Source organism: Phoca vitulina, unplaced genomic scaffold (assembly GCF_004348235.1).
Source record: "Phoca vitulina isolate PV1807 unplaced genomic scaffold, GSC_HSeal_1.0 scaffold14, whole genome shotgun sequence".
NCBI classification, from domain to species: domain Eukaryota; kingdom Metazoa; phylum Chordata; class Mammalia; order Carnivora; family Phocidae; genus Phoca; species Phoca vitulina.
Window position 1 is genome coordinate 4,353,946 of NW_022589717.1, and position 72,089 is coordinate 4,426,034.

Sequence of the window (72,089 nt, forward strand, 5' to 3'; positions counted from 1 at the left end):
TTTATACATAAAATATATAACAAAAGAAACATTCTGTCTATATAATGTATATCTATTTTTATCTTCTAGGATGTAACATCTTTATAGACAGGGTCTTGTACTTCCTTTGGCTGCTAACACAGCAATTTTCACAAAGTTTTAGCAAATGTTTTCTATCAATGATTAAATCAATATTTCATCTTATATTTCTGTTCCTCAAAGGTCAAATAAGTAATAATTATAACTAATATTTATGGGGTGGTTTCTGTGTGGCAGCCATTCTTCAGTCTGTACAAACCCCTTAGGAACCATAGAATGAAAATGTTAATAAACATTTTCACATAAACTTATGTGAATTATCAGCTTTGGAGGATGACCTAATCAAATTTAAACTAATTTAATTTTATTTTCACTTAGATAATTTAGATAGAAATGTTTAGTAAAATAGTCAAAGGAATAATACATGAATTATAAAAAATGAAACCATTATTATGGAAAAGAATCACAAGTGGGAAATGATTAAATCCACTTTTACCCAAAGCTTACCTTGGGAATAAAGTCAACAAAGTTTAAGCAAGTAGAAATAAAGTTGTTTCCAATATTTGTGGTGTTGACAACTGACGAACTAGGTACTCCCCTGGATTTGTAGTATGAAGCCAATTCAGCATCATCGTAAGATAAATGCAGCATTTTGTTAAATCCACTTAGAGTCACATGTCCTGCTTCCACTTTCATTCCATTTCACAAACCATGTAACTATCAAAAGAGTGTCTCTAGCACCTTATGTTGTAGAAACAGCTGCTTTCTTGAAAATAGGTTACTTTTATTTATTTTGCTTTTGAAAACAAGGAAGTCCACAAATTAATTTATTTAGATTTTTTTCAGGAATAATTTATATCACTCACATCATGTAATCTAATTTTAATTTTGTTTCATTTTCATTTAGGGAAAAATAGTATGTAATCTACCCATGATTTTTCTGTCAGTTTCATGTAGAATGATTTCATAAGACTATCCTTCTCTTAATTTTGTGATATAAGTTATCTGAATTTAAATCCAATGAAAATCAATACCTTATTAGATTCTAAGAAGCAAATTGATGTCTCTTTTAAACGCTTTATTTTGGAGCAGATGGGAGTGCCAAGGCAGAAGCTGAGGACGCACTTTAAAAAAAGCAAGCACACAAAAACATGGTGCTGAAGCTTTTAGACATTTTAGAATGAAAAGAGAGACTCCTCCTCTTGCACTTGTCAGGAGAACAGTGATGTTCTCAATAAAGAGAGTAATTTTCCTTTAAAAGTAAAAATGGATGGGAATAAAGGGAAAATATATCTCCAATGCCATCCTTGTGAATGACAATGAGAGTTGCTTTTACTAGGGACATGCCCCAGCGGCGTGTATATTCATTTTAAAGCTGTGGCTTTTATTTTAAATGTGATTATTTCCCTCTGTGGCTGTAAATTAAGGGCAGCTACTATTAAATTTACTTATTTTCTATAGCATCATGCAGCTGGGGAAGATTTTCCTCTCAAAAAGGATGATTACAAAGGAAGGACTCTTCTAAACAAAGATCATGCTCTCTTGTTTATGTTCATTTATATATTCAAGATTGAAAAATTGAGCCATGCAATGTAAACAGAAATTTGGTTAAAGAAAATCAAGGCCAAATTATCTACACTACCATGACAAAACTGCTACTAGAAAATCTGAGCATTTTCTTCATGGAGATATATTTTGTGCAATGAGCTACAATGATTATTTATCATTCCCCATCTACTGATTTGGAAAACAAATGATAGGATCTGTCACAGTAATAACTACCATCTAATAAATGATCATGACTTTCAGCACATTATTTTTTCAGCATTTATGTTACAGAAGCCTTGGAGAGATTAATCAAAATGACCCAAACAATATTCATAATGATCTTGAAGCAATGAGGACTTCTTTGTACCTATATTATAAAATTGAGAAAACATATATACGATGCTTTGGAATCTATAGCCTGCGGTGATACAGTTATACAAAGATACAAACCAAATTAACAGTGATTTTGCCAACAGCTGCAAGCATCATTGTTGATTTTGTTCATAAAATTATGTTTAATTGGGACGCCTGGGTGGCTCAGTCGGTTAAGCATCTGCCTTCAGCTCAGGTCATGACCGAGTCCTATACCGAACTCCTTGCTCAGCGGGGAGCCTGCTTCTCCCTTTGCCTGCTGTTCCCCCTGCTTGTGCTCTCGCTCTCTCTCTCTGACAAATAAATAAACAAATCTTTAAAAAATAATTATGTTTAATTGAACTTAATTGTATTGGGAGTGACAAAAGTTTGGGAAGTGACTACCTTCATGAATTCTATTCAAAACACCTAAATTTTTTCTGCCCCAGCCCACATCAAATAAAATAAGTTTCTTTCATGTCAAGTTAAATAATTAACCAATGCTTTTTTTAACAATGCATGAAAACCTAAGGATAGAAGTTATGCTAACTGTATCAGAAGATATCTAAGTGTGTTGTACATTTAAATGTAAACTATATCAAGATTTTTTTTTAAGATTTTATTTATTTATTCGACAGAGAGAGACACAGCAAGAGAGGGGACACAAGCAGGGGCAGAGGGAGAGGGAGAACCGGACTCCCCGCTGAGCAAGGAGCCCAACGCGGGACCCGATCCCAGGACCCTGGGATCATGACCCCAGCCGAAAGCAGACACTTAACAACTGAGTCACCCAGGCGCCCAAGATTTTTTTTTTTTTTTTGCATTTAATAGAAAGTAGTAAATCGAACAATTTACAGTTCAGATTGAAATGCATAAGAGAACCTCCTTGGACACCAAAAGAGTGGATGAGTGTAAAAATAATAATAATGATGATAATAAACTATAGAGACAATTTTTTTACAGTAAGAGTAAAGAAAATAGAAAAAAATGTTGAGCGGAGGGGACAAAAATTTGCCTTTCTCCTCTGAGAAGGTAATGCACAGCATGGCAGATGTATCAGTTTCCCAAGCAATCCAAAAAGTGAGTCACCACTTTCCACAAAGAGGATCTGAAGATACACCAGTCAAACAGACAAACTGAAAGTAAGGTCCACCCAATGAGAGTTGAGGACTTCTGGAAAGCACAACACCACTCCTCAGTACCCCCTCAGCTCCTGTCCTGATAAGATTGGAGTCTCTTCACCCTCAGCCACTATAATGGAGATGAACTGTATTTGAATAACTGACACCTGCTAGCCTGAAACACCAACTTCCTGTATTACTATTTTTAATTTTTAAAATGTAGTTAAAAAGGTATCTCAATCAGAATTCCAGGCTCCAAGAACATGCCTTCGAAACTCTCACTCTGGTAGGTTATGCAGATGTTTAAAAACATTACTGCCACTTACCAAGATCATTTCTTTGAGGATTCTATTCCAGATCATTTCTTTGAGGATTCTATTCCAAGTCACTTTGAAGCTACACCCTCACCACCCTACTTCCAAGACAAATGGGCGAGGACATGTTTGTAGCAAAACTCCTAGTAAAGGCAAGAACATCTACCAAAACTTTTTAAGCTACCTCTTTTTTTTTTTTTTTTTTAAGATTTTATTCATTTATTTGACAGAGAGATGCAGCAAGAGAGGGAACACAAGCAGGGGGAGTGGGAGAGGGAGAAGCAGGCTTCCCGCTGAGCAGGGAGCCCGATGTGGGGCTCGATCCCAGGACCCTGGGATCATGACCTGAGCCGAAGGCAGACGCTTAACGACTGAGCCACCCACGCGTCCCTAAGCTACCTCTTGAAAGGAGCTTTTGTCCAAACTTTTTCAGTCAGAAAGTCTATCTAGTCAATTTCAGAAGGAAGTCCATTCAATTTCATGTACAAAAGTTTTAACAGTCTTATCACCTCCCTCATTCTTTGGATACCAATGACTCAGAAATATTTCCAAAACTCATCCTTCAAAGGATGACTCTTGGCCATTACTTAGCAACATCGAATGAATTAGCCTTTCCTGCCCAAAGGTAGACAATGGCTTTTCAACACACCCACAAGATCATATAGGGAAAATATCTCTTATGGTTATACCCAAGACCCTTTTTACCCTCTTTTAATTGTACAGATGGATTCTCTATATGAATAGAGATATTTATCTGTGAATTACCAGAAAGAAAAATCATATCTCTGTATTTTGTATAAAAAGATATTTTCAAATACTTTTAGATTTTAGTTGTTGGGTGTTAATTCAGTTGAGTAATATAGTATTGTACAGTGTAAAAAAGTTATCAACATTTTACCTACTTTAATAAAACAATTTTAGTAGCAACATAATAATTTTTGAGTAGACATAAAAAATAAAAATGTATTCATGTCACCCTAACATATCAGCATTGACTTTCTAAAATACTCCTTCCCAATCCTTGTCTATATGAATAAATAATTTTACATAGTGGTCATCATTATTTAAATGTAATCTCAATTGTATTTTAACGAATTATATTATTATCATTTAGATGCAATCTCAATTGTATTTTAATAAATATATTATCATCATTTTAAATCTAAGAACATTTTAAAGGACCTTAAAACAACACTTATAACTAAAGTTAAATGAACCTAAATTTTCTCAAAAGTTTTTAATTTCTGTAACATTAACACCAATGTCATAAACTAATTTAAAATCAGCATCATAGGGGTGTCTGGGTGGTTCAGTTGGTTAATCGACTGCCTTCAGCTCAGGTCATGATCCCAGGGTCCTGGGATGGAGCTCTGCATCTGGCTCCCTGCTCAGTGGGGAGCCTGCTTCTCCCTCTCCTCCCCACTCCTGCTCTCTTTCTCTCAAATAAATAAATAAATAAAAATCTTTAAAAAAAAAATAAAATAAAACTAGCATCATAGTTAAACAAACAAAACAAAAGCTTAGAGAGTTGTACTGATAACAGTTTTTCTTGGCATCTCTTAACTAGCTCAGTTTACTTATATCTGTATTTTTCTATATAACTGTTTCAAGATTTCTTTTCCTTTAGTACCTGTGGTTCTTGGTCACACCACTCCGAAGAATGAAGAGGTAGACCAGAAGAACGATGGGCAGCAAAGCAAAGTTTATCGGGTGATAATAGTACAAAGCTCCTGAAGAGGGAGGGGACACGAGAGGCTTGCTGTTGAGTTTCTATGCTTAAGGGTTTGTATGAGAATAACGGCAGGCTGTTTTAATCTGATTAACCCTCCCTGCTCCTGTCATCCAATCAGGTTTTTGTCCACGTGCTCATCTACCTATCAGGTAGTTGTTTACGTGGGAAAGAGTGGAGGGCTCCTTCCGGGGTCCTGTAGAGTAACAGGATGGGTCTAAAGGTAGTTTCCTCTTAGGATAGGGCACCTTGCCTCTGCCTGCCTTTCTTCCAACTATCCTCCATTACAACCATATTATAATCAATATTTCTTATTAACATTTAAATTGGAAATTTTTTTCCAGATTGCTAATGGCTATGTATGCTAGTTTTTTCCTCTCTTTGGAATTTGGCATTCTTTTAAATACTCTTCCTATCTGTATCGTCAAATCAGAAAATATCAGATATCTTTTTAAAAACTTTGGTTTTAAGGGCACCTGGGTGGCTCAGATGGTTAAGCGTCTGCCTTTGGCTCCAGTCGTGATCGCAAGGTCCTGGGATTGAGCCCCAGGTCGAGGTCCCTGCTCAGCGGAGAGTCTGCTTCTCCCTCTCTCTCTGCACCTCATCCCGCTGAGTCTGCTTCTCCCTCTCAAATGAATAAATAAAAATGTAAAAAACAAAGAAACAAAAAACCTTTGGTTTTATCCTCTCTTTGTCTCTTTCTGCTTTGATCACCTCCCTCTCTTATTCAAACCCACACAGTCCCCATACACCAAAAACAACAAAACAAAACGAACCATCCATTTGGCAGGACGAGGAGGAGAGATCGTGTGGCCCTGGGTTACTGTGCTGATTTATGACCTAGTGATGCACGGGAGCTGTTTTTCCTGGATCACTAATCTCATGGTTCAGTGGCAATTCCACAGGGATCAATGAGCAAGAATGAAAGAAAATAAAATGAAAATATTCTTGTCATAAGACCATTTTGAACAATTTTTGTTCAAACTATTATGAACAATATTTGAAAACCTTGCTAACTTTTTAAAGAATGTTCTTTGCTGTTCACAAACTGTAAAACTATCCATGCCATTTGTTATTATAAAATTACTGTGGCATTACAGAAAGATTTTTATCAGTGTCTGTGGAACTCAAATCAATAAAGATGGCTAAATAAGCCTCTATAGAATATGTTATAGAGAAGCAGCTGGAAAAAGTCTGCCTTGTATGCCCATGTGCATATATAGAGAGAGAGAGATACTTATCTCATTCCAGAGATTTAAGAGGGTTCATAAAATTACATGAAATGAAGCAAGATAAAAATGCATATAAAGCAGGAAAATTAGGTTAAACAGAAAATAAAAGTACAAAAGATAAATAGAGCTAGTAGTAAAGATACCATAAACACCATGTTTATGAAGATTTTCATGGCAGAGAAGTATTCCTCTGTTTCCCCAAAGACATTTTTAACCCCCTTCTGTTCTCTGTATTCCTTGCCTTTCCTTCCACTAAGGGTTGCCAATGATTTAATTCTGGTCAATGAAATTAAGCAGAAATATTTTGAATGATTAATAGGAAAGAATTTTTACTTTTTGGTAATTGTGAAACAATTTTATATTATTCCCTGAAAAAGACCCTCTCCCTTGCTTTATGCCTTTGAATATGAAACAAGAAAGTAATGTTTGGGGCTCTTGCAGTCATTTTGTGGCCATGAAAACAACAATGATATCAGCCTTGCGCCTTGAAATCATAAAACTGTCGCAAAACTACCAACAATTACGTGCCACAGACATCTTTTTATGGGAGAAAAATGCACTTCTGTTTTTGTAAGCCACACTTAATCTAGTTTTTGATTACTTGCTGCTGACCACTCTTTAACTTAGGCAAGCTATATTCTGACTAAAGCTGTACTGCATATTTAATTTTAAGTTTTTACCATTCAACATGAAGAAGCAAACATGACCAGTTCTGATACTCATTGCTAATAAAGTGTAAATAATGTTCCTCAGAGATCTTATTAGTGAACGTATTATGTGATGTAGTGAGCAAAACCATTCCCAAGCACAACAACACTGAAGGAGAAATCCAGGCACCTTTACAAAAGATTTGATTGTTCATTTTTGTTGTTGTTGATGTCAAGGTTAATACCTAGAGATTATAAAGGAAAGCACAATTTATTACTTTCTCCGCCATCACCCAAGACAGTTTATCATTCCGGCATACATGCTTTTAGAACACCAAAGTTATCAATTCATGACTTGTGCTGGCAGAGTTCATTGTTATATCAGTGTTGAGGAGGGGAGTCAAGATTTTAGCTGTAGACATTAAAGACTGGCCCTACACAAAAGTTATTCTTACCATACAAGAAAGCAAATGATTCTTTTTTTCTCTTATTTTTACTGTGTTCTAAAAATGCAGAGAAGTAAATTTAAAAGAGTGGCCTCTCATATCTCACACACCATGATTGCCAATACAGCAGAAAATTAGCCATTTATCTTTACAAGTAACTGGTTTGCATAAAATATACTAATCAAGAAGAAATTATTTATCAATCCAAAAAAACAAGATTGTGCTTGTGTAAAGATGTTTCTTTTAGTTAATATCTAAAAGTCAAAGGGGGAGAAGCAGATTGAGGAAGTACCTATTCTTGGATCTTTTGATAGATAACTTATACCAAAAAAAAAAAAAAAAAAATGAAGAAGATACAGAACTTATTTATTTTTTTTTTTTTGATACAGAACTTATTTATAGACCTTTCCCTGGAATTATCTATTCCCTCTTGAGGAATGAATAATTTCAATATTGACCAAAGAAATGGCCTTTTCTTATGAAGGCAGGTGAAAGAAGTAGTGTTGAAAATAGAAATATCCTTTAAAATCATTCTTCTAATTAACAATTGGAAAAAACAAGAAACTAACATAGATTCCAGAATGTTAAAACTATAGAGGACCAGAGAAACCAGCTAGTGCATTCTCAATATATTTTAGACAAAGGAAGAGAGGTTTGCATAAATCTCCTACAGCTGATGTCAGAAAACAAATTATGGTAATTTGAGTTCACCCTTTTTACAGACAGGGATATGTGTAACTTTAAGACTGAAAGGACTTTTTATCAGCCAACAAAATTGTTTGAAAGTATCTAAAACACATAATATAATTTTGTTTATATAATTCAATCTGAATTAGATTGTTGACATCAACAAAAGATTAATCAGGATTCTTTTATTTTGTCAACAGTTGGGAAAAGCCAAAGCTAACTGATACTATTTTAAGACTGTTGCTGCTTTCTTCCTTTTAAGGAACTGTCCTTGACAAAAGTTTACTTGATATTGAATGCATTATTTCTAAGGCAATTAACTTCTTACATCTGGGATGCTTTAAGTAAAAATTAAAGGATCACTAGATGGAATGTTAATTCTATGAAAGAACTAATGCTTGAAACAAAGATATGTGCTGCCAGATTGGAATTAAAAGAGTAGATGATATACACAGTATTAAGAGATGTAGGGGGTGAGTTTGAATACAGTTTCTTTATGAGTGTAAAGTTGCTTAACAAGATTTGATATTCTTCCTTTAGTCCAGGAAGCTTTCTTGTTTTTTTGTTTTGTTTTGTTTTTTAAGATTTTATTTATTTATTTGAGAGAGGGAGAGAGAGTACGAGTTGGGGGTGGAGGGCAGAGGGAGAATGACAAGCAGACTCCCCACTGAGCAAGGAGCCCTACCCAGGGCTTCATCCCAGGACCCTGAGATCATGACCTGAGTGGAAATTAAATGCTTAACCAGCTGAGCCACCCAGGCGCGCCAGGATGCTTTATTTGAAGAGCAGAGATTCAAGGTTTATTTTTTGTTGTTGCTGTTTGCTTGGTTCAGCATTACTCCTTCCACCTTACTTATTTTATTTTTTATTTGGACTCAATTGAATTTGAATAACTAGCCTTTTTTTTTCCTTGAGTTTTTTCTCCCTCATAAACTCAGTCAAAAAGATTCTTCTCTAGAGTATTATAGCTGTCTGCTGAATCAACTATAAACCCTAATTCTGGACTTCCTGTATGTCTTTAGTGCCCAGAACTATGTTTTATCCCTCTTTCTAACAAATATCCTGGTTTTATACATATAAATAAGAATTTATACAACATATCTGGGCATCTGGTGGCTTAGTCGGTTAAGTGTCTGCCTTCGGCTCAGGTCATGATCCCAGGGTCCTGGGGTCGAGTCCCGTGTGGAGCTCCCTGCTCAGCGGGGAGCCTGCTCCCTCTCCCCCTGCCTCTCCCCCTGCTTATGCTCTCTCTTTCTGTCAAACAAAATCTTAAAAAAAAAAAAAAAGAATTTACGCACTATACCACCTAGAAGAAGTCAACAATCCCACAGTCTAATTCCTCTCTCTGTTTTGCATCTTTACGAAAGAGGACTTGAACTACCTCCATTTTGACCTTCTGACTGATTAAGTTATTATCCTTTCTAGCTTATCTTTTAGCTCGGACAAAAGACCTGGTGGGCAAAGCACCCAGTGATGGGAACTGAAACCACCCCCTCCAGCAATAACAGCTGCCCTGACGCCAGCAAGACCCTGCGTGATTGACCCCAAGACAATGATCAACCTGACCTTTACTGCCCAAGTGCATGTACCCACTGACTTTTGTCGCACATTTTCCTTATATAAACTTAGAAGTATTTTCAGCACTTTGGACACAGCCTTTGGAACACTAGTCCACTGTCTTCCCAGTATTGGTCTCACTGAAATAAATTATTTTCTTCTTTCACCACCACTGTCTTCTTGCCTTTGGATTTTGTCAGCAGCGAATGGCTGAATCTCATCTGCTTGGGATCCCTGGAGCCAGGCACTCTTAGACCATGTGCCCTGGTGACATTTATACTTTTTCCCACTTCACTCAATTCTTAATTAATTCAGATCTTGCCTATATTAGCCAAACAAACTTTTTCTTAACCCCATTTCCACCATAAAAATATCTTATATTCCTTAAATTTTCATGCCAACTTGTTTTAGTCTCAAAAAAAGAAAAAGAAAAGAAAAGGAAATACTTCCTTCAGTTCCCATTTCCTACTCATTCTTTCCAACAATACACTAATAAAATGGCATTGCCTGAAATTAAGAAGTTACAGATATCCAGGGTCTTTGGTTTCTTCCTTATGACGTTTTGAAATGTTAATCACCTCTTCTTTCTTTATCACTTGAGTGATTTTCTGACTATCATTTATCTCTATTGTCTTTCAAGTTCACTAACACTTCTCTTCCTTGTCAGCATCTCATTGAATATTTATTGAGTTCCTTCTCCATTCTAGAACCAGGGCTCCTCTGTTCACAGACATCTGTTCTTAGCTCTTTTCCTTTTTAAAATTCCCTATTTCCTTCATTCCTTCAAATAGCATCTCCATGAGAATTATTTCTGCATTCATATGGAGAGCCTCAATTGGTTTATGGGCTTTTTCCTTAGACAGTTTATTCTGTAATCTCACCTGCCCATAATTGAATCTCTGACCACTGATTATGCTCCCTATCATATGGTATAGAGCAGCCCCAGGGAAATCTGCACCCAGGCAGACCTGGACACTTCCCTGGCTTTGCTACGGAAGAGCTATGGGATATTGGACAAGATTCTTACCTGTGAAATTTTGGATAAGTTTCTTACCTTTTCTAAGACTTATTTTCCCCAGTAGTCTGGCGGGCATAATAGTGGCACTACTTCAAGTTTGTCTTAAAGACTAAAAGAAGGAGAGTTCAGAGAGGTAGGAAATGAATCAAGAAGTACAGTGGAATAAAAGCAAAATTAGCAGAATGCCCCAAGATATGGATGGATGGTTCGCAAAGACAAAGGTGAGATGAAGGCTTTGGAAAAACAGTTACATCTGACAAAGGATTTGGCAACCTTTGAAAGTTTTTGTTTGATCTGTATTTGGTAGAATTATGTTCGCCACTTGCTTGAAATCTTTATTTTGGTCCATAGCCCAGCCACATATTTTATTCATCTCTCTTAATACGCTAATTTGAGTTCTAAAACAAAAGAAGAAATTAGATTCACGCTTATATCTCTTTGCTTATATACATACAAAACCATTATTTCATGTGGAAAGCATGGTGATACTTTAGATGCATAGATAACATTTGTGCCATAGATGTTTTGTAATACTGTTTTTTGTGTTTGCATATTTTAATCTAACTTGTTCTTTCTCATCCCTATAAAACTGAAAACTTTTTTGACCAACAAGTTTAGAAAAAGTAAATGAATTAATTTATTGAATTAAATATGCCATTCTGATGAGGGAGCAGAAGGCTAGCTGAAGACAAAGCGTAAGCTGACATCCTGCAACCTTCGCCCGCCCCCACTCCAGGGTGGAACAGGTGTGACTTTCTTCCAGGAATCTCCCAACTATCTTAATGTTAATACCTTGCTAGAGGGGAAAACAACCTTAACTTGACAATGGCAAGGCCTCCAGTATCTTGTAGATCGGTTTTCTTTAGCATATGAAAATCCTTTTGAAACTTCCCTTTTCCTTTCTTCCCCCAACCCCATAGTATATAATCAGCCATTCCTCACAACCCCGGTGCAGCTGCTCTTTCTGCCCACGGGTCCTGTCCCCATGCTTAAATAAACCACCATTTTGCACCACCAAAGACATCTCAAGAATTCTTTCTTGGTCATCGGCTCCGGACCTTACCCCACCGAATCTCACCGACATTCCAAAATCACGTCAATTCCAGCCAACATTTTCTTAGGAAATGTTTTTAGACTATTAATTGAGAACAACAACAAAAAAAAGTTGCATTCATTCCATGGAAAAATGATTTAGGAAGTTTAAAAAATTCTCCAAGTTACATAAAGTGCTGATAGAAATCGTCCTGTATTCCAACTTTTTTCTCTGTAAACTGTTGATATTTATAGAAAAGATAAATGGACATACTACTGATGCATTTGAAGCGGAAGAGCTAGGTTCTTGTCTCATGGAGTCTAAGAATGAATCTCGTGGACAAAGGTGAGTAAAGTGATACAAGTTTATTAAGCAAGGATACAGAAAAAGCTCTCAGGAGTGAGAGGGGTCCTGACAGGGTTGCCAAAGAGGGCCTTTAGGGTTGATCTTTTATAGAAAACCAACCTGGGGACCTAAATCCTTTTAACATCTCTATTGGTATCGCCATTGAGCAAGGACTACTGATAACACCCTCAATGGCTTACTTCCTTTTTAAGGTCTAGTTATTCTTTGTTGGTCACAGGTGATTATCTTAAAAAGACACCCACTCCACAGGCCTAGGGCAGTCTGTTCCCTTATCTCTGGTTTCCCCACACCTCCACATTTTTGGGATTTCTGTGAGCCTGATCACATAGCTCTCTCTCCCTACCTAGCCCCGCCTGTCCTTTACTCATATTGTATATTAAAAGATAAATATAATACTAAATATTAAATATTAGAATATAAGTAGAATATAATACTAGGTAAGATATTTACCCATCAAAAAATTTTAATTAGTTTTCATGGATAAACTAACTTTTTGAAAGCTTAGGACTTGGTAGACTGACACTCTGGTATAGTTAGAAGTAATATTTTCCTGCTTGATTATCTACTCATACAATATCCTTTAATTATTCATCCTAAGTATCTAACATTTTAAAAAGGATACTTTTTAGTGATTTGTTTACATTATTTGATTTATTCCAAAACTACAAACACACATTATTGTTATGCAACTTTTACTTTTTTCACTCTAGTGTTAGAGACAATGTCAAGGGTAAAAATATCCCATAGACAAAATATGATTAACTAGTCTGTCAACTATGGCTGTTTATTCTCAATTTTTAAAAAAGTTATCAAAATATTTTAATACTGTTTTTCTCTCACTTTGCCCAATACATTTATTTACTTTTAATTTTCTCTGACTTCTGTAAAATTGTTTGTGGTCAGGGAGGAGTATTGGGCTAGATGATCTCTAAGGTCTTTTTTGGTTTTGACATTTTATGGCTCTGCACCTTTTAGTTCTTGCATCAAACAGATCCCTTGCTTTTACTTAATCCAGTTTTTTCTTCTGTAACGTATAACATTTTTTTGACACAGACCTATCAGATCACTAGTGCTTTTATCTTTTGACTACAACTGCCTTATAAATACATAAAAACTAAATGGTTTTTAGAGACCAAGTTTTTTTTTTTTTTAAGCTTCTGAATTAATTTAAAGAATATTTATATTGATAACCACCAGGAACTATAGTTGAAGGAATTTACTGTAGAATGATTGCACCACTGGAAATAGAATAGAGGGGCTTAAAGTCAAGCTGGGATTTTTCCCCTATTTTGTGGGGCCCTGGGAAGGTTCTAAAGAGCAAAGTTTGAAAATCACAGAAAAAATTAAACATTCATTTTATTTTAAGCAATTTGTGTGTTCATTTTTGTGCACACAAAAACGCTTTTGAAAATTGAGAGCTGATTTGCCTCAGATGATGCTAAGTCCATTGACTGATTTCAAAGGAGAATGTAACAAACAAGCATTGTATCTAGAAACCGATTAGGAAACAGCAGGAATATAATAGTTATTGTTATTAGCACCTTGCTTTCCACTGATGATTTTTCAGATCATATGCTTATGCTATTTTTCAACTTGCCGTCTTGAAATTTGTTCATGCCACTTACACAGCAGTCTCATTTTCTTCCCCAAAATCAAGACACTGCCTCACCTGTTACACAGTCTTAAGTTATATAAAATTTTCTCTTAATTTTAATGTAACTATTGATATATTACTGAAGCATATATTAAACCCTTCCTTATACATTATGATGCTTAATATTGATATGAGTAACTGTAAATATACAAGAACTAGAACTACAACTGTCAACACAAGAACTAGAACATTATCCGTATGTCCCAAATCTGGAGAGATCATTTGCCACCTCTTAACCTAACTTGTTCATTGAGATTTATATTTCAGTCAGTAATGATTTTGACTTCTCAAGTTCAGTTTGATTTTTTTTTTTATTTTTACAAATTTAATGGTCATTCTTCATAGTCTCTATCCATTCATTACTCATTCATCTTTGTGATGTCATCTTTTACTTCCTTAAGCATGGTCATATTTAGTGTTACCTGTATTTTGCAATTTATATCATCATCTTTTAGGGTTGGGGAATGGAAATCTGTTTTTTATTTTACCCATTGGTTGGTATGCATGCTCATTGCTTGCTGCTAATCTATATCTCTCCACCATGCTCTTTTGGGAGATGCTCGCTTCTAGAAAAAACTTTGGTCTGCTTCTTGCAAGCAGTTAGGATTTGCCAAAGACCCAGAACAACTTTGCTCCACTTTCCCAACAGAGGGGCCCAAATCAATTGGGGGACCCAAATTCAACCTCTTACCTAAGACTTGTTGGGCTATTAGGAGCATCTGCCTTGGGGGAAATTCTTTTCCTGTCTATCCCCAGTTTTATGCCTTAACTCCAGATACAGGTGTTTGGGGGGAAAAGATGCAGAGGTAAAGTAGCATGGTTTATTTTTATTTTTTATTTTGTTTTGTTTTAGAACTCCTCTACTTTTTGCAAGTCCAGAATTTTTTTTTTTCCTTGAAGTAGGAGGCTTCTTAAACCATCTAACCCACCATAATGTCAGAAAGGATAATTGAGTCTGGATCAATTTATTTCCTGTGTTTTAAAAATATGTATATCTGATTGAAAATTTGCTTCTGATATTCAGATTTAGAATTCCAATTTCCTATTTGACATTTCCATATGCTTTTATTTGAAACTAAAAGTGCATTTCAAAAACTATTTAAAAATTATTTCAAAATAAAATGTATTTTCTTTCACAAGCTGTTTATTCTTCCCATTCTGTCCATTTTACTATTATAAAGATGATATACATAAAAACTGCTTTCAACCTATAGCAACCTATGGAATAATTAAACTAAGTGCTATATAATTAGAAACTAACATCCTATTCATGAGCTATAAGAGCAATGTAAATTAAGGCTTAGTTTAATAAAACCAGTGAGTATGAATTAATTTTTTCTGTGACCCAGATGAGTAAAGTAAGTATCCTTGACAGATTTCTTTTTTCAATACCAACAACTTTAAGTATAATAATTTGTCAGATTTTTTAGGCTGCAATGTGTAAAGGAAGACACCTTAGCTAAGACGCAAGCCAACAAAGATGAAACTATATAGTCCAAATCAGGAAAATCTTTGCATACCTTTAGGAGAAAAAAATCAGTATGGAATCAAGGATATCATGCTCTATTTATAAATAGATGGATCATAAAAGGAGAATGTCACAAATTTTGTAATTAAGTGACATTGTCTGGTTATAAAAAGTACAGAAATTATAAATGCAACAGAATAATTTTGGTTGCAAATAACCTAAAATCCAATTTAGAAAGGTTTACATACCAAAAGGAGATCTACGGAGGCTCATAAATACGGTAACTTCGTAGTGTTGTTAAAGATTTGGTTCATTTTGCTTTGTCTTTGGGATAAACGCTTCCACCTCAGTCAGGGCTCCCTCATAGCCACAAATGCCCACAGAGATTGATACCATGGCTAAATGCTTCCTTGCTGATAGCCAAAGCAGGGTTGGGGGGGGAGGGGTAGGGGTAGGCAGAGAGAGAAATTTTTGGTGGTTCTCTTGAAGAACAAAAAGCTACTTTCCTAAATATTTCATCATGTCAATTGAATCATTTGCCCACCCCTGAATTAATTACTATGGGAAAAGAATGGACTTTGTTGAATGACTTAAACCAATCAGGACCTACCTTTGGCGTTGAAAGTAGAGTAATGAGCTCTACACAGCAGGAAAAGGATGCAACGCTCAGTGGAATTTTGGGAACATTTGGCACAAGAAGGGGAAACAATCTAGGGGGAAAAAAGCAGCATATATAGCACAGAAGACATGATTGGCTCTGAAAAGAATTTTCCCCAAGCATGTACCTCTATAAAAGCCCCAGCCTCTACTTCACTTTGTTGTGCTTGTATCTCTCTCATGGAATGGCTTTGTAGTTTAGTGGTTAAAAGCTGTCTTAAGCTATAAGTGTGAGTTCAAAGCCTGGCTCCATTACTAACTAGCTGCATGACCACGGACAAATTACTTAATTTCTCTGTGCCTCAGTTTCTTCAACTTATTTTGTACGTAATAATAGTAACCACCTACTAAAATTATTATGTCTTATATGAATTATTCATGTAAATCATTTAGAATAATGCAGATTATATAATTATTATTAATTAAACCTGTTAAATGCCTTAGGAGATAGGCTTTTGACATATGGTACATATGTATGTGTGTATATGTATGCATATATATGCATTTAAATTATATAGATTAAAGAATATAAATTAATCTTTAAAGCATTTCTCAAATAAAAATCTTGCTTTTTTTCCCCTATCATCATCATTTTGTTTAAGCTTTTTTGTCTTTGTTCAAGTACCTCATTTCATCTAAATTATCTTATGTTGATAAAAGATTAATTCTTAATACCGTGTTTCTGTTCACCAATCTTCCATTTCCAGCATTGCTAAGGAATTAAATTCTGTTGACCATCCTAGTATTCAAGGTCTTTCAGAAATTTACTTTTTCAAAACCTCTGTGTTCATATGTTCAAGTTAGACTAATTGAGGTGTCCAGAGTCACACTTTTTCTAGACTTGAGGTCATTTCTCAGTCTGCTTCCTGTTCCTTAGGTCTACCTTAAATAACACTTGCTCTGTAAAGAATTTCCAGATTTCTGACAACCAGATATACAATGGAAGTTATTTTAATAGATCTCCAGTGACAGAACTTAATTAACAAACACTCTCTGTTCTCTTCAAGCATTCACCTACCTCATGCATGTGTAATACCCACCACCCAAGCCCCAAAGTTTGCACAGGTTGACTCATGTTTACAAATAGTTCATTGTCTTTGTTCCCCAAAATATGTCAATTGCATCTGTCATTGTAATTATGAGATTTAAATTTCTTGCTAATTCATTAAATTTACATGCAAAAACAAAGAGCATTATATCTAAGAAAATGAAGTCGAGGTTTTTTGGTAGAAATATGAAAGTAAATAATTGAAAACACTACTGTTGAATTAATGCTTAGATCTATTTAAGAACTCAGGGGAAAAAAATCTTGAGTTATTCTGTACTCAGATTGTTTCATTAATATTTTAAAATTCTTCATAAAAACAGAAATAGAAAATTCTAGTTAGTGGCTTATGACTACTATTTATACAAGAAATATAAAGCATGAATATTGTAAAACATGAGTAAGACACCCCTACTAATAGAAAACTTCTGAACTCCATGTTAAAATGTAGACAAATTAGTTTTCCTTCCCCTGTTTAAAATTGAATTTAAATATCTAAGGTGAATATGTATTTTTAAATAACTCTTTGCCTGAAAAATATTAATTAATTGGGGTGCTTGGGTGGCTCAGTTGGTTAAGCAGCTGACTCTTGATTTCAGCTCAGGTCATGATCTCAGGGTCCTGGGATGAAGCCCCCCATCAGGCTCTGTGCTCAGTGAGGGGAGGCTGCTTGAGGATTCTCCCTCTCCCTCCTCCTGCCCCTTCCCCCATGCTCGTGCACTCTCTCTTTCTCAAATAAATAAATAAATCTTTTAAAAAATATTAATCAACTTCCTGTATTAATCCCTTAGATGAATCTGAATCAATTATATTGCTACGTATATGTTATTTTGTCAAACTTTATTAAATGTTCAGGAGCTGGGGATATAAGAACAATAAAGTATTTTTTAAAAATATCTCTTAAATGAATTCAGATTCTATTCAAAAGACAAGTATAAACATAATTACAAAATATTGAGGTAAATGCTAATGAAGATTTTCATAAAGTACTATTTCTCTGTGAGTATATCTGTCAAACCCTCATATAAACTGCAAATACCTTAAAGGTCAGGATTATTTTTACTTTAAATTCTACCAAATAAAGATTGTTGAGTGGATGAACTGAACTGAATTTGAGAGAAGTTAACTAAGCCGATAAAAGTTTATAACATCTAGAGAATTGCAGAATGTAGAAATCATTTTGCACTATGCATAAATAAGAACATATTGCCTTATTTTGTTTAGCATAACTTCAGGAAAAAATATAGTTTAACAGTTTTTTATGTTTCCTATATTGAATAATAATACTAGATGTTGATTGAGTCCTAAGATCCAAGCAGTAGTCTAAATGTTTTACAGGTATTAACTCAATTAATAATAAAATCATATGGACTGAACTGTAGTATTATCCCCCCAAAAGATAGGGTGATTTGTCAAGGTAACAGAGTTTAAGTCCAAAACCAGGATTTAAACCCACACAGTAAGGCTCCAGAGGCCCTGCTCCCATTTCTACTGAGTATTTGTTCATTCAGTGGGCAATTACTGAGGGTATGCTTATTGTCAATTATTGTGCAGGGGTTTGGGGCAAAAGAATGAACAAAACATAATTCCTCTTACAAGAGAACTTGTAGTCTGATAAAGGGAGGCAAAATAAACACATATGCAAAACTAGTGTAAGTATTATTTTAGATATACTCACAAAAATTACAAAGCAAGTGATGCTAATCTACTTGGGACTGTGGCTTCTAAACAGAGTCTTACATAAACTATTACAATTTTATTCTAATCTGAGCTTCAAAAAAAAGTTAAGAAACTCAGCCATGATCAATGACTTAAAACAAACAAAAAATAGATGGAGAATACAGTTACAAATCTATACCTTTCTTTTTCATTTTGAAGGGATAGCTAATGTGCTACTATAAAATTCCTCTAACTATATGTGGCTTTTATAGATAATATAAAATTTTGCAAGCTGTTTTATCATGTGGACTAGTGCCACTAATAAGAATGCTCTTCTGTGATATGATGATACTAATTTCCCATATGCTGATTTATTTTGAAACAACTATGAATTTTGATCAGGGGTGAGAAGGATCCATTTTTTTTTTTTCTTTTAGAAGTGTGCAATAGCTAATACAAATTGCCTGAACTGGAGAAAAAAATACGAACTTTAAAACTTGTTTATATTACAGTATTTTATTTCACCATAAAAGATAAATTTTAAGGGGAATGCTATCAGGAAAGCAAGATAGCAAAACATCTATTTTAAGCACTGCCAAAGGAAATAAAATATGTGCTGACATTACACATAAAACTTTATTTTATAAAGTATTTTTGCTTCATCATGCTGCTAGTGATTAATAATTATGTAAGAAATGCTCAACCATAACTTTTAGGATTTTTGAAGTGAAACAGCACGTGGTCCCAGCTGTAGGCGCACACACAGTCCCATACACACAAGGACAGTCTTTTGTAATATAACCACTAAGTTGTAGCAAGTGAGAATAAATGACCCGCTCTTATTTTACTTGCTAAATATAAACATTGGTTGTTGAAATTAAGAATTTCAAACTTTTTGGTGCTAAGCATTTTTAGTAAATGGTAACCTACTGGGTTCACCAAACATCTTAAATTTTACATCAGGAATTGATGTAGACAAAGCTCTAAAATTCATTTCACTCTGCATGAATATAACCTAGTGCATAAAGCAAGTGTAATATTCCAGAGGCTTCATATACAAATGCAATGCTCAGATATACTGTGTGTGTATTCATTCAGGAGTGGAGCTGGTTAACGATCAGGTATTTTCATTTTCAGCAGAGACTCTCTAACATCAAGGATGAAGGTCATACAGAATAGGCACTGGGTTTACCTCCTGTATTAGCTTGCTCAGGCTGCCATAAAGAAATACCAGAGACTGGGTGGCTTAAACAACAGAAATTTATTTTCTCGTTGTTCTGGGGGCCAGAAGTCTTCTTCCATCTGTGTACCAGCATGGTCAGTCTGGCCAGAGCCCTCCTCCCGGCTTGCAGAATGCAGTTTTTTCACTGTGTTCTCACGAGAGAGGAGAGGAGAGGAGAGGAGAGGAGAGGAGAGGAGGGGAGAGGGAGATATCTTGTTCTTCCTCTTCTTATAAAACCACCCATTCTATTAGATTAGGACCCCACCCTTATATCCTCTTTAACCTTAACACCTCCTAAAAGCTCTATCTCCTAAGGTTACATTGGAGTTTAGAGACTTAGCATATGAATTGGGTGGAGGGTAGGATAGGAGGGTGGGTGGAGGGTGGAGGAGCACAATTCTGTTCCTAACACATTCCTTTTTCTAAATACCTTCCTTCTTATCCATTTTCATGCTTCTCCGAACAAAACCCACAATAGACTGGAGTGAGATTATTACACATTTTTCTGAACTGATTGGTCTCAAAAGACAATGCTGAGTAGGATAAACAATACAAGTTGATCTTACTTTCAAACCTGGGAAAGGAAGATTCCCATTTAAGCTCCTTCCCTTTCTCCAACGCCTCGTCCTTCCCTAGTATCTTTTCTCAAACACAGGTGCCTGTGGCTCTTTCTATATTATTAGTATCCATACTCCCGACAGGAAGAAATGTTCCTTAGGGGATCATTTCAAAGGTCTCAGGCTTTAAACTTGTGCTGAGGAAGGCTCTCTGCTCCAAGTCAGGCTGACTCTGAAGGGAGCTGCCAGTGGACTGCAGTCTTCTGAACTGGAAATGGTTAATGCTCCGATTCTGGTTCAATACCCAACCAGTTAGAACTGACCTTGCTAGTTAGCTGAGATGGAAGCGCGTATCACTGGGCAAGTGCCAAATGAAGAAACAAATTATTCCTGTTAGTGTGATTTTAACCATGCACTTACGAATTTATTTCTGAAAGTATTTGACCTTTTCTCAGCCATAACAGTTGTACATAGTGCCCCTCCAATTATTTCTTCCTCATTCCAGTTAACTCCCCTGATAGAAGGGTGATTGGAATCTGGTTTATCTTATCCCACTAGTGGATCTAGGATTGGCTTCTCTGCCTTTCTTTCTACCTGTGTCCTTCTGAACTGTGCTAATTTCTATTCCTATGCTCTGCATTTTCTTCTACAGTTTGGTGAAAAAGATATATATACTATACCCTTTGTCAAAAGAGAACTTTTCTTGTTGGGGGTGTGAGAAAACAATGTGTTTCCCCATTGTATATCAAAGTGACAATACTGTGTGATATAATTCAGCATTATGCTAGATAAGGTAACTTAGGGAACACTTCTGTTTAACTCTTCCTCTCCTTGTCGTATAAGCTAAACCATCATCTTATTTCAAGGCATTATGCATTTTTGAATTGTTTTAATACCTTTTTAATACCTTCTTGGCTTCTCTTCCATCAACCAATTTAAATATTAGTGCTCAAGTTATCTTTTTAAAAGATAATTTGATCATCTTACTTGCCTAGTCAAAAGCATTCAGTGAATCCCATGGTCCTCAGAATTAAATGCTTGCTTTTTAATTTTCAATTTTTCACTAGTTGGCCCCTCACTTTTCTAGTTTTATTTTTTATTGTGATAAGAGATCAAACTTCCATTCTTGCTAATCAGGGATACTCTCTCTCTCTTTCTTTCTTTTTCTTTCTTTCTTTCTTTCTTTCTTTCTTTCTTTCTTTCTTTCTTTCTTTCTTTCTTTCTTCTTTCTTTCTTTCTTTCTTTCTTTCTTTCTTTCTTTCTTTCCTTTCTTTCTTTCTTTTTTGAGATTATTTACGTATTTAGAGAGAGAGAAAGAGTGCAAGTGGGGGGGAGGAGCAGAGGAAGAGGGACAAGCAGACTCTGAGCTGAGTGCAGAGCCCGACGTGGGCCCGATGCCATGACCCTGAGGTCATGATCTGAGCCGAAATCAAGAGTCAGATGCTTAACCAACTGAGCCACCCAGGCACCCCTGGGCTACTCAATTTTTCTAAGTTGAATTTCCATCATGATGCACCTCATATCCATCCCCTCTTCCTCTTTCTGTGCTTGGTCTTCCTTCTCCTTGTCTTCATCTTTCTCTTCTTTCTTAGACAGTCATACATCTTGTTTCATTACATAGAAGCTTATTTGGTGAAGCTTATTTGGTCTGTGCAAGTTGTTCCTATTGCTTGATTTTATTTTTTTCCTCATATCACCCCATTGCCCCTGGCATCTATGCTTCTTGCTAATCTAGATATGTTGTTACGTGTTCTAAGTTCTTTACTCACCCTTACTTCCTAGGTGTCACAGCATTCTTTTCATCTTATGTTTCTTGTTGGAATACGTTTTTGAGGACTCTTATCAGAGGGTCTGTTTATGATAAGCTTTCTGAGACATTTAGTGTGTTCCTGATAATAGAATTACTGGTCTCCAGATTGATGCGATGGTTTAGCTTGTAATACACTTGTATGTTTAAAGTTCTTTTTCTTCAACAAATAGAAAATATTACTTCACTGTCTTCATCCAATAATGATCTTGAGCATGTTTTTTCTTATTTCTTTATAGGTGATTTCTAACACATTTTATAATTTTTTCTCTGTTTAATGGTTTGAATTTCACTATAACGTGTGATTTCAAAACTTAGTAATCTTGGTGGACTTGCTTTGAGTCTTTCAGCCTGAAATGTTGCATCTTTTTCTAATTCTAAAATGCTATTGGTCTTCATTTGTCAGATTTCCTTTACATTCATTTATGCATTTTTTTCTCACTTTCTGGAACACATATAATACATGTTGTCATATATTTACTTTTATATCTCATATCCATTACCTTCTATTTTGAAAAAGATTCCAAAAGTTCTGGGCTTTTTTGTTTTGTTTTGTTTTCCAGCTGCATGGCTCTGCAGTTTACTCCATCTACTGAGCTTTTAATGTAATTATTGTACCTTGAAAACTGTTCTTCATAATTTCTTGTTTCTGTTTCACATTTCAATTTTCCATCCTTAATTTTCAAAAATATAAATATGCTTTTTTTCTTATCCTTTACTTCATCTGATTCATTAATTCTGCCTTGTTGAATCAGGTATTAAGCTGTGGTATTTTCATGACAGAGTCCACACTGCTAATGCACTGTTATTTGTCCCCTGGAGGTTTTAGTACCTCAACTGATAATGTGTAGCTGGGTGAGGATTATAACACCTGTACCCTACCTTATTTCCCTATGCTAAATTTAGGATATCTATTAGGAGAAGGGAATATGCCTCAGCGCAGAAAACTTATATGTATTAACCTATGCTTCTGCTGAGATTCATTTTTTTTTTTTTTTCCTCAAGAGCTTTTCCTTAAATTGTATTCATTTACTCTAGGATGTGGAAGGGCATGCTGAAAGGAAAACATTCTCAGTGTTGGCTGGTCTATCTCCTCCTGTTTTAAAGTATTTCTGTCCCAGTCACTATGAAGTTTCCTCACTGACCTAGACTTCTTGGAGAGTTCTCACTTGTAGGGCCTTTGAGGTGGCAATGGTCCATCCAGAGCAATGTAAGCAAGAAAAAAGGATATACTTAATCATTTTCTACCTAAAAACACATTCATGGACTCAGCAACTCTTCGTTTTCTGCTATCCCAGAGATTTCTCATATGTGTTAGTTCTGTAGATCGAACCAGCTCTGGATTTTGTGATGTCGCTAGCCCATGTTAGTGTATCATCTTATCAAAACCCTACTCAAGGCCTACCTCAGGATCCACCATCTCTAAAAGCCATAGTCAACCACTTATAGCTATAGGGAATCTACAATTTAAAAGATTTTATTTATTTATTTTAGAGAGAGAGGGTGAGAAAGAGCATGAGAGGGGAGACGGTCAGAGGGTGAAGCAGACTCCCATTGAGCAGGGAGCCCGATGTGGGACTCGATCCCGGGACTCCAGGATCATGACCTGAGCCGAAGGCAGTCGCTTAACCAACTGAGCCACCCAGGCGCCCAGGGAATCTACAATTTAAACAATAATAAAGATATTTAAATAAATTAAATAAATTAAATAAATACAGATATTTAGTTAATCAGAATATTAAAAATGTTTTGAAGATTTAAATATGCTTATATCATATTTTTTATATCCTGTGTATATCTCTGCTGAAAAATGTGTTGGCCAAAATTGTAATTAATATTTTAAACAATGTCCACTATTTCAGAAAAGACTAAGGTGTTTATTCTAGCTAGAATAAGCTGTATGTTTCACTGTATATAAGGAAAGGGTCCAGAGAATGTTTGGGCTTCGTTATATAAAGGAGCATCAAAAATAAGGAGAATTTGGGAATCCTGTTACTCATCAGTCACAGGGAGAAAGTCATTTCCCCTGCAACGTTTATTAGATAACAGAGATTACTCTAGCCTTTGGAATATTTAGGTGAGGTCCATTTCTCCAATTAACAGATGATTAAACTGATGGATAGAGAAATCTGGTAGCCTAATCAAAGCTCACAGAGCTAATACCTAACGAAGGATTTCAATCTAGGTGTCTCATCTCCTTTGCCAAGTAGTGTAAACATCCCTTAACAAATAACTCCAAACGCTGGTATGGGTCCACGGGAGCCCCAGCTTGAGGAGTTGGATCTTCTAGCCATTTGGAATGACCTGTTCCAGTTGCAGACTGTTTCAGGTCTGTAACAACTTTAGCAAAAAGTGTATAGTCAGGGCAACTGTGAAAACATAGCTTCCTTACAGGCTCAGTTTTAGCTTCTAAGGCAGAATCAGAGTTTTGCTGATCTGCCAGAGTCATGTGCTTCTATTTAAGGAGGCTTGGATTTAGCTGAAGAGTAAAGTGGTATGCATGGGGCAGAGGAGGTAGTTAGAAATGTCCCTTTAGCCCCCTTTCAAAGCACACCATTCTGCCCAGATAAGGTCTCTGCAGTTAGAGGGACCAAACCAGAACAGACCGCCAAATTCTCACCATCGTTTTATGTAACATAGACAATTGGGGGAAGGGGTTAGCTAATTGAAGTTGGCATAAATCATAGTCACATGTATATTGAGACTAGTGGAAAAAAAAATTACATTATTTACATTCTGACTTTGCATCTTTACTACTGACATTTTATTTTATCACAAAATTCAGTGCTATTCTCAAATCCAGTCTTCTACTGCCACTAAAATGAGTTTCTTTAATGCAACTTGTGAATTCTATTATCTATCATAAAAATACTTCTGAAACAATTGTTTTAAACATACAACTTGGGAACTATTTTGCATTTCATTTTTAACTCTGAAGTTGGTCACCATTTTTAGAAACTCTCAACGCATAGGTCCATATAATCAAGCGGTGCTTATGCTTTCTCTGTAATCTTATAGCAGTTGGTAGTTGTAAGTTAAATTGGTAGATACAAGCTATAAACTCAAAAATTTTTGATAATTTAAAAAATATCTTTTCTGTAATCAACCACAAAGGAGATTAATGTACAAGTATAAGTGGTGGCTAGCAGAATTTGGATATTGTTTTGTAGTGAGTGCACTTCGCATATCTCTTTATCTCTGATACTATGTGTTACAATTAAGGAAGGAGATTTGGTGACACTTAAGTTCACTGTATCTGATCCTCAGTTTTTGGGGTGAGAGACTAAAATCTGTAGTGTAATCAGAGTTTACCCGGATTTCACATCCTAAATAATTCTAACCAAACTCAATCATGACTGATGCATGTAGCAAAATGCCAGTAAAATTTGTACCTCAAATTTTTGACAAGGGTTACATGCTTGTATGTACAGCATTCATGTCATCCCCTTCTTGGTGTCTGGCTATCTGGAAAGCAAACTAGGAATTAAAAGACAGCTGGGTAGCAGCAGGGAGAAAAGGAGAGAGTGAAATTGCTTTGCACAAGAAATAAATAGAAATTTAATGGGAACAAGCGTGACAAAGCTAGGGTGTTTAAGGATGTTGGGGTTATTGAAATCAATGGTATTGATTGTATAAATTCTCCTGTATTGTTGATTAACTAGAATCTCCTAGTCTACTATAAGTATCTCTAATTTACTTTTTTGTCTTTTACACAAGGCAATGTGTTTGGATCTAAGTAAACAATGAATACAACCTGTTTACACATCGTGGACTCTTGTCTCGTGAGAGCTTCAGTTGTCCTTTGTCCATTTTGCATCCTGTGTCTTGTTTATTTTAATAATGAGATAGAATAACCCAAATCTAAAATTAGACTAAAGAAGAATTTGTTCTATGGACATTTATTAAAAAATGAGATAATCTTATTTAAATTAGAGATCATTTTACATGACCAGATTCTCTTCACTTATCTTTTTTTCATTCTTTGCTGTTGCCTTATCATTTTCCCCCTTGTTTCAGCTTGTTTTGATTTAATCATGAATATTACTAAAGATTCTTCATTATTTGCAATTAATGTTTATTTTTATTTTTCTGTTCTAGAGATGCATCTAACTTAAAACCAAGCATGTGAGTTACCTAGACTCCAAACTGCCTTCTTAGAAATACCCCTATTTTCTAATAAGATGCTACACTAAATATGTTATTTGCTCCATTGCTTAGCTGCATTAAGCAGTAAAGAGCATTTGATTCAACAAAGGCAGCTGGTGATACGACAGCAATGTAAACCGCTATCATGACTATAAAAAAAGACAGATTAAGTTCATAACTGTGGCCATAACCTTGGTTTAATAAAATAAACCAAAATAAGGCCCATTGTAGTGTTCTTATTGCCATCTGTTACTAAATACTGCTTTTAGATGATTCTGGAACAGGTTTGTAGCTTTCACACTGAGCCGGCTGTCTATGAAATGCAAAACTCAGAGGAATTAGAGAAACATTAAATGAATTCGCATAACAAATGCAAATCCTCTATGTTCAGACATGCTATACTCTCAATTTATACTCTGCATTTGCTCTGAATGTGATTGCTGTCCTGGTAAGAAGCCAGCAAGTCTGTGGATGATCATTTGCTATACTCTACATTTATATGGGACTTATGACCTTTATATAATTTAAACATAGCTATTCTTCATCACTCATCTTTGAAGAAGCCACCCCTCTAGTTTATGGAGGATTAAATTGAAACACAGGAACTGCAACATATTATAGCTTTGAGCTAGAACAGACCAAAATAATTGTATCTTCATGGTGCTAGGAATAATGATTCACCAACAGAGCAAGAGTAGACTCAATCTCAATTATAACCCACTCACAGGAGAGCCTGTGAACATTGATGAGAGACAGGACTATTGAATTTTGTCCAGTCATTTGAAGAGTGGTAGAGATGGAATGAAGGAGAGAGACTAATTTCTTTCCACAGCAAATTTGTGTACTTCCCCCCTGCCCTTGCTCTGTACCCCTGGCAGTGGATCTTGTCCATTTTCCTAACACTGCAAAATGCATGAGTAAAGCAAGCATATAAATGACTATCCAAAATAGGACACTTTCAAGAGTTAAAAGATGGGCACTATTAATAATTATAATATGACAACAAGACTATTGGTGCTATCGATATAAGATGGGTGGCATTCTGTTTTAAATTATTTTAGATTTCATCTTTCTTTATGCTTAGTGTGTATCTACTTTACCTCCTAGCCAGCTTCCATTTATCATTCTTTTCAAAATATAAACTATGCTAAAATATTTACCATTTTTTGTTCCAAAGAATATTGTCTATTAAATACCCCAGAATTTAAGAAGAGTGAAAAAAAATCAATGATCATCACGTTTAGTTTTATTTAAATTTCTGATTAATATAAATATACATATGTGTATGTCTATGCATGTATATTTCTATATGTGTGTATATGTATATATACACATATATATGTGTGTACATACTTAATTTTTCTGTCTTGCATAGATGTCATTGCTTAACAAAATATATTTTGTCATTTACTAAATGATCTTTTACACTCAGTATTAACCTTTTCAAAAATCATACTCTCAAACAAAATTATTTATTTAAACTCAGGAGTCATCTGGGATATCTTCACAGAAAGAGATATAAAATATTTGTTTTTTAATTAGAACATGTGATTTGAAATGGGGCAAAAAAATCAAATTACTGGCTCTAGAATCTCATGGGGAAGCAAACAAAACCAAAAGCAAACAAAATAAATAGACCCTTTTGCTAAACCTGGAAACATGGCAGGAGAGGAATTGGATAAAATTGAATTCAATTCTGAGCCACCTGACTTTAAAAATTAATACTTATTTCATTTCTCCTGATTGAGTACACAGTTGGTCCCCATACCTAAGACAGATCCATTTGTAGAGGTAAGTCAATGACTATGGCTTTGGAGAGAGGATGCTGTAGGGCCTGATGACAGCAAGGTTAGCCTAATCATCTATTATGCATTGTCAAATTTAAATCTGTTTGCCAATTTTGCTTTATTCACAATTTTTTTGAAATTTATTATTTTAAAGCTATATTGGTAATCATGCATTTGCCCATTATAAAAAATAAGGATTATGATGTATTTATTTTTACTTCCTTGTGCTGTATATTGTAATTTTTTCCCCAGCTTATCATTTTCCTTACTCTTTATCATACTTTTTTTCATAGAAAATTAAATTTTTTCCTGTATTCAGTAAGTTGTTTTCTTCATGAGTTTTACTTTGATAGAAAAACCTGTCCACAAAAAAAGTAAAAAAAGAAAAACCTGTGTTCAATATTATAAATATTTGCTTTCATTTAGATATGTTAAATATTTTTAACATTCACATATTTACCATTTAAATATCATCTGAAATTGATTTTATGTAAGAAATGATAAAGGATTATAACTTTTTTCAAACTGGAAAGAAATTAGGACTATGGATTAACAAGATTAAAGGTGTTGACTAATAAGATTAAAGTGCAAATATCCATTCATGCTTGAAATAGTTAAACTGAATTAAGACATGTTTGACATTAAAATTTATTCTTATTTTAAAATTTTAAGCTAAAGAATGAATAACAAAAATAATTATTGACTATGACGTGATTCTTGCTGAAAGTAGTTGGTCCTACAGAGTAGGGGTTCATTACAAAATTATCTACTCTGCATGTAAAATACTCTTTTCTCTGTAGCTTGGAGAGCCTCTAAAGGGATTTAGTACTTTTGCAATCTTGTTACTGTTTTTTTTTTTAACGTTTTATTTATTTTTTTGATCGAGAGAGCACAAGCTCTCAGGGGGAGGGGCAGAAGGAGAAGGAGAAGCAGACTCCCGGCCGAGCAGTGAGCCTGATGTGGGGCTTGATCCCAGGACCCTGGGATCATGACCTGAGCCGAAGGCAGATGCTTAACGACTGAGCCACTCAGGCATCCCCGCAATCTTGTTACTATTAAAAATAAATGGAACAGAACAAAATAGGTTGCTAGAAGTCCATTTAAGAACTTATCCTAGTAGATCGTTTAGAGAGAAGAGGATAGCTTGGGCAAGACTGGTGGTGGTGCTGATGGAGAGGAATAGAGAGTTTTATAAATTGAAAACCTAGAGTTTCTATTAATTGATTGAAAAAGGTGAAGGAGAAATAAAAATAGAAAGGTGTCAAGGATAACCAAACGACATATCTATATTGACGTTTTTTGACATGCATCTGTTGTATGTCATATGTTATATCAATGGTGAAGAATTGACAAAGAACAAAGAGAAGATTTACATGTAGAAAGAGCTGAAGAAATCTCCAGGCAGATATGATACAGCAAAGTGCAAGTGTAATGATATATAGTACATGAAGATTATCTTAAGAGATGCTCTTCCAATTGAACTATATTGTTTCTGAAATGCTACTTATACACTTCATATGTTTTCAGAAATTGTCCTTTAGAATGTGAAAAATTTCACAAAGACTAAAATATTAGTTGGTAGCAACTAATATTTGATTTTCTAGGAAGAATTATTTTTTACATGGTAGAAAGAAAGTGTGTCAATAAAGCACTCAATTAACTAAGAGCTTGCTCTAAGAATAAAGCCTAAGACATGGACATTTTAATTGGTTTGTACTTAAGGAAGAAATTTCCTTATATATGATTTGTCATATAGGACTTTGGCCTTTTAATAGGACACTGATCCATGTAGCAGGAGAATAAGATAACACAAGTGGATAAAGGAAAGGGAATTAGGATAAAGGAAAGAGAATTGAAGAAAATCTCACTTGCATCATATTTTTCCCAAGTCTGACATTGATTCTATATTTACGTTGTTGTATTACAATTAATTATTGAATTATTAAATTATTGAAATAATTAAAATCATATTTTACCAAGTATGAAATTATAAACTGTAGCAATAAAAGTGGGTTTAACCAATATTTAATGTTTTCATTTTCATGCATTTGACTCAATACCATTTCTACCTATCACAGAAGCAGACTGACCACGCAAGCAGTTTACAGTTCATGCTGTGACAGACACATGGAGAAGATTAAGCTGTCAAACTCTTTTACAGAGATCACTGAGTTGAGAGGGGAAAAAAAGTACTGGAAGACATCTCTGAGATTTTTTTTTCAAGTGCTTAATTTTAGTACTAGCTAGAATAAAAACAATAGTACAAAGTGTTACTAAAATTTTGATTTTGTATATATCTTCTATATTCAAAGTATAAGAAAATGCTTTAAAAATAAATTGTGTCAGAGAAAGACAAAGACCATCTGATCTCATTCATATGTGGAATTTAAGAAACAAAACAAACAAGCAAAGAAAAAAAATGACAGAGAGAGAGAGAGACCAAGAAACACGCTCTTAACTGTAGAGAACAAACTGATGGTCACCAGAGAGGGGGGTTGATGGGAGGTTGGATGAAATAGATCACCAGAGGGGAGGTGGGTGGGAGGATGGGTGGGAGGATGGGGATTAAAGAGTACACATATCATGATGAAAAAAATAAATACATAAAATAAAAAACAATAAATAAAATTGCAGTTTCCTTAGTAATTCAAAAAATTGTGTATATTGGAGCAATGTCCATTCTGCATACATATATTCACAAACTGGAAGAAAATAAGTGGAAAAAAATGTTTTAACTACTCTAAAAAACAAAAAAACCCACCCTAAATTAATTCTAAAAGTGAGCAGGGAGCAGCTGCTTTTCCTAGTCAGTCCACTGAAGATGAGTATTTCAAAATCAATGGTGCTTTTTTGCATTATTTATTTAAAAAAAAACAAAAACAAACTTAAGTTTTCATAAATATTTACCATTGACTATAGAATGCTTAAAAGTAAATAGTAAATACTTAGCATTGCCATGGAAAATGAGCATTTCCATTTATTTATTCATTCACTCATTCATTCATTCAATATCATTTTTTCCTAGAGAAGTCCATCACTCACTTATCTGCATAATTACCATGATAATAGCTAACACATGTACCATGTGTTACAAACTATTAATGTATAATTTTAATGTATAAATATATGTAAAATATATATTTAAATATTATATTTATAAAAATAAAATAACTGAAATTAAATTAATAAAAAATACAAGCATTGCAACAAATATTGTCCACAATTTTTAACAACCAAAGTACACCCTAATACCTCATGGTCATCTTTAAGAAATATTTTGATGAATAATAATTTTTCTTTTATGTAGATTTAGAGTTTTAAACTTAAAGATTCTAGGATTACTGTAGAGCTGACGAGGTGGCACAATTGGATGGGGGCCCAACTCTTGGTTTCGGTTTGGATTATAGTCTTGGGATCATGGGATCAGTGCCTTGCTGGGCTCCGCATTCAGCTCGGAATCTGCTTGAGACTCTCTCTCCCTCTGTCCCTCTCCCACCCTCAAATAAATAAATGAATCTTAAAATAATATTCTAGGATTACTCTATAATTATCACTTTATATTTATAGGAAATGTCAATGTCATCTAATCTGGTTTATTTCTCAACATCAATGAAAGTGATGTTTATTTACCAGGGCTGTTGTTACTGAGTTTATATTTCGTTCTCAATAATATAACAAGAGGGGTGCCTGGGAGGCTCAGTTGTTAAGCATCTGCCTTTGGCTCAGGTCATGATCCCAGGGTCTTGGGATCGAGCCCCGTATCAGGCTGCCTGCTCGGCCGGGAGCCTGCTTCTCCCTCTCCCTCCGCACCCCCCCACCCCTCGCCTCCTGCTTGTGATCTCTCTCTCTCTCTCATTCTGTGTCAAATAAATAAATAAAATCTTTAAAAATAAATATAACAATAAATATGAAATTCACACTTACCTCCCCAAAGCATACACACATACACATATACTCACAATGAGTCAGAGTATAGAGACTATTATCCTAAGTTTTTGTGTGATAACAGTGCTCTTGGAAGCTAAATTAAGAGGTAGAGAGAATACAAACTAGTTTTTTAAAGAATTTATTTATTTATTTGAGAGAGAACAAGCTAGAGAGAGAGAGCACAAGGAGGGGAGTGGGAGAGGGAGAAGCAGGCTTCCCGCTGAGCAGGGAGCAGGATGCGGGGCTCGATCCCAGGACGCTGGGATCATGGCCTGAGCCAAAGGCAGATGCTTAACCATCTGAGCCACCCAGGTGCCCTGAGAATACGAACTGTCTTGTATTGTTGAGAGTACTACAGCTAAAGACCTAAATAAAACTAAAGTCAGGAAACATTGAAAGACATCTAGAATGTATTGACATTCTAGAAATTGATGGTGTCACCAAACACCTGATAAGGAGTCTGACAAATACATCATTTGTATGTAAGATAAAAGAAAAGCATGTTTACGGAGTTGGTTTAGTTTTGTTGTAGTGGGAGGTAATTTTTATGAATACAACAAGATATGGCATCAAACTCCAAAGAATATATAGTTGGCCATATTGTCCAGGTATCTACATAGATTATACTGAGTATATCATAGATGTTTAAGGATTAAAGAACATTTTATTGGGAAAGGGTTTATAATCCTATATCTACCACTAATTTGACCGGGTTCAGGTACTAGACACTTAAGCCCTCTGGAACAAGAAGGCCTTTGATTCGTATGATCTCTTCTCTCTCAAAATTGTTATGATGTAGAGCAATCACTATTTGAGTCATAAGATGGGCTCCACTTGAAAGAGTTTCTTCACAGTTGGTTTTCAAGCAGTCTATTCACTGCATCACTCTACTGCCAGGCTGAACATGAAAGGGAAACAGGTAATAGTGGGCAGGACCAGAAAGATTTTATATCCCATCTTTCTGATAGTCTATGAATATTTTTGAAGGACCCTGAGTGTACCTGAAGACAGTGAAGGAACACTAGGCTACTGGCTTCTAATGGCCCTAGGCAATTCAGCCCTAACCCCAACTTGCAAATCTCACAGTAGTGCTGTTCATTTGAAAAATGCAGGTCCTACTGGCAGGGAATTCTAGAAATGAAGCTCCAAGTTTTTCCTCTGCAATCAAGGAAGCATCATTCCAATGGCTCTTGGGGAAGGAAATAAAGCTGGGGGGAAGAAAAGGCAGTGAAAGAAGAGCTCCGTCTCTAACAGGTTTTACCCTTGGTGGAAAACAAGTGATTGACCAGCTACCGGTTTTAAGCAAGTCTCTGGGTAATCTGATCCTCTAACTAAAGGGCTTGTCAAGGTTTTCCTTCCAATTCTGTGCTCTTGCACACTTCTGGGGAGGAGTTCTGGTAAATACAATTTTCTCTTTCGAAATACATTCCTTCAAGATTGCTGCCTCAAGGCGTCTGCCTTACTGACCCACTCCTTAATCCATATCTGATGACAGAAAATCAAAGCAGCTCACAGGAATTAAGTTGAAGGAGAGAGAGAGGGAGAGAGAAAGGGCAGACATATGTTCTAATGACATAGAATTAGGGATGAAATGAGGTAGCATGCCTGGGTTCAGGGAAGAAAAGCAGTCGCAAACAACTCACAAAGCAGTAATGGAATTGATCTATTTGAATGGAAATCTTGTGCAATCTTTGAAGTAGAGTCCAAGGGAAACTGATGGAAGACAAGGGGACTCTCACTCCAGAGTATTCAGCCTCAGCTGAATCCACTAATGGAACCATTAGTTAATGGCGTCAGCACTGACAGGATGGACAGTAAAATAAGGTTAAATTAACAGGCATTGTGATCTTCCACCTGAAAATATATACGTACATATATTTTGATGTCTGCTTTCTGTTTTGTCAAGAATAAATGTACCATTAGGACAATGGAAGAAAGAAAGGCTAAAGGGAATTCAGTTACCTCTACACTGAGTGTTACTTTAGAATCTGGAAGAGCACCTTTTGATACAAATTCAAATAATAATAGCCTGTATACTTTGCAAAACAATCAGCTTTTTACATTATCCTTGAGATTCTGCATAGGTGGTGCTAAACTTTTATAATGTTTTACTGATCTAATCTCTTAAGTGCAATTCTGTTTATTCTTCTTCTCAGTATTCATTTCCAAACTACCCTGAAACATGACACTTTCTTCCAGCACTTGATCTTTCTAATACCAGTTCTGTCAGTCTCAAAGGCAGCAAAATGTGACAGCAGTTTACAATTCTTACAGTGACATATTGAGAAGATTAAGCTGTCATACTTTTAATGTTTTTTTGGATAGCTCTTTTGGGAAATTTCAAAATAGAAATTCAGATTTTAGTAAGTAAATTAATTATAGCCCTTCAGTTAAAGGAAGTATTATTGACAAAAGTTTGTTCAGTTAATATTAACTATTTGTGTAATTTAATTCTGAGTAAACGAATATTATTTTAGACAGGTAGATTTTACAGCATAAAGAATGTTACAACAGAGGTAGACTGTAAAACCACATTGAGATATTGAGCTTTCTTATTTCAGACTTATCAAAAAAAAAAAGGAGTGACTTCAATTTGAGAATTAGAATTTAAATATTCTAGAAACGTCTTGTAGTTGTGATCTTCAATGCTAGTTTCAAAGATTTGGCCAAGGAATAAATCTATTTTTTTTTTTAAATAGTGTTATAAGTTTAATTTAAAAATATATGCTAAGGGGCACCTGGGTGGCTCAGTCAGTTAAGCGTCTGACTCTTGGTTTCAGCTCAGGTCATGATCTCAGGGTCCTGAGGTTGAGCCCCACATTAGGCTCCAAGCTCGGCGTGGAGCGAGCCTGACTGGGATTCTCTCTCTCCCTCTCCTTCTGCCCTTCCTACACCCACTTGCATGCTTTCTCTCTCTCTCTTTAAAAAAACATAAATGAAAAATAAATAATAAAATTATATACTAAAAACTATTTATCTAGTACTGAAATGGAATACCTAGTTTGTACTTTATATGTGATATGCTCCATGCATTGCTTCAGATTATTAAGTAGGTAATGCAGTGCAGAGAAGAAGCCAACACAGAGAAGACATTCTCAGTGACCTCTCTGCTGTAAGATTTCACTTGGAAGCCATTAGCAAAACCCCTACCCACTGTCTATTCATTCTCACATTTCTACCCTGAAGTACTCAGATTGGTCTCCTCTTCCACCTTGTAAGTCTCTCAATAGTGCCACTAACTGGAAGAATGGGAGTCCTACCGGAAAGGGATTCCTGAAATGAGGGTCCAGGTTTTTCCTCTGGGGCTCAAGGGAGCACCATTTCTAGTGGCTCTTGTGGAACGAAATTGGCTGAATTGGCAGCAGTCTAGCACGATTGTGTTGGCAGTTTTACGTTATGCTAGGGTGGTTAAAATTTAAGTTAGAAATGATAAGGAACAACCCATTCCATATTCTTTTTAAGTGTTAGAATGACAAATAGATTTGTTTTCCAGGAAGTCAGGATTTTTCCTTCCAGTGGTCGGTTCCGCTCATCACTTTAATTTAGAGATAGAGGTCAAAAGCCTCTTCTTTCCTGATGACTCCAATCTTTTTCTGATGAGCTTTTCATTCTGCTCATTCAGAGTTTTATATTAAGTTCAGTCTATCTCCTATGTGTCAATTAATTAATTTAAAGATAATTCTCTTCAATAAGTACATGTAAATCTCCTACCATGGAATTTACACTGCATAAACTCAAAACAGTAGATAATCCTAAAAATATTTTAAAAATATATAATCTTGAGTCTTTTAAGATAGATTAGATTTGCAAAGATGGAATAATTATATATGAAATCCTTTTATTCGAAGAATATAAATTAAGTAATAAATTAAATCACCTCATCAATCCTCTAGCCCTTTGGAGAACAAAAGTCATGCTAGCCCTGATCTTTTTTTTTGCTTTGCATTTAGCATCTTCTAATTTAGCCATTTAAAGTTTTCTTTTAGTGGGGTAAGAGAGAGTGGTATGTGAACTTTCAATTCACTATAAATGTAAACAAACCAGTTATAAAGAACGATTAAGGCAATAAATAAGAATATGGTATAAAATTGTAGATTGTACTTCCACAAACTTCTATTCAGAGTCCTAATTTCCAGGGTTTGCCAGTTTTAATCATTGCACATTTGCATAATTCTGCTGGATTTTCTGTTGCTCCAAGTCCATTTCTTGTTTTATTATTTTAAAATCATATCTTTTGATTTTCTATTATGGAAAATCAGGAATATATCCAACATCTCTCTATTCTAATGTCTTTTCCCCTCTTCCTTCAATATTTTTATTTTGTTTTGCTATTCATAAGCTTCATAACTGAAATCTCTCTTGATTCATCAAATTCTGAAAGTTCTTATTATCCCTCTATTAAATACAATGACGAAATTATTCTGCCTTCAATTCTCTACCTAACTTAAACACTTAGTTCTATGTCATCGTTATTTGTTACATTGTGAAAATTATGTGATTTATGTTCTAATCTATAATCTTATTAAACCATCCATCATCCATTTATAGTTAATTCTAAACTTACAACGTTGAAAATGCATTTGAAATATTATGATTGTTGGAAGATTAATCTTTAAAGAAATAAGTCATGTGATAAAGGTCTTAAGATACCACCAGTGTGGGTAATGTAATGAATAATGTAACAATATGGAGGTAAAAATATGAATGTTTTCTCCAAATTCTATCAGTTATATAAAATAATGCCAAATTTTCGCTAGCTTCACATTTTGCACATTTTGTTCATGGTTTCTCCATCATTTGTTTACCTTGAAATTTCTAATCATGTTCAATTTTGTTGACAAGAATTGTCTATGTGCTCTGTGCTTACTTTATTATTCAAATTACTTTTTGCTCAGTTGAATTCAGTTTTTTCTTGAAGTATTATTCTTGGAGCTTGTTGAATTATTGTTCTAATTTACATCAGTTTATTTCTTGGATTATCAGATGGCATATCATCTTGGGATGTTTTTCATAGTACTTATAGGTGATGTCCACTGTTTCTTGAAATCTGTGATATCTACTGAATTGTAACCTTTTTATAATTTTTGTGTTCTATAGGAACTCATCCTTCAGTAACATTTTAAAAAGAGGTCAAGAAAGGAAAACTTAAGTGATTAATTACATGTCCGAAAAATATCTTTAATTTGTCTTTTACTTGTTAAATAATTTTGGTAGGCATCGGCATCTTTTTTCTCCCCTGTCAATTACTAATTAGAATTCTGAAGTCATTCTTGTTCTTTACACTCTGTGCTGATCTCTTTTTTTGTTCTTACATATTTTTTTTCTATATCCTCTCTTAATCTTGAAGTTTCTGTGATTTCATCTGCCTGGAGGTGGCTTTTTCAGCCATTGAGTGGGTATTCAGTGTGATATTCCCACCTTAAAGCTTATATCTTGTATTCTTCTTCCAGTAATTTCCTCCTCCATTTTGTTTATTCTATCTAGGATTTTGCTTAAATGGATATGACACTGATTTCTTAGGTCCTCATGATAGCTTACCTTTTCTCTGTTATTCTTAGTGTCTGTAGTATGGCTAGTTTCCAGGTCTTTACATTTTAGTTTTCTTGTTTAAAATTTACAGTTAAATTTTGTAACCTATTTAAGGTCTTTTTCAGTGATTTTTTTTTTTTTTTTTTTTTTTTTTTTTACTGTCAGAGAATCCATTTCTTATTTTATGGATATATCTTCTCAAATTACTGAGAGAAATTTGCTCTCCTAAGTAATTTCTATTCCTTTAGAGACAGATATTATGTTTATTTTGGTCTTTCTGTTTTATAATGATAGTTTTCTGATTTGTAGGATAAACATTCTGTGACCCTTTCACAATTAAAAATAATTAATGGAATAGCTGCTAAAAATTTCCTCTGTCCTTCAGTTATATAGAATATCTGATACAGAGCTCTGTGTATGTGAAGTGTCTATTAAGTACACCCTTTAGAGTAAGCATGTGTGAAACTACTTACCAGAAAAGGAAGAGGACTTAGTCCCTGGGACATTATGGTAGGCAGGATTATGGCTGCTCACAGATACCCAAGCTTTGATCTCTGGAAACTGTAAATATGTTACCTTTTTTTTTTTTTAAGATTTTATTTATTTATTTGAGATAGAGAGTGAGTGAGAGAGAAAGAGAGAGAGAGTGCATGCGCGCACACGAACGGGGGAAGGGCAGAGGGAGAGGGAGCAGGCTCTCCACTGAGCAGGGTGCCAGGTGCGGATCTTGATCCCAGGACCCTGGGAGCCAAAAGCAGTTGCATAACAGACTGAAACACCCAGGCGTCCCAATAAATATGTTACTTAACATGGCAAAAGAGACTTTGAAGAAGTGATTAAGTTTAGGTTCTTGGGACCCCTGAGCGGCTCAGTTGGCTGAGCATCTGACTCTTGATTTCTGCTTGGGTCATGATCTCAGGGTCATGAGATCAAGCCCCAAGTGGGGCTCCACACTCAGCATGGAGTTTGCTTGAGACTCTTTTTCTCTCTCCCTCTTCCCCCGCTTGCTCTCTCTAAAATAAATAAATAAAAATAAATACATAAATAGATATCTAAAACAGGTTAAGCTCTTGAGATAGGGAGATTGTCCTGGTTGACAATAATGCATTCAATGAAATTACAAGGTCCTTATTGTGAAAGAGAAAGGCAGGAGTATCAGAGATAGAGGTGGAGGTGTGATGACAGCAGGAGTGATCAAAGTAATGTAACTGATGGTTTTAAAGATGGAAGGAGACCATGAGGTAAGGAATGTGGGTAGTTCTAGAAGCTGGAAAACAGAAGGAAACCTACTCTCTCCCAGAGCCTCCAGAAAGAAACACAGTTTCATCAAACCCTTGATTTTAGCCCAGTGAGACCTCTTTTAGACTTCTGACCTCCAGAACTATAAGATTTGTATTATTTTAAGTCAGTAAGTGTGTGGCAATTTGTTATGGCAACAATCAGAAACAAATACTGATTTTGATACCTGGAAGTAGGTTGCTGCTGTGTAACAAATAACAAAAAAATGTAGAAGCAGTTTGGGATTGGGCATAGGGCAGAGGCTGGAAGGATTTTGGGGAGGATGATTTAAAAAAATGCCTAGGTTGTCTTGAACAATTAGTAGAAATATGGATGACAGTGACTCTGCTAATAAGGACTCAGAAGGAAATGAGTAGGGTAGAGGTGACATATATCATATTAGAAAACACCTAAGTCATCAAAAACACAGTTGGTAGAGATTTGAACTATGAAGGTGATGCTAATGAAGTCTAAGATGGGAATGAGGAACACATGACTGGAAACTGAAGGTAGCATTCTTTACTGTTGTATAGTGGCAAAAAGCTTAGCTGACTGGAGTTCTGCAGTTAAATGATACTTAAGACACGGGAATGATGAACTCCACTATTTAGCAGAGATTTCCCAGTATGGAGTTGAAGGTGTGGCTGGTTTCTTCCTGCTACTTAGAGTAAAATGTGAGGAAAGGGATGTATGGAGGGGAAAAAAAATGTTAAGCATAGAAGACCTAAGGCTTTCTATTTGGGAAATTCTCAGGTTATCCAGACTGTTAAAATTAGGAGATTCATTACCAAGAAAGCATGCTCCAGACAGAGCAACAAAGGTATAACTGAACACTTTTTTTTCTAGTGTTTCCAAAGGATTGAAAGATCAAAGCATTCCGTCACACAGAAGGCTCTTTAAAGAAATTGGGCTCATTCCTCATGGATGCATCCTCTCGGTCATCTCAGCACAATTCAAAAATAGAATTGGGATTATCCAGGAAAGATCTCTGGAGGATCCTCTTGTCTAATTGAGGGTATCTAGGAAATACAGATGGGAGATCTACAAGGCTCTGAGAATGTTACCCCGACAGAACAGTGTCAGCTTGGGCTGAAAGGGACAGAGAGAGGACAGAATTAAAAGGGCTCTCATACGCCAAAAGTTCTACTTGAAGGAAACAGGCTGATAACACTACTCAGGCACAAACACATGCTATCCTTCAAGAAAACGGAAAGGTAATTTCACAGGCAGAGGAGGCACAGTCTCGGGAGGTAGAGACTTAAGACACAGAAGATTATACTCAGGCCTTGAAACCTCTGGGAGTTTGTCTGGTTGATTTTGAAATCTTTTGGAACAAATGACTCCTCTTTTTCTTCCATCTTCCCCATTTAGAATAGGAATGTCTACAACTGATATCCTATTCCCGCCTCACTATTGTATTTTGGAAATAGATAACTTGTATTCTGTTTTCACAAGTCCACATATGGAAAGGAATTTTGCCCCAGAATGTATTATACTAAGAGCCTCACCCATACCTAATGTAGATGATTTAGGTCATAGAATTTGGGGCTTTTGAGCTGATAATACTTAGGTGAGATTAATAATATAATGGGTTGAGATTTTGGGGGAGTTTGAGATGGAATGAATGCACTTTGCCTGTGAGACAGATATGAATTATTGGGTGCCAGAGAGTAGATTATGGTGGCTGAATAGTGGTTATCTCAGGACATTTTGCATTCTATTCCCCAGAGTCTGTGAATACGTTGCCTTACATGGCAAAAGGGATTTTGCAGATTTGATTAAGTTAAAGATGTTGGGAATCCTAATTCTAGATTATCCAGGTGGATCTAATATAATCACAAGGTTCCTTGTAAGAGGGATGTCAGACTGAGAGAAAGAAGTATGTGTAATGATAGAAGCAGAGATCAAAGTGGTATGGACACAAACCAAGGAAAGCAGGTAGCCACCAGAAGCTGGAGGAAGCAAGGAGCAGATTCTCCCTTAGAATCTGCTGACACTATAAATTTAACCCAGTGAAACTGATCTCAGACTTCTGATCTTCAGAACTGTAAGACAGTAAACTTGTGGTAATTTGTAATAGCACAGTAGACAATTATTATAAGAAAAGTGCTATTTATTGTCCCCATAAAGCTCCAACATATTGGTGCATGGCCAGTAACTTTGAGGAATGGCATAGCCCTGGCATTTGAGGCCCCCAAAAGGATACGTGGAATGTGAGGTTTCTGCTGTGGCCAGGATAGGAGCTTTGAGGATTCAGATTCAATGCTTCAGTTAATGCGGTTGTTGCCATTGATATAAAGAAAAATATAATTCCTTACTTTTTTTTTAAAGATTTATTTATTTATATATTTATTTAAGAGAGAGAGAGAGACAGAGTTAGTGGCAGAGATAGCAAGAGAGAGCACAGGTGGGGAGGAGAGGGAGAAGCAGGCTCCCTGCTGAGCACAGACCCTGGAATCATGACCTGAGCCGAGGTAGACGCTTAACCAACTGAGCCACCCAGGCGTCCCTATAATTTCTCATCTTAAATAAAGTATCTATGAGAAAAAAAAAAGAGGGTACATTCATCAGATTCATTTTTGAGGCTAATTTAACTTTGAAGCAAAAAACATGAAAAACTAATATGATAAAACAAAATTACCAACCAGTCTTCTTATTAACATAGGACCAAAAATTCTACACAAAATACTAATAAAACAAATATATGGTTATCAAGTAGAATTTATACTAGATATACATAGTTGTTTAATCCTTAAAAATCAATGTGAGTCATGACATTAACAAATTAAAGCAGAAAAAAGAATAGGATTATTTTAAAAGATGCAGAAAAAGGGATAGCTAAACTTTAACATTTTTTCATCCTCCCCACCTATCCCCCCCCCACCCGTAAAAAAATCTCTTCAATCATGAAGTATTTACAAGGATAGTGTGGTGCATTCCAATGAGGCGGGGGCCTTCATCCCGGGGAAGTGAATGAATTCGCCCAAGGTGGAACAAAGGAGATAGAAAGTTTATTGACTACGCTGCAAGAGAGCCGCAGGCAGGACAGCAAAGGAGAGACTATCAGTCAGGGGTGGTGGTGAGGGGCTATGGTTATAAAGTAGAGTGAAGGGGCGCCTGGGTGGCTCAGTCGTTAAGCGTCTGCCTTCAGCTCAGGTCATGATCCCAGGGTCCTGGGATCGAGCCCCACGTCGGGCTCCCTGCTCCGCGGGAAGCCTGCTTCTCCCTCCCCCACTCCCCCTGCTTGTGTTCCCTCTCTCGCTGTGTCTCTCTCTCAAATAAATAAAAATAAATAAATAAATAAATAAATAAAGTAGAGTGAAGAAGTATGGGAACATAGGGGATTTTCCCTTCCTTTGTAACTGTGCCTGGTTGTAAGCAGCCCATTGGTTAGTTAGGGCCTGTGGCCATTTCAAGGTGGATCACCTCTGTAGATAGCTCTTTAGCTGTTAAAAAAACTGTCTACCTTAAAAAAAATCATAATAATGATCCATTGAAAATCTTACCTTTCAGGTAGGGAATAAAACAAATGTGTTCATTACTGACTCTTTCACTTAATTAACTTTTTATTAGAGGTTTATGCCAGTGTGTTAATATAAGTAAAAAAAAAAAAAAAAATTGACACGTGTAAAGATTATAAAGAAAAAAAACATTCTTTATTCACCATTAATGTCTATGTAGATAGAAATTTTTAAAAATTTATGAATAAATTAGAACGAGGAGTTACAAAGATCCTGAACAGAAAAATCACTCTCTTTCTGAAAAATCTATTGTATTTATATTCTAGAAATCCACAGTTAAAAATCAAGCTTCAGGGGTGCGTGGGTGGCTGAGTTGGTTGGGCATCTGACTATTGGTTTCAGCTAGGTCATGATCTCAGGGGGTTGTGAGATGGAGCCCCATGTTGGGCTCTGTGCTCAGCATGGAGTCTGTTTGAGATTCTCTCCCCCTCCCTCTTTTCCTCTGCCTCTGCCCCTCCACCACCACCACCACCACCACCACCACCCTTCCCAACCCCACCCCCCCGCCGCCCCCTCACATGCACATGTGTGTGAGTGTGCACTTTCTTTCTCTCTAAAATAAATAAATTAATAAAATCTTAAAAAAATCAAGCTTCATAAAAAGTATATTTAACATCATGAAACTATATCACAAGAAAAATCAAAATATATGTAATTTGTTTATGAATAAATATGAATATTTAATAAAGGAAATTATGACTCAAAGAGATGGAGAAATATACAAAATTCATGCACTGAAACTACTCAATATTGTAAAAATATAAATTACATATATTTATATATAAATATAAATAACTTATAGTTATTACATAATCCAATCAAAATACTTTGTTTTCCTTTTTATTTCTATTTTATTTTTTTCCTTATTTTTTAGAACTTGAAAGGCTGATTCTAAAATTTCTTTGCAAATGGAAATGCTAAGAATATAATGAGGTATTCTTGAGGAAAACAAGAGTTAGAATACTTGTTCTTCCAGATAACATGACTTATTAAAAAGCTTTGATAATCACTCCTCAGTATATACCCAGGAGAAATGAAAGCAAATAGTCACATAAAGACTTGTACACATTTTCATAAAAGCATTATTTATAATAGCCAAAAGTTGGAATCAACATGTTATAAGTTGAATTGTGTTTTTTCAAAATTCATTTTTTGTAGTACTAATGTCCAGTACCTAGGAATATGACCTTATTTGGAAATAGGCTCATTGCAATGTAATTAGTTAGGATGAGGTCATATTGGAGTAGGGCGGGACCCTCATCCAATATACTGATATCTTTATAAATAAGGGAAATTTTAATCACAAACATACCCACAGGGAGAATGCCCTGCAAACATGAAGGCAGAGATTGTGGTGATGTGATTACAAGCCAAGGAATGACAAAGATTCTAAGCAAACTAGGCGTAGAACTTCAGATTCTCCCTCACAGCTGCAGAATGAATCAACCCAGCCAACACCTTGATTTTGGACTTCTAGCCTCCAGAACCGTGAGACAATCAATTTCTGTTTTTTAAGCCATGCAGTTTGTGACATTTTGTTATGGCAGTCCTAAAAACTAATATATAATTGGTAAATAATTAAACACATCACACTATATTCCTCTAATGGAATACTATTCGGCAATGTAAAGAATGAAGTATTAATATCCACAACTACCTGAACACACCTGAAAAACATTATGCTAAATGAAGGAAGTCTGACATAAAATACTGTGTAGTTCTATTTAAATGAAACTCTTAAAAATTTAAAATTCTAGTAACTGGGGGAACCTGACTGGCTCAATCAGAAGAGCATGTGACTGTTGATCTCAGGATCATGAGTTTGAGTCCCATGTTGGGTGTAGAGATTACTAAAAAAAAAAAAGAAGAAGAAAGAAAGAAACTTCAAAAAAATAAGTAAATAAAATTCTAACAACTGGAAGCAAATCAATGGATATCTAAGGTTGAAATTCAGGTATGGGAATGACTCAAAGGGGCATGAGGAAGCTTTTTTGTACTGATACAAACATTCTATGTCTTGATTTTGGTAGTAATAACATGGCTAATATAATTGTCTAATCTCATCAAGTTATACACTAAAAATTGGTAAAGTTTACTGCATGTATACTGTATTTCAATAAAAGGGGTGTTTTGTCACAGAGATAGACAAATATACCAAGGAAATATAATAGATTTTCCCAAGACAAACCCACCCATACATGGATAATTTGACTATGATTGAGGTATTATAGTAGTATGGTGAAAGAAAGGGTGGTAAAAAAAAAATGCTACTGGGTAAAATGGATATCCACATGGGGGAAAAAAATGGGCCCTGTTGAAGACAGCTATATTTCATCCCTTCTCACAATTCTCTCTCTTTCTCTCTCCAACCTGGTCACAGCTTCCATGTGGACAGAATATATATATAAAATTATTTTTTTAGAGAGGGGAGGGGCAGCAGGAGAGGGAGAAAGCAGACTCCATGCTCAGCTCATAGCCTGACATGGGGTTCGATCTCACGACCCTGAGATTATAACCTGAGCCGAAATCAAGAGTCAGTTGCTTAACCGACTGAGTCACCCAAAAGCCCCAGAATATATATTCATGACCAAAATATTTTCATTTTGACCATGTAGTTTGCCTTACTGAATGGAATGTGGGCTCTGTCAGCCTGAGTGTAGGATGAAGGTCATATGAAACAGAACTGAACCAAATCTTAAGTCTGGAGCCAAACCAGTTAAGCCACTGCTAAACCACACACAGCCAGAATGAAGCCACAAAGTGTGAATGAAAAATAAACCTTGCTGTGGGAAGGCACTGAAATTTTGGTGTTGTGTGTTACTCAGAAAAACGTATTAATATAGACCCCTACCTCACGACACACACACACACACACACACACACACACAAATACACACACACTATCTCCATGTGGGTTTATAGGTAGGATGACCATAAAATTTATTATCCAAACTGGGATGTTGTTGAGAGAGAAAAAAAGGTGCAATTAAGTACCCCAGACTGTAGGTATAAAATAGGAATGTTCAAGGCAAAAAAGATGGTCATCCTAATTATTGACCTAAATGTGTAATTCCAAGGTATCCTTTAGAAGATTAGGTAAGAGAGTGTCTTCATGATCTTATGGTAGGAAGTTTTTAAGTCTTAAACACAAATTTAAAAAGATAATTATCTACTGTATTAAAAATATAAACTCTGTTTGATCAACAGATACAGTAAATAAAAAAAAGAACATGAATTGGAAAAACCGTATTAGAGAACATATAGAGAACAATGGACTCATATTTAGAATACTTAGAGTTCTATATCCCAGTATGAAAAGAGACCACCTATAGAATAATCAGAAGGCTTGGATAAGCACTTCACAAAAAAAGAAATATGTAACCAAAATAAGATATAAAAAGTAATATAAATTTAGTAGTAAGAAGACACAGCTAGATGCCAATCTACATTCACCATGCTGGCAAGGATGTGGGTTGAAAAGAACTCTTATGCATTGTTGGTGGCAGTGTGGATTGGTATTACCTTGGAGAACAGTTGGTGAAGTTGAATCATACTCTTTGATCCAGCAACTCTACCTCTGGGCGTTTACTATAAATAAATACATGTACATTAGGAGGTACAAATTTAAAATCTAAAACTATGATGAAGGTGCAGATTCTAGTCCCTGAAGCTGTTCATGCAGGGATAGTATATATAGTGAGATACAAAGTATTTTTTTTAAGTTCTATCTGTTTCTAAATGTGGAATTCAAATGAAGAAAATCGTCAGTCATGAAAATGCTTATTGTGCAAAGTAAAACGTGTTTAAACATTAAATAGATATGGTGATATATAGACATATTAGTGGAACTTCCTATGTGCCTCAGATTCAGGTCTACCTCTTCAATTTATGATCATGTTGACCAACTGATATGGGCTATATCTCTCTCATTCTTATGAATAAGTGAGAGGCAGGTGTTATTACTGTCTCTAAATATCAAGACTGTAAGAGGAATTTTGTGTGTCATAATCACAAACAACATTTTTAGAAGAGTTCTTGACAATAGTTTTGACATTCCTTTAGTAGAATTACAAATGAAAGAGACCTTGGTTTACTGGGTTCTAAAATAGAACATTCAATATAAATAATAACATGAAGTACTTTTAGACCTACAAATATACAAATGTAATGACCTGGGAGCCCATTTTAGTACTTACTCACCCGAGACAATTTTCTGTATTAATTTCTGGAAGACACTCAGTGGAATCTTAAGTTCAATATCAATAACTATGCTTCCTACCAATACGAAGGACATGTATCCAGATCTTTTTTTCGATATTTTATTTCATTTATTTATTTATCTTTAAAGACTTTATTTATTTGAGAGAGAGAGAGCACAAGCTGAGGGAGAGGCAGAGGGAGAGGGAGAAGCAGGCTCCCCACGGAGCAGGGAGACCACCGTGGGGCTCGATGCCAGGACCCTGGGATCATGACCTGAGCAAAATGCAGATGCTTAACCAACTGAGTCACCCAGGTGCCTCTTTTATTTTCGATATTGTAAATAGGATGATGTGCAAGGTTTTATAATTTACTCAGTAGGTTAGGCAACTCTGCCTCATAAGAGCTCAAGTTAGAGATTACAGAAAAACTGGCCAACATTCAATTTGGCTAAAAGATACTTCATATGTGTGTGGAAAGAGCTGAGGGCCAAGAAGCAGAAGACCTGGATTCACAGTACAAGATAAATAATTTTGCTTGAGTTCTTGTTTTCTTATCCATAAACAGATGGTGAAAACACATGTTATTTCTACTACTCAGGATTTTTGTAGAATCAAGTGAAATAATGTGAGAACTTTTTTTTTTAAAGATTTATTTATTTGAGAGAGAGAGACTGTGAGAGAGAGAGATCATGAGCAGGGGGGAGGGGTAGAGGGAGAAGCAGACTCCCTGCTGAGCAGGAAGCCCAATACAGGACTTGATCCCAGGATCCTGGGATCATGACCTGAACCAAAGGCAGATGCTTAGCCAACTGAGCCACCCAGGCACCCAATGTGAGAACATTTTTAAAGCTATTCATGAAAAACTTCTCATTATTGATACTTTATGATTAATATGTTGTAGAAAGAGCACATTTTGTTGTTGACACACGCAGCCCATCATTTGTTAAGTTATGCAGGTCTTTGTCTTATGCCTACCTTCAATATTCAGTTAAAAATATACGTGCTTTGTTTGCTAATAAAATAACATGTTATGTGGATAGTGGTAATAGACCATGCTACAAGAAGTTATTATGCTGGTATATGTATATATTTATGCTTTTTATGTACTTAGCATTTGTGTGGATATATTTAAGATTAGATTTATATATAGATTTGGAGATAAAAACTGAACACTGCTTCAACATAGTAACAGAAGGCAAATGTGGGAAAAGGATGAGACATTGGAAAATTAAATTGTCATTAAACAAAGAAAATGTCAAGTACTACATTACTTAATTTTTGAGATCTTTCCAAAAAAAGCAACTCCTCTTTAGTTAAATGGTGACTTTTAAATATTTAGAGCGATCACTTTGTAACTTCTGACCTCAGGTTTTATTTTCTCTTCTGCAATATGGAAATCAAAATAATTATTCCTTAATCACTTTATATAATGTAATTCCACTTTTTGAAACAACCTGTATTTTATGCAGAATATTTATGAAAGAATTGACTATTCAGATTAGTGTAGTCTGAATCAAGTCAACTTTTCTTAAAAAGGTCAGGCTATGAGGAAGCAAAGATGGTATTAAGTATGGTGATTAACATAACATAATAAAAAAAAAAGAATGAAAATATATTATCCATAGTATTGTGTCCTTCCATAAGCAAACCATACACATTGCTTTTTTGTTATTAATATACTTGGTTAAGCATTTGAAAACTAGTTTTAAGTTTTTTCAGTATTGTGACAATCTTTCACATGATTATAGGTCTTACTTCTGAAACTCTGAATGGTGTTTCCCCTTTAAAAAGGAACAGTATAAAATAGTCCGTGGGCAGACTTTTGGCAGTTAATGAGATGTGGAACTGAATCTGGCTCCTTTTTCTAACTCTTTTGGGACAAGTTACTTGACCTTTCCAAATCTCAGTTTCCTTACCTGAAAAATGAGAGTGATGACATCTACCTTTATACATTTGTTATAAATTATACATTAAAAATATGTAAATTGTGCAGGCCATTTTCTGGCTCATAGCAAGCACTCAGAAACTGGTAGGTATTGCTCTTGAAAGTGAAGAAAAGAATATCTTTTTTGCAGTTCACTACTATATAATCAATAGATGAATATAATGGAGAGATACTGTTTAAAATGCTCTCATTAGCTAATCTGAAGTAACTTTTTTTTCTGAGTTTAGGAAAATATGTTTGAACTTGATAGTTAATATTTAAAAAGTTATCCATTCTCACCTAATTTACATTATCAGTTTTCCATGATGATGAAATCTGAAGGCTTCTAAAAAATAGGGGTAAAATTTAAATATGAACATTTCATTCTGCATCAACAGGAATTTTGCCAACCTCATAATAACTACATAAACTAGAAAACAAAAATCTATCTTTGAGAAAGTCATGGATGTAGCTGAAATACAACTAGAATTGTGATATCAAAAAGTCAACCATGAAGACAAATTTCTAAATTTATATTCTTATGATAGCATTCTGGCACCAGAGGAAAATACAGCATTATGAAAAATATTTGTCTATAAAGGATCATGCAGTGACACAGTTTACATTAGATTTTTATGGAGTAGTACAAATACAAAATATTTATCAAAATGCCTCAGCGAAAGTCCCTCATCTGCTTGCCTAAGGGTGAACCTTAGATGATGCAGTTACTAAAACCTACACCAAAGCAATGCTGACAGATCGATTCTCACTCCTGTGGATGGTGTTATCTACTCCTTTGAATCCCGGGGGAAATAAGAAATGAGGCAAAAGCACTTCTTAGCATTTTATGGCATTCTGCACATAGAGATACTAATTATATCGTCCTTGACTTATTATATCGCTTAGCCATAAAAATTGCAAAGAACAGAGACTAAACCTTATAAATGATTTTAAAGTGTGTAGTATGCTGTTAGAAATGGATTAATCATTATGAAAAATTATGAAATCAAATTGGTAGCCTCCATAGTTCTCACTCCTCCAACCCTTACCCGCCCCTCCCCCCAATCTGCCAAACCTTTATTTGCTATTTGATTCGGCAGATAAGTAAATGCATTCTTTTCCTCAGGCTGGTTGAGACAGAAATTTAAGTAATGCTTTGCCCTGAAGACATCATCCACGTAGGGAGGGCTGACAAGTTGTTTTCTGCCTAACCTTTCTCTTTGGGCATAATGTAAACATGTGACTTTGTTACCGTAGATTTAAAAAAATTTTTTTTTCACTTTGCCTATAATACAGAAGTAATCTATCCGCTGATCTTATTATACTAGCAGCTCAAGGAACTGTTATTGTATGATAAACAAAAAAGATTCATAGGATATAAGGTTGAAAAAGTGATGTTAAATATTGATAGTGTATAACCGAAAGCATCTCTTCAAGTATAAATTTAAATAAAATACTAAGAAATACACTTTTAATCACACTTTATGACTCTTTTGTTCCAGGTTTGCTGTCCTCTATTCATCCGGCAGTCATTAATCACAAATGGCAACCAAACAACAGAGAAACAGTTGTCTTTCATGGCAGAGCTGTCATATTTTTAAAATTGTTGTGGCCTCATTTCAAGAAAGAGGACTAGTAGAGCTTTAATATGTGATTATGATTATGAATATGATTATGACTGACTCTTTTTAAACAAAGGGCATTTCAGAGATGAAATAGGATGTAACAACACAATAAATACACCTATTTTTCTAATATTTGTCATAGGTTTTAAAACAAATATGGCAAATGGAAAGTTTACTTGCTTACCTCTTATTTAGTACAATATTAAAAGTAGATAAATGAAAATGATGGTAATGATTGTTTTGAGTATCAGTCTTTATAGCAATTAAGATTATCCCACTTGATTGTTCTTTCTTTTATGTTACTCCGGTTTGGGCGTTCTTCCTATACTAGTTGCTTTCCCTCTGGTCTTGGGACACGCGTGCCTGCTCTAGGTATTTCAGTAGCAAGAAGGGGTAAGGGCCTGAGGATTCCCATGTAATGCCCATGTTTTTAGTGTCATCCTTCACCACCATCTTCTGCTGTACTTTGCATCTCTAAATGCAGAACACTGTAGGAGAAATTAAAAATAAATGGCTGCAGGAAGGGTAAGGCAGGTTGGTGTGAGGGAGACAGATACACAACAAGGCTACACTGGTGGGGAAAAGGACTCTGTTTACAGTCTGGAACCTCCTCCCTACCTTCTGCTATTCCCTTAGTGCTTCCAAGTCCTGGGTCATCTTTGTGGTTCAAAAATAAAGTTTCTGGCTACTTTTCCGTCTTCCACTCCAAAGGCTTTTGGAAACAACTATTTCTATTTTTCTAAGTAATTCACCAATTTTCTCCCAACTACCAGTATTCCAAAGATTTATTAAAATTTCTTATGTCATTTCTTTCCTCTCTGTCCTTGTGGGTTCACACCTTTTTTTTTTTTTTATCACTTTCTTTTTATGAGCTTTTGAGAAGCAGATGTGATAATTCTCTGTAGTAAATCTGCCACATTTATCTGATCTCTATTAGAACTTTTGGGTGACTAATTTCACGGCAAATCACCTCATGTTCTCAGATCCTAAATATTTAATAGTATCTTTGAACCTATACATAAATGTGAATTAGCAAGATTCTAGGGGTCAGGACTTAGAAGAGAGGGATGAAGAATGATATGCTGTCATTAAGAGACCCTTTAGCAGTATTAAGAGATCCTTTAGCAGTATTTTAATGAGTTGTCTCTGACCTTGTGAATGCCTTACAGAGACTCAGCTCACACACTCATCTATTTACCTCCTATCTTCAGGGTATCAGTGGGATAATTTCTGAATGTTAATGAGACTTCATCCACAAAAAGGCATCTTTGAAAAAGGTGAGCTGAAGATGGGGCAATTATATTTTCAGTACAATTTCATAATCTAAGAAACTGCCCTATTGAAAAAGCATATAGTTATTTTGAGTGAATTTGACTAAAAAAATGAGTTTACGAGCTATTTAAAGAAAGAAAAATGTGAGGTTCTTATTTTCTTGGTTGCTTGTATGTTTCTTCACCTTTAAAGGGCAGATAAGATCAGAAGTGAAATAGAATGGCTGCTTTTGTTATGACAGTAATGGGCTAGAATGGGACCAGATAAAAAAGACTGTAGATATGGGGTCACAGAGCGGTGAGACTTCATGAATTTATTCATTGAAATGTGGCCATGTCTTCATAAAATAAGATGTCATCATTACAAGTGTGAATTGCTTTGTTGCACAATACTGCTAAGTCTGCTGTAGGGGAGGAATCCGAAACTGGCTTATATATTTAACTAAAAATAAGAAAATTATTAAAATTTCAAGAGACAAAAATCACAGGGTTATTTCTTAGATTCAATGTTTTCCTTTTTGATAATGTTATAATAAGTGTGTATGTTTCTGAAAAAGAAATATGGAATGAGATTTTTATAAATAAAATGTTAAATTTTGAGTTATTCTAGGAGAAACAAATAAGTTTGTTTTAATCTGAAGAGAGTTAAGTTCCATGGAGCTTTAAAGCTATTTCAGATGGAATTGCATGTTTTTAAAAAGTTGCAATGTTTTGATGTCTCCAGGTATATGCTATTTTCATTCATATATTCATTCCTTTGGTAATCTCTAGCATGTTCAGTTTCTTATTTCCTATAGTCCAGCCTCACAGTTCACCAAATAAAAATAATAATAATTGCTAAGGGTAAACAGATTGGAAATATATGGAAATTAATTTTCACAAATGCTTCAAACTTAAAAAAAAAAAAACAAAAACAGTAATTTTGAAAACTGCTATGACGTTAGATTTCCTCAACTCCTGTGCTTATTATTTAATTTCTCTGAAAGAATATTATTTAGGCCTTTGTTTCTTCTTTCCAACTTAGAATTTTTTTTCATGTGACAGAACTAGAGGACAAATCGTTTTTAAAATATATATATATATCGGGGCGCCTGGGTGGCTGAGTAGTTCAGTGTCTGCCTTCAGCTCAGGTCATGATCCCAGGGTCCTGGGATCGAGCCCCATGTCAGGCTCCCTGCTCCGCGGGAAGCCTGCTTCTCCCTCCTCCACTCCCCTTGCTTGTGTTCCCTCTCTCACTGTCTCTCTCTCTCTCTCTGTCAAATAAATAAATAAATAAATAAACAAACAAACACATATATATGAACACTGTAAAAACTACACATTCTGTTGGATCTTCTTTTAAAATACATGTACATAATTTTTGTTATACATATTCAGGTCATCTAGAAAAATATAAAAAATTACACGATAAATATTCACAAAAGCACCATACTTGATTTAGTCATTCAAAAAAATTACAAATGTACTTAAAGCCCAGTTAATATCATGTTCTAATGCAATTCTCCTGTATAACTCTGTAAAAGTAATAAAAAACCTAATATTGGTTTGTAATCTGCTTGATAGTCCTTTTCAAAGATCTAGCTACTTATCTCTGTTTTATTTATTTTCTATTTCAATGAATTCTGTTCTTATCTTTATCATATTCTTTTAGTCTTTTTCAGTTTTATTAGTTTTATATGTATTTGTTGCTTTACCTAATGATTAACATATTTACTCTCAATATGTATTTAATCACATTTAAAACAACAACAACGAAAGGATGCACACTTTCATCAATGCTAGTCAACATTTTACTGGAACGTCCAACCATAGCAATCAGAGAAGAAAAGGAAATAAAAGGCACCCACACTGGGAAGGAAAAAGTAAAACTGCTCACAGATGACATAATCATACACATAGAACATTCCAAAGAATCTACAAGAAAGATATAAGATCTAATAAAAAAATGTTCACCAAGTTTCAAGGTACATGATTAACAAAGGAAAAGTAGTTCTGTTTCTACACACATGCAATAAACAGCACAAAAAGAAAATTTTATAATAGCATCAAATCCCATTTATAATAGCATCAAAAAGAAAAACTATACAGGAATAAATTTAACCAAGGAGGTGAAAGGCTTCTTGCACTGAGAACTACAAACCATTGCTGAAAGAAATTAAAGAAGACATAAATAAATGGAGAGGAATACCATGCTTATGTACCAGTAGATTTAGTATTGTCAAGAAATCAATATCCCCAAAAGTGATCTACAACTTCACCACAATTACTATCAAAATTCCAATAGGCTCTTTTGCAGAAATTGAAAATCTGATCCTCAAATTCATACTGAATTCTGAAGGGTCCAAAATAGTCAAAACAATCTTTTTTTTTTTTTTTTTTAAAGATTTTATTTATTTATTTGACAGAGAGAGGCATAGCGAGAGCAGGAACACAAGCAGGGGGAGTGAGAGAGGGAGAAGCAGGCTTCCTGCCGAGCAGGGAGCCTGATGTGGGGCTCGATCCCAGGACCCCAGGACCATGACCTGAGCCGAAGGCAGACGCTTAACGACTGAGCCACCCAGGCACCCCTAGTCAAAACAATCTTGAAAAAGAAGACTAAAATTAGAGGACTCACATTTCATGATTTAAAACATTCCTGAAAAACTACAGTAAGCAAAACAATTTGGTACCGGCATAGGCATTGATATGAAATAAAATTGACAGTCCAGAGATAAATCATAAATCTGTGGCCAACTGATTTTTGACAATGGTGCTAAATTCATTCATAGGGGAAAGAAGAACCTCTCCTACAAATGGTTCTGGAAGAACTGGATTTTCAAGGTAAAGAATGCAGTTGAACACCTGCCTCACATCATATAGAAAATTAATTTAAAATGTATCAATAACCCAAATATAAGAACTAAAGCCACAAAACCCCTCAAAGAAAACAGAAATAAGTCTTCATAACTAGATGAAAAACACATTCATCACAGTGTTAATTCAGTGAGGGAAAGATACACCCATTCTGTAATGATTATACAGAACTTTTTAGAACACTTCGGCAATAAATGTCTCACAAGCTAGATGAAAGACACATTTAGCACAATAACTGTGCTAAATGGACAGCACTTTGATTAATGCATGGAAGAAAGCTCAAAGCAGAGATTTGGCTTAGCCAAGCCCTGATTTTATTTTATTTTATTTAATTTATTTAATTAATTAATTAATTAATTTATTTAAAGATTTTTATTTATTTGAGAGAGAGAATGAAAGACAGCACGAGAGGGAAGAGGGTCAGAGGGAGAAGCAGACGCCCCGTTGAGCAGGGAGCCCCATGTGGGACTCGATCCTGGGATTCCAGGATCATGACCTGAGCCGAAGGCAGTCGCTTAACCAACAGAACCACCCAGGCGCCCGCCAAGCCCCGATTTTAGACCTACAGAAACTGTAACATTAAAATATATATATATTGTTTCAAGTCACCAAGTTCTTGGGTAATTTGTTACACAACAATAAATAATAAATATACATTGAATATCTCCTCACTTTATCCTTATCATGTTATCTGTAGTTTAGATGTATCTTTGAAAACAGAAAAAAAATGAAATCAATATTTGTTTCACTCTTTTAAAATCAATATCAATAGCTAATTTAGAAACATTTTTTTATCAATTTTGTTTTCATTTGTGACTTTAATCTTTTTGTTTTGTTCATCCAGTTCATTTCCTCTGAGTTAATTTCTTTTCTGGTTGAAATACATGCTTGGAAATTCCTACTGTTGAATCTGGGAGTACTAAACTCCCAAATGTCTTAAGATGTCTTTATCTCCTTTTAGATGATGACTTAGCTGAGTATAGAAGTACAGTTTAAAATCTTTCCTTTGTGTTTTGAAAACATACATTGGCATTATTGTTACTATGGAGAAATCTGTCAGCAATCCAATTTCCATCTAGTGATCTTTACCCTCAAGTAGCTATTACAGGTTTTCCCTTTATTTTTGATTTTCTACAGTTTTATTGTGATGAATCTAGGTAACAATTAAAAACTTATCCTGGTCAATAATCATGACGTATTTTTTATTTTCCTTTCCAAGTTTTTATTTAAATTCCAGTTAGTTAACATACAGTGTATTATTAGTTTCAAGTGTAGCATTTAGTGATTCAATCATTATATTTTTTCAATATGAAAACTCAATTCTGGAAGATTTTCAGCTATTTACTCCTTGAGTTTTACTTTTCTGCCATCTCTCCATTGTGTTTTTGATTTACTTCAAATGAGACTTTATATCATTCATATTTCTTATCTCTTTACCTCTGAGAACTCTTTAAAATCATTCCTCCCTATTGTCTTTCGATTCACTACTTTTTTTTTTTTTTAACCACTGTGGAAACTCTACTTCATTATAGAGTTAATTCCTTTAATAGATTATTTTTAATTTCAGTGATTATTTTTTAAAAATATTTTAAAATTGTGTTATGTTTTTTATTTTTCTGGACTCAGAATCTAGCAGATCTGCAGCTTCAGTGTTTGTCAGTTCTATGCATTCATTTTCCATTTTTGCTTCATGGAACTAATTACATTGTTTTGAGCATGAGAGAGGTTTAGAATTTGTAATGCAATCTTAGCTAGAAGTGTGCAGAATTTTTGGAATTCTTTATGAAAGAATGGAAAGGGGAGACACAGAGAGGTGAAAAATCTGAAGTTTAACAAACTTTTATGGTAATATGTTTTAAAGATAATTTTCAGATAATATTATTATTTTGTTCCTTTTAGGTAATATAAATATTCTTTTCAGTTTATTAAACATCTTTCCTGGCTTTTTTTGATGAGCAATTCTTTACTGTTGTATCATGTGCATTATAATGTGATAATGCCATGAAATTGTTGGCTCATTTTTTCATAACAATTTATGAATATAACATTTTAAGGAAAATTAGTCGAGATAATGAGCACAGTTTGTTTAAAAAAAAAAAAAAAGAAAAGAAAAATTCCTTGAAAACTGTAGACTTTCCTTGTTTACTCTCCACAGGTGACATTTCTGCTTGGAGGACACAGAACAAAGGCTCATGTGTTTCTTTTAGATGTGAAGTGGCTGTCTGACTCTATTAAATGCTGTAATCAACATGAATTCTCTTTTGGCAGCAATACAGGCTCAATAGTTGCCATGATTTGGAATAGATTATGAACCATTAAGGAAAGATTGCTTATTTTGTTCTTTCTGTATTAGTGGAACTGGTACAAATAAAACTAGAACTTTGCTTAAAATCATGAAGAGTAATTGTTTTTTAGTTATGCATGTAAAATTTGGAATCATTTCAATATTATTTATAAAGTTATTTAAAAAAATACAATATTGATAAATGCAACATTATTAAGTTTTCTTATCTATATATTAGAATTTCAAGCTAAAGAGAGCACTAAAAATATATTCAGGATCTATAGCCACATAGTCAAATCATGATTTCCAGAACAATGCTCTAGCATTGTGAAAAGAATGTAGAATGAGAGAAAATGTGACTTTATTCTGTGAATCAATTGGATCCAATATTTAAGTAATTTAATCGTCTCTGTGTTCTCCTGTTTTTCACTAGTCTTTCTGACAGAACTATTGATGCTTTCAATCTCTCCACTAGAATTGTGTAAGAAAGACTTGCTTTTCTTAATCATCTGGGGGAAAAATAAGAGACTTTGATTTTATCACACATGGAAGCATTTACTGTTCAGCTAGCTGATGTTGAGAGGTTGATTTCTCAAAAGATTTAGCTTTTAGTCAAATGTGCCTGGAATGAACACTCTTGCACACCAGCATGCAGGAAAGGATGATACTTGATACTACGTTAGTGAGTTTTTTCCCCCAATGTTCTTTTGATTTTATTACTCCCACCTAAAAGTAACTCAAAGTATTTGAAAATCCACTAAATACTGATTTAGACTCACAGTTTAAGATGAACTCACAATGAATGCAAAGCCTTCTGCATGAAATAAAAAGAGAAATATATTTTTTGTCATGTTTTCTGACAGAATGATTCAAATGCAGGGTAAGAATGACCAAATAGGAAATCCTTTTTGGTGGCAAATTAATTAAGGTCACTCTTCATAGCTGACTTTTATGACATACTTAATATATGGATTAATGGACCTATAACAGTCCCTTTCTGGGCAGGGTGTGGGGGGAGAATTTTCTGAGGCTTTCTGGGCTATTTAATAAAATAAATCTAATTATGGTTACATTTTAAAATGCAATCTTTTTAGACAAAGCTTTCCACAAGAAGATTTAGTAAAGTTACATCTGTTTTAGATAGAGATCTTTAAGCATCAGGCGTCGAAAGCTATTTTGATAACAAGCAAACACACAAGACTGAAAGACCTCAAAAGCTTCTGATTTCCTACCACAATTGGCTTCAATCAAAATGACTGTTGTTTTTCATATCTTGCAGAACTCATTTTATTTAGCTAAAAGTCAAATGCTACTGAAAATCAGTTTCGAATGGGATAGCCATCCAATGTTTAAAAAAGGAAAACATCTTTTGAGTCAAAATAAATGTTCCCCAAATATCTAAAGTATTCAAACGAAGAATGTGCTTTGAGCCAGGAGCCCATCCTGGGTGCTGATGGTGGGTGATTATCATTGTACTTGTTTCTCACTTTGTATGCCTCAAAGCAACAGAAAACCTAGCATTTTTAAATGATGCCATACGATATATGCAGAAGTTCCTTAAAGACAAGGGAACTGTGTTTTAACTTTGTCTACATGCTCACTGTCTTTTTAAGGGATCTCCACTAAACTCAATGAATTATAGTGACCTGGATTTTTGAAGTACCATGTGTTCTAGAAAAGTTCTACCTTTTGTTAATTAATTAATTTATCATCTCTAAATGTTTTTCTATAAATGAAAAAGGGGGAGACTTTTATTTTTAATGGATAAGCTAGTAAGATTAATTTCTTACTTCTACAATTATATTCCCCTCCCCCAAAGGCACTCATTACCTTCTGTATCTAACCCACCCCCTAACAAGAATGTAAGCTTCAAAAAGAGATGTTTGTGGGCGCCTGGGTGGCTCAGTTGGTTAGGCGGCTGCCTTCGGCTCAGGTCATGATCCTGGAGTCCCGGGATCGAGTCCCGCATCAGACTCCCTGCTCAGCAGAGAGTCTGCTTCTCCCTTTGATCCTCCCCCCCTCATGCTCTCTCTCTCTGTCTCATTCTCTCTCTCAAATAAATAAATAAATAAACCTTAAAAAAAAAAGAAAGAAAAAGAGATGTTTGTTTTGTTGGTTGATATAACCCCAGAATCTAGAATAATTATGCATAGCGCATAGTTAACATTCCATAAATAGCCACTGAATGAATTAGTTAGCAATGATCCCACATTTTGGGACAGTTTAATATAATAGTTTGAATGAGAGCTCCTAAAGGGATTATCAGGAGCAGAAGCAAAGATGGATAGCAAGACCTTGATAAATACTAGGAATTATAAATGTCAGGTGTTTACGGCGCCCAGTTTTGCTGATGAAAGATGACTTAAGAATCTCAATATCAGGAAGAGATAAGGTGAGATAAGTTCCACCTGACAAACATTATAATGGAAAATATGCTCAAATACTATTTGTTTCAAAAGGGCCTATTTATTTTTATCAAGTATGTGAAGTCCTTTAAACAAAACAATGATTATAACATCTCGGATGCAAGCAACATGAAGATATGTAGATGGATAGATATACATTTACACACATACAATGCATTATACATATATATATCTGTCAGTATCTATCTCTATACATCATATATACATACATATACATATATATGTATACAAATGGATATATATAGATAGAGATAGATATGTACGTATGTACTGTATGCATTTTTACCATTGTGGGAATTTTTTTATCTGGTTCTTGTTAAACTTAGTCATCTAAGAGTCCACAACAAATTATTTTCCAGTGGGTTCCCAAATTAAGGACAATTATTTTAAGTGAACTCCCAAAAGAATGAGGAATACAATACACACCTCACTTCATAGATTTACTCTGAGAAAGCTAACAGAGTCATACCAAGTTGATTTGCTTGTCATTTTATTTTCCACTCTACCTATAATCAGTCTTCCTTTTCATTTTAGTTGTTAAAGCAGGAAGCTATGCTTTGATCTTTGGTCAATCATTCCAGACCAGTGATTAACACTTCCATTATATTTGTTTAATCAAAATGTTTTTTAACATACTCTTATTTTGGAATAAAAATATCTCCTTTACAGTTCAATTTCAGCTTTGCAAAAGATATTCTAAAATTGAAGGAAGAGTAGTAAGTAAATAAATATTGCTGTTCTACTTGAGACACTAACCAGTAATTTTAAGTAATCCAGTGTTTTAGTAGAATATATTAGCAACTTATATGCCATTGATCATAGTAAGGAACATAGTAGGGGATATAGTGAATCAGCACAAGCCTTTTCCTATAATTGGAGCTATTAAATACACATATAATACAAATAACAGAAATAAAGTTTCCTTACCAGTTTTTCTGTCACCTCCAGGATAGCTTAGTAGTCTATAAATTAAGTGCACCCCAACAAAATCTATATTCTTGCATTAGTAATTTTAAAAAAAGTAGCAGTAAATAAATGAATAAACAAAATTGCATAAATGAGCAAACAAAATAGCACAATGATTTCAAATTCTTTCTTATAAAATTCTTACTTATAAAAAAAGTAGTTGCAAGTGCTCAAAAACAAGAGACAAATAATAGAAATAAAGTTTCCTTACCAGTTTTTCTGTCACCTCCAGGATGCAACATCAGAGATAATCCTCATAAAGGGATAAAGTCGTCTAAGGATTTCCCCCCTAAAAATGATTTGAAATAATCTTCTGAGTCATAGCCAAAATTCCTAAATAAGAGCCGTGTGGGAATGTTGATTTTGGGAATTGTAAGTTGTGAAGGATTTACAGCAATAATGCCTTAACTGATCTCTAACATGCTTGATGTGAAGTGCATGATAATTAAAAACAAATGTCAAATCTATTTGTTTCTTATTCTAAGCAAAGGGAGAATAAATACTTAAGATGGAACCAAATTATTTCCATGTAGTTTAGTTGCATGTAGCCCTAGTACATTTTTTTACATTACTATTCAATCTTCTAATACATGAATACACAATTTACTTATTCCTTCTAGTATTGATAGCCGTTTAGATTTTTCCAGTGTTTGAGTATTATAGATAATGTGGTTATGAACATTCCTGTACATATCCATTTGTGCACAGATAGACACATCTCTCTTGGGAAAATACCTTATGGGTAAAAGTGTCAGTATGCATATGTTGAGTTTGGGTAGACAGTGCAAATAATGAGTCCAACTGATTGTATCAAATCACATTCCCACCAGCAGCTTGAGACTGATTTGCATCTCATTTCACCTATATGACCTATTTTTGTTTTTTTGTTTTAACTTTAGCCATTCTGGAGATTGTGTAGTGATATCTCAAGTGGTTTGCTTTCCATTCCCTTGAAGAATGATGAAAATGATCACCTTTTCATTTCCTTCATGGCCATTTATACACAATCTGTGTATGTATCAGTTCATATCTTGCCTGTATTCAATTGGATTGTCTATCATTTCTTACTGATTCGTAGCAGTTGTTTGTATATTCTGATACACATCCTGCATTAGATATGTTTGCAAATTTTCTCCCACTTTGACTTACCTTTTCACTTTCCTGATATGTTGATGAACAGATTTTTAATTTAAGTGAAACGTATTTAACAATGCCATATTCTTATGCTAATGAAGTGTGTTTTCTATTTAAGAAATTAAATAAAACCTTATTTTACTAGCCAGTACAGAAGTTGTGACAGCAGCATCTTTTCATATTTCACCACAAGCAAAATATTACATATTAGTGTTTTGTATCAAGCCTTAATTTAATTAAGGGAGTTGCTATCATGTGCTTGCTAAGAGGTTTTCATGAAAGGTTGCAGAAATTTATTAAAGGATTTTTCTGAGACAATTACTATGGATTCAATTTGTCTCATATATACAGAACAGTTGAACTATTTAAGGTTTCTATTTGTGGGCGGCCAGTCATTCTTGGATCTCTGATGTTTCTGCGCATCTTGCAGGTAGTTGCACCAATGCCTTTGTTCTGGATGAACTTCACAGATGTTTAGACAGTGAACAGCCCTATAAGAAAGAGATACGAAAGGGCATGTTTTACTGTCTAGTATAGTAAAAATGTCTCCTTTCAGGTAAAAGTTTCAACAGGTTTGCTTTCAGCTCATTATAAAATATTTGATTCTCTAAATTTGTGGTTCTTTGGCAAGGTTGCTTTCTGGGGATCTAGTCACATTTCTTAGAATTTTTACTCTGTGACCACCATGTCTCTGACATTATTTCCCTACTTTCTTTCTTAATGTATATTTGTTTTGGTTTGAATATGTCTGATCCAACTTTAAACTCACTATTACTCTTATTTCCTGGGTTTAATTTGCTTTAATCCATCTACTGAATTCTTTTTTTTTCTTCACATTTTAAACTTTTTATTTGCAAAATTTAAAATTTGTGCATTCCAATAATTAAAATCATTTGAAGAAAAAAAAATGGCATTCTGTTTGACTGTATTTTACAGCCTGCAGGACACCTTGGACCAACTTAGTTTTTACTTCACCAACATGACAGTTCTTTTCCTTCCCTGCCAGCCAGACAGGCAGATTGGAGAGGAGGCTCTGCATTTATAGACAGTAGTTCAGATTCTTCTTCTTCTTCCTCTTTTTTTTTTTTTTAACATTTTATTTATTTATTTGAGAGAGAGAGAGTGAGAGCATGAGTGAGGGGTGGGCAGCAAGAGAAGGAGAAGCAGACTCCCCACTGAACAAGGAGCCCATCTGGGTGGGGGAGTTTGATCAAAGTTATTGGATAATTGATAAATGCTTTTTTTTTTTTTTGGCTTTGACTAATAAGAGAAAAAATAAGATAAACTATTCTCAAAATATTCAGCTGGGGAAATGAGAAAATGTAGTTTTTAAAAGTTGTAAATTCATATTCTTTGTGTGCAACTGTACAGGAAACTCAGGGAAAACTGAAATCCTGGAGCTTTAGAATAAAAATCTTCTTAGACCAAACAGCATGACTTCTGCTACTGGACCTCATTTGTTGATGTCTAATTAAAAGAATCATTTGCATTTGTTAATGGATGTGTTTAGCTTTTACTCAAATAATTATTGAACAAGCATGTGATTTATTTTAATCTCAATTCCCCAGTGGTTCATTTTTCATGCTTACTTAAATATTACCTTTCAAAATAAGTGTTATTAATGTGTGAGGCACTGTGCATTATCTTTTCATCATAATTTATTTTATTGGTTTTTTCCCTCGCCTTTCTCTGTTTCCCTATTCCAGTATTTATTTAACACACTAACTCTGGATGAGCTTATATTCTGGAGAGGAATGCATCAAATTCCAGAGAATCAAGCTTATTTTTCCAAAATTGGGTGAGCTCCCAGAAGACATTTAATGCTTCATAGTTTTATAGTTTAAACAATAGGGAGAGGAAACTAATTCCCTCTCCATTCTCATGCCCTCCCTCTAAATGTAATTGAAACAGAGTCTTCTGTATTCTTGGTGATTTGTTTTGACATCCATGAACAATCTTGCTGAGATGCATTTTTTTATTCTTTCCTCTGCTATATCCATTATTGATTTTATTAATCTTCTATCCTATATTATACAGCATGAATAGGAAGTTATGCAGCTGTTAGGCCAAATCAATAAATATTCAGATGAGAAGCAAGTAATTGATTACAAAGAGTATAAAGAATTCCTGTGATTAAGAACCTTCTATAAGAACAATGCTTCTTGTTTGTAAATTATTTCATCTTCATGAGTATACTGAAAGTTTGAACATGTAATTTTTTATACCAGAGAAATCCATTTTACAGATAAAAAATCACCAGTAATATAGCAATACATTTTATTTTGATTATTTCTAAAATCTACATTTCTCAACTTGCTATTAAGCATGGAAAATGACTCACTTTTGGATATTTATTTTCTTTGGGGGCCCAGTTTATATTTCTATGAAACTAATGATTCATTATATAGAATGATCTTAATAAAATTACACATTTGGCCAACTAATGTGGCATGTGTCAATAGTTAGAACACCAATAATGATTTTCACAGACTGTAGCTTGGGTTTTGCTACTACAACTTTTTCCCATTAATTTTATTTCACTTCATAAAAGTTGGAAAATATGCAGTTTAAAGCAAGATGCACAATTCCCAGATCCAAGAAAAGAAGGAAGGGAAAAATGTTTCAATTTCATTTTCATACTTTTGTATTACCAGTATTCTATTTTCCCTACAGAAACAATCTGTGATTACTTGAAGCAAATAATGGAAATCCTCAAATGATTATTTAAACGTTTTCCCTTAACTCATGAGAACAAGAGAGAAATCACAGTAACTACATTTATGGTAATTTATAAAAGGTAAATCCAGATTATATGATCTATACTGGTTAATTTTATCTTTTTCACCTTCTAGATTTACTACCTACTATGGGATTTGATCACAATATCTAGAAAATGTTTTAGAAGTCATCGAGTACATCAAATTACTATTTTCTTTTGTTGAGACACTCAAAGTGCTAAATAAACAAGAAAGATTAAATTAAATTCAATATGCAGGATTTTAAAGTAGGAGAATAAATTTTGGCATTTTAAAGGTTTTAAATTGCTTGCATACTTTTTATAATGTATTTTATACAAATACGTTGTGTGTTGATTGGGGGAAATCTTGAAGATTCAGATGTAGGTAAAGAAAGAGAAATTGGGGGGCACCTGGCTGGCTCAGTAGGTAGAGCATGCAACTCTTAATCTCAGAGTTGTGAGTTCAAGCCCCACACTGAGTCTAAAGACTACTAAGAAAGGAAGAAAGGAAGATTATTTTTTTCCTACCCACACATAAATTATTCTTTAACTACTTACACATAAAATATAATAACATATTGATGTTCACTACTTCTGCTCCTTATATATTTATTCAATCGATGGCTATTAACTGAGCATCTGTTATATGCAAACACTGTTCTTTTTTTTAAAATATTTTATTTATTTATTTGACAGAGAGAAACATGAGAGAGGGAACACAAGCAGGGGGAATGAGAGAAGGAGAAGCAGGCTTCCTGCAGAGCAGGGAGTCCAATGTGGGGCTCAATCCCAGGACCCTGAGATCATGACCAGAGCTGAAGGCAGACGCTTAACGACTGAGTCACCCAGGCAAACACTATTCTAGACAGTCAACCTTCTGCTTTTGGAGGCTACATTATGGTAGAAAGGACAATGAAAATAAATCATTTAAGAACAACAAAATATCTGATAATTATAATAGGAAGAAAAAAAAAACAGGACAACATAAAGCATGACAGGAGAAGGGCAGAGGGCATGGAATTTAACTGGGGGATCAGGAAAAGAGGAGGATATGATGTTCAAACTACAGCCGGGATAATAAGATGCAGTCATCCATGAAAGAAATTTTCCAGGAAGCATTAAAAAAAAAAAAAAAAGCAAACCCCTAAAGCGGGAATAAGCTTCAGGGTAATGGAACAGAAAAAACAAACAAAAAAAAACACATCAGAAATTATGGAAAATATTGAGCAAGGGAGAATTGATAATGAGGTGAAAATGGAAAAGCAATTGGACCAGATTGTGTAGGCCATGGTGAGAAGTTTGGATTTTATTTTACTAAAATTCTCTCTTTCATTGTGGTAAGAACACTTAGCATGAGATCTATCCTTTTAACAAAATTTTAAGTGCACAATACAGTATCGTTGGGGGTAATGTCTGTAGAATATACTTGTCTTGCCTAACAAAGTTTATACCCATTGAACAGCAGCAACTCTCCATTTCCCTTTTTCCCCAGCACCTGGTAACCACTATTCTACTTTCAGTTTCTATGAGTTTGAATATTTTGAATACCTTATATAAGTGGAATCATGCAGTATTTGTTTTTCTGTGACTGGCCTATTTCACTCAGCATAATACCATCCTGGTTTATCATGTTGTCGCATATCGGTGGGATTTCCTCTTTTTATGGTTGAATAATATCCCATTGTATGTATATTTACCTCATTTTCTTTATTCATTTGCCAAAGGACATTTAGGTTGTTTTCATGTCTTGGCTATTGTGATAGTGCTACCATAAACATGAGAGCACAGATATCTCTTGGAAATCCTGATTTCAACTCTTTTAGATAGATACTCAGAGGTGGGATTGGGGATTTACTTACTTCATATGGTTTGCTTTTCATTTAAGGAAAAGGTAATTAAAGAATTATTAAGGAGAAGAGTGCTATGTCTGATTACCTTCATAAAAAATGTACCTTCTGGGTGGAGAATGGAACATGGTGGGCGGAGAGAGAAGCAGAGGCAGAGCATTGAAGTGTGGGCTCTTCTTTAGCTCAGATGAAAGAAGAAGGTGGCTTGGATTAGAAGAATATCAGTGAAGGTAAAGAAAAGGAGGTAAGAGTATGTTTTTAGAGGTAGAGTCACAGGACTTAAAGATGGAATGGATGACAGGCGAGGATTAAGAAAAGAGGATGGATCTAGATCGCCACCTGGGTCAAGTGGATGGTGATGCCATCTATAGAGAGGAGGGAAGATAGAAGAAAAATATGAGGAGGGAAAGAATTCTGTCCAAAATGTTTTTTTGTTTGTTTAAAACACTACATTCAAAAGATGTTTGTTAGGGGCGCCTGGGTGGCTCAGTCGTTAAGCGTCTGCCTTCGGCTCAGGTCATGATCCCGGGGTCCTAGGATCGAGTCCCACATCGGGCTCCCTGCTCAGCGGAGAGCCTGCTTCTCCCTCTCCCACTCCCCCTGCTTGTGTTCCCTCTCTGGCTGTGTTTCTCTGTCAAATAAATAAATAAAATCTTAAAAAAAAAAAAAAAAAATGTTTGTTAGATGTTCAAATGGTGGTATCAAATAGATCTTTAAGTTATCTATATATAGACACACACGCACACACACTATGTATGTGTATACATGTATATATACCTACACACACCATGTTTTTATAATGTGTTTGTGCTTAGTCATAATTATATAACTTATTTCTGAAATATAATTTTAATGACTACATAGATGTACACTATATAAATGTAGCATAATTTATATACAATCATTCATGTATACTGGGCATGTCATTGTGCCTCTGTTCCTGGATTTTGTTTTTAATATTTATAACTCTATGTTGGTCATCCTTGAAAATAAATAATTATGCATATCTATTTAATTTCCTTGAGTAAAATTTTCAAAGATGAAATTGCCAGATCACAGAGTTTTTATGCTTTTAAAGATTTTGACACTTAGTTGAAATACTGCTCCCCAAAGTGTGTACCATCACAACTTCCATCGGTAGTTCACAAGAGTGTCATTTCTCAAGATGAGCACCTGACCTAAATTTTATTTTTTTTGTTTATCTGTGCCATTTTTCCAGAAGAAAAATACCATATCTAATTTGTAGTCTTTTAAAAAACATTTCTTTGATGCAGTTGAGGGTCTTTGTGTGTGTGTGTGTCTGTGTGTGTATTTAGATTTGAATTTCTTCTTTTATGAATTAGCTATATATGGTCTTTGACTATTTTTCTTTAGCAATTTTCATCTTTTTATATCCGTTTGTCAGGAATCTTTGTTATTAACATTTTAATAAACATTGAAAATACGCTACAGTTTTTAATACCAATCATTTTAATTATGGAGGGTTTTGATGTTTTTTGAATATTACAAAACTATCTATCAATGATTTTTTTTTTATGATATCTATGTTTGGATGAGTACTTAATACAATAAGGATTCTGGATTCCGTTTTTTGGTGTTTGGCTTAGAATAAGTTTTAAGCTTCAGATCTCATTCTTTTCCTTCCATACATCTGGGCAAACTAATAAGAAAGCCTGGGCGCTTCCTCCTTTGGTGCTTGGCAGGGAAGTCTCAAACTCTGCACGCCTCTTTTTGCACATGGGAAACCTCATCCAAGCCATATAAAAACCATAATAAAAACCTCAAGCCAATCTCATTTTCTTGCTCTCTCAAGCTGTTTTCAGATCAGCTTGGGAAGTTTGTCCTGCCCTTCCCCAAAAGCCTCATTATGTGAGTAATAAATATTTTCGTATCCTCTTGGTATGTGTGTGGCATCATCTGTCTTGACATCTGAACTAAATTACGGTTTAGGGTCCATTTTGTTTCCTCAGATTAACCACAACACTTAGAGTACCTTTACAACCATAAATCTGATAACTATTTGCCAATATTTTCTTTTATTCCTTAAACTTTGTGTTTACATATTTAATTCCTTTGAAGATTAAATTATTTTGAATTGTGGCATGAGGTAGGGATTTTTATTTTTCTGAACATTAACTCAGTTGTTGCAACACTTCCTGGAAGCTATTAGGAGGAAGACAAATGATGTAGAAGGAAAAATAATACTTTCTTTAATGCCTTTTTAGATATTCATAGGCATGACCATTATTTTATTTTTATTTTTTTAAAGATTTTATTTATTTATTTGACAGACAGAGCACAAGTAGGCAGAGCGGCAGGCAGAGGGAGAGGGAGAAGCAGGCTCCCCACTGAGCAGAGAGCCCAATGCTGGGCCTGACCCCAGGACCCTGGGATCATGACCTGAGCCAAAGGCAGATGCTTAACTGACTGAGCCACGCAGGCGCCCCTCATTTTTAGAATTTTATGAAATTTTAGAAAAATCATAGATACAAATTTGATAGTCACTTCAACATTAAGAACTCAGAGTAATAATAACAATGCAATTTGATTCTATTTTGCTATCATAGATGGTTAAAATAAAAACTATATGAATTAAAAGGAATCTTCTGTTAATGAAAGATGACTGACAACATGAAAAGTGGTGAATACCCTCCTTATTTATAGCCCTGCCAAAAGACCGAAGAAGCTGAAAGAATTTCTGAGATTAAAAATGTGAAAGACAAATGACAATGTTCAAAGACAATTAAGAAGGCACTTATCTATTTTCCCATTTCTGAGACAATATAATTGGGTAGAAGTTTTTGATTCTTTACTGTGGGTCTGATACCGCACTACATACTTCATTTATCTCATTTAATACTTAGATCTCATATGTATGCATGAACTGCATGTATGTATTCTCCCTCTTTACACATGAGGAAACCAGAGCTTAGAAAGATTACATAAATTGACTACAGTCAGGTTTGTAAGCCATAGGATAAAATCAGAACTCAGGTTATATTAAGTACAGACATTCTAGAAATACATTTCCTTGAAATTATTTCATACATTCTTTCTGTAAAATCTGTTGTTCACTTAAGAAAAGGCAGCTAAAGGAAATGCCAAATAATGTTATCCTCATTGCAAGTCCTGAGCGATCTCCAAGTTTGAAGTTATTTTAACCAGTAAGTTTTCATGGGAATCGAGATTGTACATTATCTTTTTTCCCTCTAATTCTCATTATTTTTTTATTTTCTGGCAGAAACTAGATAAAGGTATTTGCTGCAGGCACATATTGACTTCTCTGACTATACATAAAGAAGGAACCAATACAAGGAAAAAGGAAGGGCATTATGAGATATCAACTGCACACCTGCTAATCGAAGGACTTGAGTAAGCGTTGGCACACCTGAAATGGCAAGACTCTATGAAGTTCACATAAAACATAGGTCAGTCAAAAATAGTTAAATGAGATACCTCAAGATAAATCCATATTTCAAGTGCCACATTTGTCACTCCACGTCATTTCACTATTGTCACATATCAGTGGCTACTTTAGACAAGTTTCTAAGCTTTGGTTTTCTACTTCATAATTCAACTTTATGAATGTTTAAACTTCCAGACGTCAATGTTTTCCTTCGAGTAGTATGCAACGATAAGTGTGTGATTTACCAATGTATTATTTGGCATTTTATTGCTTGCAAAATGTCTCATGTATATATTTCATCGACTGGATTATAGTGAGTTCTTTGTTTTCTTATCATAAAAATGTACTTACATAAAGGAAGTTGTGTTTGTAATCAAAACCTTATTTCAAGTATCACTGTAAGTACACTATAGATAAGAATTATTTTTTAGGTAAGAGTTCATAGTAATAAGTTTTCTGAACTAGAAAAGGAAATGTTTATCATCCGTCCAGAAGTTCTATTTATTTTTGTTCTTAATTTACATTTATAGGATTGTATTCTTCCCCAACATCTTTCTTTTTATATCACTATACTCCACGTGCTTAATATAGAATAGATAATTGAATATTTAGGGTTTATTACTTTGTCCTGGAAATTTTTAATAGTACCTTTATTATGTTGTCAGGATAGGTAAAAACATACCTTTTCCTTTAAAGCAAAATATATGCTGATTTTATGAAATATATACATTATCATGATATGAACTCTTGAGAGTTCAATAAAAATGTATTGACTGACTCATTTTAAGTGATGATGAGCCTTAAAGTGGCACTTATACATGTATACATTCATGCATGGACACAGTTGTATACATGTATACACACATGCACACACATGTATATTTCCACTTAGGAATACGCAAGAGACATGGAATAAATAAAATGGTTTCTATGACAAAAACATTTCATTATAATGGCTATAATTATATACGTACAACTATATATAACTAAGTATACTATAACTATATTATAATTACATATATAAAGCTATATATAAACTAAAATATCTATAAACCATATACATATAACTATACATAAAGTATGTATTAAAACTATATACATAACTATGTAAATTATAACTAATTTATATAACTATATATAAAAACTATATATAGATATATGTATTTCTATCTATATGCAAATATAAATGCATATAAATTGGAACTATATAAAACAGCTGTATATATTATCTAATAATCATAATAACTTTATCCCTTTCCGAAATGCAATTTTCCTCTACAATTCTATTCAGTAGAAGAATGTCAATGACTAGCAAAAGGAAAACAAGAAAAGATAATCTATAAATCATATATGACTCAGGTTAAGAAATAAGCATTGCAGTCACTTGGAACCACTTAGCGTGTCCTATTCCACAGCATTTCCTTATATACTGCCACTATTGTGATTTTTAAGATGATTATTCTCACAATTTTTCTTTGTGGTTTTTAAACCTATGTATGAATCCATCAAGTATACTAAATTTTTATATTTAAAAATTTTTATTTGAACTGACACACACTTTTTTTTAATTCTTCTGTGATGGTTTTTATACTCAACATTTTCTTTGTGAGATTTATCTGTCATGACTGATCTTTCTGTAGTTTGATCATTTTCACTGTTGTATACTAAGTATGCTGATGAATAGATATACCACAGTGTATTAACCTAATACAGTATCAACAGGCCTCTTGTCGGATTCCAGTGTTTGCTATTATGAACAGTGCTGCTGTGAACACTCTACTATATATATTTCCTGCTGCATATGTGTAAGAGTATATACTTAGAGTATATACTTAGCAGGAAAATTGATTAGATATTGGATATATGGATTTTCAACTTTGTTGGGTAATAAATAAAAGATAATTCTTTTCCAAAGTTGTAGCAATTTACACACTCACCAACATTAAAGAAAATTCTCATTTCTTGGAACTTTCTTGTTAATACACATTAGTGTCAGAGTTCTAAAGTTTTGCCAATCTAGTAGAAGATGCATAATAGTATCTTTTTGTAATTTTAATTTGCATTCCCCTGATTTTAAAGATATTATACATCCTTTTTGGTTTGTCATTTAGACTATCTTCTTTTGGGTTGTTTCACTTTCTCCTTTGTAATAGTTATATAAAATATCTCTAAAATTTCTGATTACTAGTATTTCCTCAGTTATAGGTGTTTTCAATAATTATTGTTACAATAATGCCGCATAACAGATAAACATCAGTGCTTAGTGGCATACAAAATAGATATATTTACCCCACCAGTTTGTGACATTAGGCTTGCCAACAGGTTTTTGTGGTCTTGTCTGGGCTCATCCACACATGGAACAGTCTGATGGGATTTGGCTGATCTATTAATTATAAAATAGTCCATACATATTTATTAATTAATCACTCCTCTCTTATTGGATACTTAGTTTATTTTCTACTTGTTGACTATTATTACCATATCTGTAAGGAATATTCTAATAGAGAAAAATTTTTGCATGTCTGAATACTAAGTTCTTTAGAACAGATTTTTTTTTTTTTTAAAGATTTTATTTAGTTATTTGACAGAGAAATAGAAAGAGAGCACAAGTAGGCAGAGCAGCAGGCAGAGGGAGAGGGAGAAGCAGGCTCTCCACTGAGCAGGGAGCCTGACTTGGGGCTCAATCCCAGGACCCTGGGATCATGACTTGAGCGGAAGGCAGCCGCTTAACCAACTGAGCCGCCCAGGCGCCCCTTTAGGACAGATTCTTAACATGGAATCACTGCAGCAACACAGAGGTAAATTTTGACAGTTTATCTATTCTGTCAAATTGCCCACAAAAGGATTCTACCAATTCATTCTTCCACAAAATACTGTATGAAAAAAATCTTTTTCCATTACTAACACTCAATATTATCAATTTTGAGTATTTTTGCCCAAATAATTAGTTCCAAAATATCTCATTTTTAAATCCTTTTTATTGCCAACACAGTTAATCATTTTTCCAGTTTCAACATCTTTTATAATTACTTTTTCATAACTTTTCAAATTTATCTATTAAGTTACTTGTCTTTTTCATGTTGATTTGTAGGA